The following is a 71,358-nucleotide window of genomic DNA, read 5'->3' as shown; positions in this document are numbered from 1 at the left end:
AGTTCCAAGTTTACCATCATTATTAACAGAGCCTGGAGAAATCACAAAAGACTTGTAGATATACTGGGTGAAAATGGAACTTCTGAAATCCTTTTGAAATGGCTGCTGCAGAGCATTGAGCGTTTTTTGCAATAAGCAGAGGTCAAGGGAGTACATTGGGGACTGAAATCCAGCCTTGTTGTGTTCACCCAACTGGATGCTCTGGTACAGGACTGTGTTTCCTAGAAGAAAGAGTGTTTTCTGTTAGTTTGTTTTTTAAGTAATTTGCACAGAAGGAACATTAGCCCTACAAGTTCCATGCCCTGAGTTGCATCAGCTCAAAGGAGGCACTATTTTCTAGCCCTTGCACACAGCAGTGCTATTTTCAACACACAATGGAAAATTTTTTTCTATTTTTTTCAACATAAACATAGACTAGCAGTGGCCCTGTGTTTATACATGCTGGTCTTTCCTCCTATTTCCTTCCTTCTAACACTAAGCAAATGAAACGAATTAAATATTCAATTCAGAAAATAATTTTTCAGAACCTAGTACGACTGAGGAAGATTCAGTACCCTCAGAGAGCTAGCAGTCTGTGGGAAGAGAGGAGTAGAAGAGTTGTGCAAATTCTTGTAATGCAAAGTTTAAGATATTAAGTATTTTATGAATGGTACAAAGTGCTAATAGCTCAGAGAAATGAGAAAAATATTTTAAAATCAGGAAAGCATTTATAGAGAATGAAACATTTAATATTAGACTCTGAGAAATTTTGAATGGCAGTGACAGAACCAAAGTGAGGTTGGGGTGAATGGGAGATAAAGGAAAACTGTCATAATTGAAAAACACAGAGAGAGAGATGAGATGCAAGATTGGAACATTTCATTATGTCATTACAAGCAACCACAATCTTGAGAAAATATCTCAGTGTGAATTATTAACTATGTATCCATTTGCACTGATACCCTAGAATCCCCAGGGTCTCCGGCATACTCATTTCAACAAACCTGGTAACCTTAATATCTTAATTAACCTTAATCCACTCTTCTGTTGTCTTTTTGTTTTTGTTTTTCTAATCTATGGCAGACTTGGTGTCTTGCCCTAGCCAGTCTGTTCCATTAGAAACTGTAAAGTCAGACAGTTGCTCTCTCAGGGGTGGCCTGCCTCACAGAGTGGCCACTCACCCCAGTTCTGGTCAATGAGATGCAAACTCTGTTTCAAAACTTGTGCTTGAGGAAACTTTTAATTAACGGATAAGAACAGATGGAGATGGGACCACCTCTTTTTCCTTTCTGCCTTTCTTCCCGCCTTCAATACGAATATGTTGCCTATAGCCTTGAGGGCTTTTTTACACCCACAAGACGAAATGTGCAGGGATGAGCCACTTATACCCGAAGGATACTAGAGTAGAAAGATGAAAAACCTGAGACCTTCATGCTATTGTCTGGCAACCTCTAGGCTTCTTAAAAAGAAATACCTATTTGTTTGCCCAGCTACTTGGGTTATCTGTCATTTTTTTTTTTTTTTTTCCTTGAGACAGAGTCTTGCTCTGTCGCCCAGGCTGGAGTGCTGTGGTGCGATCTCCGCTCACTGCAAGCTCCGCCTGCCGGGTTCACGCCATTCTCCTGCCTCAGCCTCCTGAGTAGCTGGGACTACAGGCGCCGCCACCACGCCCGGCTAAGTTTTGTTTTTTGTTTTTTGTTTTTTTTTTTTTTTAGTAGAGACGGGGTTTGACCATGTTAGCCAGGAGAGTCTCGATCTCCTGACCTCGTGATCCGCCCGCCTCGGCCTCCCAAAGTGCTGGGATTACAGGCGTGAGCCACCGCGCCTGGCCGGTTATCTGTCATTTTCGCTTGAACTCATTCCTAACTAATATGCCACATTTCTTCTAAATCCCTCCAGACAATATATTGCTTTTTAAAAAATATTGAAGATGCCTTATTTCTTGGAATGTAAATCCTCAACAAACCGTTGTTAAATGGTTGTTAAACACAGCCTGAGCTGCGTGCCAGAAAAATGACACAAAGATGGATAAAACATAGTCATTGTCCACGATCATATTTTCCACAGAAGAGTGCTACGTGCTGTGATAGAAACAGGCACAAACCACAGAAGTACCATAGAGGAGGGGAAGATGAAGTCGGCCAAAGAAACTAGGAGCCTATGCACAGAGGAAGTATCATTTAAGCTGATTCTAGATTGATGAGCAGAAGCTCACAAGGCTGATGAAAAGAAAGAGTAACTGTAGGCAGAGATAAATGAAGGAGTGGAGTCTACACTGTACAAATGCAGAGATAAATGAAGGAATGTGGTCTGGAGTTGGAACATTTTATGTTTACTTTATATTAGATATGGCTGTATTTAAAAATGAATTCAGATTTTACTCCATGCAGTTAATTTTATAATTAATAGAAAGTGGTCCATTTAAATTCCATCTAGTTTGAAGTTATAAAAATTATAACAAGTAGCAATCAAAAGTTTAGATTGTCAACTTACATATTGAGATATGTGTCTATGTGTGTTAATGTATGACTTTCAAAGCAAATTAAAATATTAAAATTATAAGGGGATTACTTAAAGTAAAAGAAGAAACTTTTAAGTGTTTTTGAAGCACTCTTCTATAAATACTTAAAGTTTTGAGTTACAAGTATTTTATCCAGTGATTAAAATATATCTTTAAAGAACATTGTCTCAAATCAAAGTGTACTTAAAAGTAGAAAACTAAATTTTTTAATTAGAAAATCCTTTAGAGATTTTGCTAATTCCTCCTTTGTTTTATTCACATTTATGGGAGTTTATATTCCTTGTAAATGTGTTATCCCTCTCCTTTTTCGCTATCAGTTAAAGCAGACACACAATTTTAGAAAGAAAAGTATGCTCAAATTTTAATCCCAAAACTTGCTTTGCCCAGAGAACCCCAAGATCTAACCTGGTAGTTAGATAAGTTCTTGCTAAAGTACTTTTCATATCAGGATCCCTAAACATAGCAGCTTTTTTTGTTTTTGTTTTTGGTCCAGTAATTTGTTAAGATAATTCAGTGAAGGAGAAAATTTAAGGGAAGAGGTAGCATAATTGGTGCCTGGCTTACTTGGAATGATTGACTGCATCAGTCAAACCAAATCAATATGTCGAAATAAAAATGGACTATTTTTAATTGCATGCAGATTTTTATCCTGAATTAATCAGAAATTATCATCACTGGTCAAATAAGAGATAATTCTCATATTTCTTAGCTTCTTGTTATATAGGTTATCTTTACTAAGTGCTGCCAGATAAAGAGATAAAAGAGTTGCAATGTAGAAATTAAATATTGTGTCCTAATGTTACAATAATGGACTATACCTGATTGCAACAGCAAGCAGCAATGAACAACAACAACAAATATAAAAGAATAGGATGGGCCCAGCACGGTGGCTCATGCCTGTAATCCCAGCACTTTGGGAGGCCGAGGTGGGTGGATCATGAAGTCAGGAGATCGAGACCATCCTGGCTAACACAGTGAAACCCTGGCTCTACTAAAAATACAAAAAATTAGCCAGGCATGGTGATGTGCACCTGTAGTCCCAGCTACTCAGGAGGCTGAGACAGGAGAATCTCTTGAACCCAGGAGGCAGAAGTTGCAGTAGGCCAAGATCGCACCACTGCACTCCAGACTAGCAACAAAGCCAGACTCAGTCTCAAAAAAAAAAAAGGGATAAAATGAGAAATATGACTTGAAATTCTAATGCATAATACACTCCTAACTATGCTTAACACCTCCTAATTTCTATTAACACCTTTTATTTGATAATAAATGGTTGCTATAAATCCAGGCTGTGCTGGATTGTGTCAACCTAAGATATGACAAGAAGGTCCCAGGCCAGTCACTATGGAAAGGTCTTATCAAGGGTGTTTAGGTAAAAAGGGCAGTGAGGCCCCATGATACCATGAGAAGACATAGGAAAACAGCATTATATGGGGACCTAAGAGAATGAGATGGAGGTCCAAATGGTAAGACAGGCTGTGAGGTCAGAAGGTATGGAAATCAAGAGAAGATGAGCAGAGGTTCATGATGGATCAGAAAGCTTAGTCTGCAATTAAGGGATATGTGTTCAGGCCTTACTTTTGCATGGTACCTGTTTACATGCTGTTTTGGAAGGCATGACCCTTTAAAGGGATTTGCAGAATAGACTGTGATATTTATTAATAGTTATATATAAACATTTTAAAAATAAAGTAGGGATACAATGAGATTAAATTGTTTTAGAAACACTGCCTTCCAGCCTCATAAAGATCTGCTCTAAGTGCTACATTTATCCTTCATATTTATTTTTTACTTCATTGGTTGGTAGATTTTGTTTTTCTGAGTTCAAGCTCTTTTTTTTTTTTTTTTTTTTTGAGATGGAGTCTCGCTCTGTCGCCCAGGCTGGAGTGCAGTGGCATGATCTTGGCTTACTGCAAGCTTTGCCTCCTGGGTTCACACCATTCTCCTGCCTTAGCCTCCCGAGTAGCTGGGACTACAGACGCCCGCCACCACGGCCGGCTAATTTTTTGTATTTCTTTAGTAGAGATGGGGTTTCACTGTGTTGGCCAGGATGGTCTCGATCTCCTGACCTTGTGATCCACCCACCTCGGCCTCCCAAAGTACTGGGATTACAGGCATGAGCCACCGCTCCTGGCCAAGTTCTAGCTCTTTTAGAGTAGAATATGAATTTACCTTTACAGTGTAGTCAGACTGAAGTAATTCTGTCAAGTAAGCTGATTTAACAGTGTGCAAAATTTGGATCCATTTTTATAGCTGTATTTGCCCAAGCTGCCATAACAAAATATCACAGCCTGAGAGGCTTAAACAACAAACATTTATTTCTCACTATTCTGGAGACTAGAAGTCCAACATTAAGGTGGTGGAAAGGTAAGCTTCATTTGAAGCCTCTTCTCTTGGCTTGTAGATGACTGCCATCTGGCTGTGTCTTCACATGACCCCTTCTTTGTACATGCACGCAGAGGAAGGGTGGGGTGGGTCTTGCTCCTGTTCTTCTAAGGACACTACCGTTATGGAATCAGGGCCCTACTCTTTATGACCTCATTTAACCTAATTACTTCCTTAAAGGCCACATCTACAAATGCAGCCATATAGCAGGGGTGAGAGCTTCACCACAAGAATTTTTAGAAGACACAAACATTCAGTTCATACCAATACCAAACTGTTAAGCAGGTGGTAATTAATAATTGAGAATGAGTGTACAATTTATTTACGTGTGAAAAAAAGGTCTGAATGCAACATTTTACACTCTGCTGAGAAGCTGCTCTTTTCTTCATTCAGCTTTATTGCAGAATGGCATAGTGGATGATCACTAAAGCAGAAGTTAGATTACTATCTTTTCCTCTAATTGACTCTAGGACAGAGCTCTGTAAACTTTTTTGGTGTCAGTATCCAACTTATAACATGAAACAATTAGAAGATTTCTAAGATCTCTTCACTCAAAAATTCTATGCATCTGAGAGTTCCACTTCCAGCAAGGCTAAGTAAGTTCCTGACAGACTAACCATCCTGCAGAAACCTATTGTAAACCCTGGACAAAATACAAAAACAAAACAAAACAAACAACAACAACAACAAAAACAACAACAAACTTAAGATTCTGGAAAGTGAACATGACCAGGCAAATTCTGGAGATCAGTCAAAACTTGGAAGAAGGACCCAATATAGGATAAGCTTCCTGTTTGTTATACTTTCAGATTTTTGGCAGGACCCAGGGCTGGGACTAGGGTAAGGCAACAAGGTACCCTGGGTGCACCTCCCTCTTAAGGAGGTTCAGTCTCAGGTACTGACCCTGCACTTGCATGAGCCTGAGAGAGGATGCCTCCTTAAATTTTGTATGTAGACACTGCTTGCCTCACTCTACTCCAAACCCTAGCAGGATGTTTAGAGTGGTAAAACTGACAACCTGCAGTCTTTCTGGCCTATAAAACTAGCATATGAAGTTTGGGACAACTGGAAAGGCAGAGGGGAAATCCCAGAAAGAAGAGTACTGGAGACAGAGACCCCCAAATTCTGCATATAAACTCTGCCCAAGCCTCCGGGTCTGACCCTAAACTACACAAGTATAGGGCACATTGCAAACAGCCCAGCAAAGGGGGATGGGGAGGGAAACTGAACTGAGGTTTAAGCTGCTGCCAAAGAAACAAAACTTATTGCTTGAGTCCAACCAACTAAATGTCCTGCTAAAACAAAAAGATTAACATTTTTCAGAGCAGTGTAACAGAATCCAGAGTTTTAACAGTATAATGTTTATAATTTCCAGAAAACAATCTCAAATTTCTCAGTGTGAAAACAGAAAACAGAAAAATGTAACTCATTCTCAAGAGAAAAGACAGTCAATGGATGCCAACCTCCAAAAGACCCAAATGTTGAAATAGGGACTTTAACGTGCTTGTTATACCTATGTCCAATGAGGTGAAGGAAAACATGTTCATAATGAATGGGAAGAGAAGATCCCTAGGGAGAGAAATAGAAATAATTTTGTAAAACTAAATGGAAATTCTAAAAGTATAATACCTTTTAAAAAATCAGAATAGTGGCTGCCTCTTGGGGCACAGAAGTAGAAATCAACAGGAACGGGATCTTTCTGGGATGGTGGTCATATTCTATACTATGATTGGGGTTTGGGTTACACAGGTGTAAGCATTTGTGAAAATTCAGTAAATATACACTTAAGATTTGTACATTTCATTGTAAGCAAATTTTACATCAAAAGCAAGAATTTCTGGAGAGATCTCCCAACTGAAGAAATCCTTAAATCAAAGACCTGCTGACAGCTGGACAAGGAGATTCTGGTGCGTGACGGCTGTCTTTGAAATCATTCCAAAGTGCTTATTGGGTTTCTATATTCAGCAGTGATGAGCACTGCAGGTAGAAGGAACAGTATCCGAAAAAGCATAGAGGAAAAGAAGTCTAGGCCAGGCGCGGTGGCTTAGGCCTGTAATCCCAGCACTTTCAGAGGCTGAGGTGGGCGGATCACAAGGTCAGGAGATCAACACCATCCTGGCTAACACGGTGAAATCCCATCTCTCCTAAAAATACAAAAAATTAGCCAGGCGTGGTGGCCGGCGCCTGTAGTTCCAGCTACTGGGGAGGCTGAGGCAAGAGAATGGTGTGAACCCGGGAAGCAAAGCATGCAGTGAGCCGAGATCGCACCACTGCACTCCAGCCTGGCTGACAGAGTGAGACACCATCTCCAAAAAAAAAAAAAAAATAGTCTATAGTATGCTCCAGGAAGTAGCTCAGTGGATGGATATAAGTGGGACTGACACAGTATAAAGATGAAAGGAAAACTGCAGCCATTTTGTAATGGGATTGCTTATACTGCAGCTTTTTAAATGTGATTGTTTTTAATGGGATCGCGCATGCCGCTGCTGATTTCCCCTGCTTTTCAAAATTGAGACGGAATTTACACACAATAAAATGTAAGTGCACAATTCAGTGAGTTTTGACAAATGTAGACAGCTGTGTTATACTACCACAATGATGCCCTAGAATATTTCCATCACCTCACAACCTTTCCATGTGCTCCTTTGTAATCCATCTTCTGGCTGGGCACAGTGGCTCACACCTGTAATCCCAGCACTTTGGGAGGCTGAGGCGGGTGGATCACGAGGTCAGGGGATCCAGACCATCCTGGCCAACATGGTGAAACCCCGTATCTACTAAAAATACAAAAAATTAGCTGGGCATGATGGCGGAAGCCTGTAACACCATTTGGCTGGGGAGGCTGAGTCAGGAGAATGGCGTGAACTCGGGAGGAGGAGGTTGCAGTGAGCCAAGATCCACCACTGTACTCCAGCCTGGGTGACAGAGCAAGACTCCGTCTCAAAAAAAAAAGGTAATCCATTCCCTGCCATCCCTTGTCCCTGGCAGCCTTTGATTTGCTTTCTACCACTATAGTTTTGCCTTTTCTAAAATGTGGAATACACAGATTATTAAGTTTCTAGCTTCTTCCACTTAGTATAGGGCTTTTGAGATTCATCCTTGGATGTGCAATGTTGAATGATATTCCATTGTATTGTTATGCCACAGTTTATCCAGTCACCAATTGATGGATCTTCTGATTGTTTTCAATTTGGAGCTAGTATGAATAAAACTGTTGTGAACTCTCAAGGATGTGACTTTCTGGGGATGTATATTTTCAATGGTCTTTTAAGATTATTGAAAACATGGATAGATTTAAATGATTAAATTTTTTGAGTGATAACAAATTATACAGTGAGAACCGATATTCTTTGCAGAAGAGAAAAAGCCAAATTTGGGTCATGTTATTTAAGTTTATAACTCTTTAATGTAATGACTATTGAGTTATCTGACTTCATGAGAGCTACTATTTGAAAAAACAACCCTCTATAAAGGTGTTTTTATTGTTTTTCTTTAAATCTTTTTAAAAACACCTTTAAAAATGTCAAACATCCTCCTAAAGGCAAATGGCTGCAGGGAGTTTGTTTTTATGATTTTTTTCCAAATTTTACCTGAAAGTAATGTGAGATTGTGAACAGATTTTCAGATAAATGTTTTTAAACTTAAAAGACAAAGATATTAACAGGAAATGTGACATGATTAGGGATCAGTGGTGTTTAGAGTTGCATTATGTACATTCATTTATATTCAAGGTGGGAAACATCAATGATCTTGACTTCATTTCATCTAATTTGTGACAGCATTTCTAAAATTGTGTCTATTGATTCTCCTTACCCTGTTGTCAAAATCCACAAATAATAGTTGTACAAATATTTGTAAGTTCCCATGGTGAGTACAAAGACCTCATAACAACAGTAAAATTTCAAATATGTATGAGAGTCACTAAATCCTCAGTCTTCACAGAAGGCAAATTTCTGCAGTCAGCCAACAGACAGTTCTTGAGTGCCCACTATCTGTGAGATACTGTTCTGAATCTGGGTACCATTCTACCAGGTCTCTAACAGCAGGCATTCAACAAATAAAAGTCAAAGAAGTGTTGAAGTTTCTGGCAGATCCAGAGTCTGGGCAGGTAAGGAGGGAGAGGCACTGCTGAGAGTGTTCAGGAAGTTACCACGCTGGGTGAATGTGAAGGAGATTTTAACCAGCTGTACCAGAGATAGCTTGGATGAGATTCCAAATCAGATTGAGAGGTGGGGTCTGGAGATTTGAGTCTACCACCCCCAAACCACTTTACCTGCTCATCTTCACTGTGTCTACTTTAGCCTCCTATAATCCCTTTTATGTATTCTCTCTCTTCCTTCTTTTTTAAATATAGTCTATAGTCTATAACTTGACGCAACTAGAAGATTTCATAGCTAATTTAGTTAAGAGCTGTAAGCATTTTTTTTTTTTTTTTTTTTTTTTTTTTTTTTTTGAGATGGAGTCTCAGTCAGTCACCCAGGCTGGAGTGCAATGGTGCAATCTTGGCTCACTGCAACCTCTGCCTCCTGGGGTCAAGCAATTCTCCTGCCTCAGCCTCCTAAGTAGCTGGGATTACAGGCACCCACCATCATGTCTGGCTACTTTTTGTGTTTTTGTAGAGACGGAGTTTCACCATATTGGCCAGGCTGATCTTGAACTCCTGACCTCAAGTGATCCGCCCACCTCGGCTTCCCAAAGTGCTGGGGTTACAGGTGTGAGCCACTCTGCTCAGCCTGTAAGCATTCTTTTTAAATCTCTGCTCTCTCTTCTTACCTCTGGCTTCTCATTCTCCTGCTTACTTTCTTTCCTTTTTCCCCCTTTTTCTTTTATCACTTTCTCTCCCTCATTAACTGACCAAAGGATGAAAAAGAAAACTATTTTTTTAATGTTCCAGGTTTATTGTGACAAAATATTTATAATCCCATCACAAAAAAAGAAAGAAAACTAAAATTAAGCTAGGTGCCATGGCACATGCCTGTGGTCCCAGCTATTCATGACGCTTGAGGCAGGAAGATCCCTTGAGCCCAGGAGTTTGAGTCCAGCCTGGGGAACACAGGGAGACCTTATTTATAAAAAAAAAAGAAAAGAAAACAAACCCTTAAAACTCATTATTAGGTTCTTTTTATTTGTATGTAACCCTTGAGACATTTTTCTTAGCTACATTTCCCTTCCTAGGAACAACAAAAAGTTTCTCATCTCTGATTCAGACATTGTATGAAATAAATAGGAGCATTGTGGTAGGCAGAATTCTCAGGTGTCCCCCATATTCCTGGTTCCTGGTGTACACACACCTTCTGTCAGTTAATTAACCAAATACGAATCTAGGTGCTGCTGTGAAGAGAGTTTGCATATGTAATTAGTTAACATTAAGACAAAGAGATTATCCCGGTGGGCCTGACCTACATGAGCCTTTAAATCTGAATCTTGAAATCACAGACAGAGAAGTCATATTAGAAATATGAAAAGGACTCTATGTGTCACTGCTAAAGATGGACTGAAAATGGAGGGATCACATGGCAAAGAATGCCAGCTACTTCTAGGAGCTGAGAGTGGCCCCCAGCTGATGGCCAGCAAGAAAACAGGGACCTCAGTTCTACAGCTGCAAACAGAATTCTGCCAACAACAAAAACAATTAATTTGAAAGTAAATTGTTCCCCAGAGACTCCAGATAAAAACTTACCCTAGCTGACACCTTGATTTCAGTTATCCCATGCCAGACTTTCAACCTATAGAACTTTTAAGAACTTGGATCTAATGCATGGGTGTTGTTTTAAGCTGCTAAATTTGTGATAATATGTTATGCAACAGTAGAAAACTATAAAAGCATACACAGTAAGTATGTTTTCTTGACAGCTTTTATCTTTTTTAATTGACAAATGATAATGGTATATATTTATGGAGTACAATGTGATGTTTCCGTATATGCATACATTGTGGAATGATCAAATCAGGCCAATTAACATTTCCATCACCTCACATACTTATCATTTCACTGTGGTAGAACATTTAAACTCTACACTTCCAGCAATCTGGAAATACACAACACATTCTCATTAATGACAGTCACCATGCTATGCAATAGATCACCAGAATTTATCCCTCCCGTGTAACTGAAACTGTATACCTTTAACCAACATTTCCCCTTTCGCTGTCCCTCCCCACCTGCCTCTGGTAATTACTATTCTACTCTTTATTTCTATGAGTTTGACTTTTTAGGTGTCACATATAAGTAGAGGTCATGTCATATATGTCTTTCTGTGGCTGGCTTATTCCACTTTGCATAATCTCCTCTAGATTCACCCATGTTGTCCCAAATGACAGAATCCTTCTCTAAGGCTGACAAGATTCCGTTGTTCCTAATATCACACCCATTCATCTGTTGATGGGTGATCTCTTGGTCATCTCATGATGTTTCCATATCTTGGCTATTACGAATAATGCTGTAATTAACATGGGCATTCAGACATCTCCTCAACATACAGATTTCAGTTTCTTTGGTATAGACCCAGAAGTGGGATTTCTGGATCACGTAGTAATTCTAATTTTAGTTTTTGAGGAAACTCCATACTATTTTCCAAAATGGTGTACTAATTTACATTCCCACCAACAGTGCACAAGGATCCCTTTTTCTCTGCATCCTCACCAATGCTTATCTGTCATCTTTTTGATAATAGCCATTCTAACAGGTGTGAAGTGATATCTCATTGTGGTTTTAATTTGTATTTCCCTGATGATTATTCATGGTGAATCACGTTTATACATCTATTGGCCATTTGTATGTCCTCTTTTTAGAATTCTAGTATGCTGGTATGGGATACTCTTAGAAACATGGTATGGTAGTATAAAGTGAATGACATCCCCTAGGGATATTTATGAAATCACCTTGAGACACACTAATTTCTCTTTCAGTTTTGAATCTAGCAATTTGACCTAATTAGCAAGCTGCCGTTCCTATTTTCTTAGATCAAGTGTGTCTACCTATTGCTGTCAGGCAACCTGTTACAAGGAAATGGTCGTGTCCACTTTGAACAATCAGACATGCTGCTATTACTCTTAACCAGTGGAAATCAAGCTTGCTGGATAGCAACTTTACCACCTCTAATCAGAAAATCAGTTTTCCTGAATAGAACAGAAAAGAGAAGGTGCAATTTTTTTTTCTTCCCATAGTTCCATTAATTCATGTTCAACAGCCACTGGCCCCTTAATATTTTTATTATTGTAATAACAGCAGTGCTTTTTTTTTTTTTACTTGAGATAGGGTCTGGCTCTGTCACCCATGCTGGAGTGCTGTGGCACCATCTAGGCTCACTACAACCTCTGCCTCCCAGGCTCTAGTGATCCTCCCACCTCAGCCACTGGAGTATCTGGGAATTTAGGTGCATGCCACTATGCCTGGCTAATTTTTTGCACTTTTTTCCTGGACTCAAGAGATCCACCTGTCTCAGCTTCCCAAAGTGCTGAGATTACAAACATGAGCCACTGTGCCTGGACAATAGCAGTTCTTTAAAACATCATGTTATTTTTGTGTACTGAAAGAAATTAGAGCCCCTCCCCTTTTCATCTCTGTAGCCCATATGGAAAAGAATATCAACTCTTGGGGAAAATAATTCCAATATTTCAGCATGTCCTTTTACAGCCTCACTTTCAATTATCTTATTATTATTATTATTAGAGACAGAGTCTCGCTCTGTCACCCAGGCCGGAGTGCAGTGGTGTGATCTTGGCTCACTGCAACCTCTGCCTCCAGGTTTCAAGCGATTCTCCTGCCTCAGCCTCCTGAGTAGCTGGGATTATAGGCATGCACCACCACACCCGGCTAATTTTTGTATTTCAGTAGAGATGGGGTTTCACCATGTTGGCCAGGCTGGTCTTGAACTCCTGACTTCCGCCTCGGCCTCCCACAGTGCTGGGATTACAGGCATGAGCCACTTCGCCCAGCCCAATTATCTTATTAAACACCCTTTCAACATCTTTTTCTAAAGAACTCTCCTCTCAAATTTTACATCTTATTAAATAGTGGGCATTTGTATAAACATAGATATTTGGTAAACATTGATTACTTAATTGAGCAACTAAGAACCTATTATGTGCCACAAGAATACTGGCAGTGAAGCAGTGAATGAATGGTACTTCCTCTCATGGAATTTGCATCCTAGTGAGGAAAGAGAGAGAAAAGAAACCAGGTTGAGGGGGATAATGAGTGTCAGAGGTTGGAGAGGAAGGGAGCTTGCTATTTTGTGAGTGACTGGGGAAGGGATCACTATCGATTGACATCTGAGCAGACCCTGGAAGGAAGTGACAGAGTGAGCCATGGATTCAAAGGGAACAGCTCTCTAAGCAGAAGGGCTAGCAAGTGCAAAGGCCCTGAAGCAGGAACACACTTGTTACATTCAAGAACGGTATGAGGCCAATGCAGCTGCAACACATTGAACATAAATAATTAAGAAATGAAGTCAGAAAAGTTGGAGATGGGGGAGGCAGGTCATATAGAAGGAACATAATCTGGCTTTTTGTTTTTTTAATGATGCTGCCTAGTAGTTTGAGAGTAGACTGTGGCAGGGATGCGAGTTAGAGTGCTATCAGAATAACCTAGTTAAGGGATGGACAAATTTTATAAAGCTAAAAGTCAAATTCTGTAACTGATTTGAAGACAAAGCCACCAAGATATGCTGGTTGATTACATATGGGATGTAAAAGAATGAAAATGGTCAAGAATGTATCCTAGGCCTAAGTAATTGGAAGGATAGAAATTGATGAGGAGAGCTGAGAGGCAAGGTTTGGGTGAAGAGTCAGGAGATCAGTAATGGGCACCTTCAGTTTAAAAGTGATACAATGACAGAGGAGGAGAGGGCATGCAGCTGAATTTGCCAGTTTGGAAATCAGAAGAGAGGTCCAGACTGGGGACAGAGAGTTCTGGGTCAAGTGTGAATAGTATGTAAATAGAAACTGGATGAGCTCACCTAACAAATGAGGGTAAGCAGGAAAACAACAGAAAGGAAGGACAGGGAGGAGTTGAAGAACCAAGCCTTGGAGCAGTCCAACTTTTAGAGATTGAGGAGATGAGAAGAAACTAGCAAATGAGCAGAGAAGAAACAGCCAGTGACAGAGGAGAACCTAGAGAAAGCTGTGTCTTTGCAGTCGAATAAACTGTTCCAAGGAAGTGGTGGTCAGCAGCATCACATACAGTCATAAGTGAAGGAAGATGAGGACTGAAAATTGACCTTTGGACATAAAGTGACAAGAGCTGTGTTAGTGGCCTGGGACAAATGGTAGCCTCACTAGAGTTGATTTAAAGCAATTTTTTTAAAAAGCCACAAAACTCCCTTTTTTTAAAGATGGGTTATTACTGACTGTCTTACTTTTGTTACTTAGAGGGACAGATTAAATTTCCCAAATCAAATATAACTATTGCATCTACTTTCAGTTAAGAAAATTAAGATATTTGTATTTTATTCTTTTTATTACCGCCAAACAAAACATTAGGAATACTCTTAAAAGAGTTGTAAATTTTATAGCAACACTAACAGAAGGATAAATATGGTAAAAGATCTTTACAATCAAAGTTAGTGATAGAAATAGTAACAGAAGTAGAAATAGATGCTAGTGCAATATCACTTAGGCATTTTTCAGAAATTAACTTATTAAATCTTAGAAGTATTTCTTGGCTTAGAAGTATTTATTTATTTATTTATTTTTATTATTTTGAGACAGGGTCTCACTCTGTTACCCAGGCAAGAGTGCAGTAGTACGATCTCAGCTCACTGCAGCCTCCACTTCCTGGGCTCAAACAATCCTTCCACCTCAGCCTCCCGAGTAGCTGGGACTACAAGCACATGCCACCACACTTGGTTAATTGTTTTAGGTTTTTTTTGTTTGTTTTTGTAGAGCTGAAGCCTCACTATATTGCCTTTTTTGAAATAATGGAATTAAGCTAGTTATATTTATCACCTTACATACCATTTTTTGTGAGAACATTTAAAATCTCTCTCTATTTTCAATTATACATTATTATTGACTATAGCCACCATGCTGGACAACAGAGCTCCAAAATTGCTTCCTGCTATCTAACTGAAACTTCGTAGTTTTTGACCAATACCTCCCTCTTCTCCCCACCTTCTTCAGTCCCGGGTATCCAGCATTGTACTCTCTGCTTCTATGGACCTTTCTAGGGTCTATGTAGAAGTGACAGCATGCGGCAATGTTCTTTCTGTGCCTGGCTTATCTCAGCATAACATCCTCCAGATTCCTCCATGTTGTCACAAATGACAGGATTTCCTTTTTTAAGGCTTAGTATTCTACTGTGTGTGTGTGCACGTACGTGTGTGTATCACCTTTTCTTTTCTTTTTTTTTTTGCAGGTCTTTTGACTTTTATTAAATCCTTACAAAACAGAATACAAAATTCTGGCACTGACAGTTGGTGTAAAGGAAAACTTTTGAGCTCTATCATTTCACCTGGTACAATGGGATTAAAGTGCTTGGATGTTTTTCCCCCACTTTAAAAAAACTTTGAGGGTTTTTTTTTTTTTTTTGTCTTTTAAAAACATCTTAACATTGACACATGGCAGTTCCCGTCCCCCAGCGCCGGGAGCTGGCCTGGGGCCCACCGTGCTCCAGGATCTTCACTCATTCACAGTAATGGTTCTGGCCAGTCTTCCAGGTCGCACATGGATACGACAGGGGTGGGGAGGGAGAAGGAAGTGACTGTCCCACCTTCAGGAAAAGAAATAAATAAAAATAAATAAATAAAGCTTCTAGCTGCTCAGCTTTCGAGACCCAATGGCTGTGGGCGCCTGCATCGGGCAGGAGTCTGTTCCCTTGTTCTTTTATACAAAAAGACAGAGAATCCCCCGTTGCAAAACGTGGAATCACTGACGGGTGAGACGTGATGGGGGAGCGGGGCGGGCGGCCTGCCTATCCTAGGGGTCTTTGGAAGGAGCAGTCCACAGATATGGGCAGTGGGGACCACGGAGGGCACAGCACCCCCGCGGCCACTGGACTGTGACCATCATATGAGATTTGGGAGGGGCAGCGGGGCTGAGCAGACCCCCCTATTCCTGGGTGCCCGAAGGGAGGCTGAGGCCGTGGCCGTTTTCCTAAAGGTGGCAGACCAAAAACGCTGCCCTGCAGGTGGGGATTCGGCCAGAACCCGGGGTCTGGGCCCAGCTCTAAGGACAAGGACGGAGCTGACGAGCTTCCATGCCAGGCCCAAGGGGCGGCACGAGGCAGGACGTGGCCACGGTCAGACTGAGCCCTGAGAAGGGGCACTTGGGGGCCCGGAGGAGGTGTCTTCCGGAACCCCACGTTGGCTGACAGTGCCTGTTCAGCCCCTCTGCCTGCTGCCATGGAAACGGCTTGGGCAGGGCGGGGCTCCTGCTGTCTCAGGCTCTGGTGCGGTATCATCTTTTCTTTATCCATTCATGCATTGATGGACACTTAGGTTGATTTTATGTCTTGGCTATTGTGAATGATGCTGCAATAAATATGGGAGTGCAGATATATCTTGAACATACTGATTTCATTTCCTTTGGATATACACCCAAGTGTACATACCCGAGTGGAATTGCTGGATCATATGTGCCATGATTTGGATATGGTTTGTCTGACCCTGCCAAGTTCCATGTGGAAATTTGATCCCGTGTTGGAGATGGGACCTGGTGCAGGTGTTTGGATCATTGGATCCCTAATGAATGGCTTGGTGCTCTCCTCAAGGTAATGAATGAGTTCTCACTCTCTTAGTTACCATGAGAACTGATTGTTAAAGAAAGCCTGGCACCTCCCTCCTCTCTCTCTCTCCCTCTCCTGAGCCCGTGTGATCTCTCCACATGCCTGCTCCCATTTGCATTCCACCATGAGTGGAAGCAGTTTGATGTGGATACCAGTACTATGTGTCTTGTACAGCCTACAGAACTCTGAGCCAAATAATTTTATTTATAAATCACCCCGCCTTGGCTGAGCAGTGGCTCACACCTGTAATCACGGTGCTTTGGGACACTGAGGCAGGAGGATTGCTTGAGCCCAGGAGTTCAAGACAAGCTTAGGCAACATAGCGAGACTCCTGTCTTTACAAAAAATAAAATAATAATTTACCTGGCCTCAAGTATTCCTTTGTGACAACACAAATGTACTAAGACAATACAGTAGTTCTATTTTTAATTTTTTGAGGAACCCCTATACTGTTTTCCATAATGACTGTACTAATTTACATTCACACTAAAAGTGTACAAGGGTTTTCTTTTCTCTGCATCACCAAATTATCTTTTGTCTTTTCAATAGGAGCCATTTTAATAGTTATGAGGTAATAGCTCCATGGTTTTGATTTGCATTTCCTGATTATTAGTGATGTTGGGCATTTTTTCATATACCATATACCAGTCAGCCAGTATGTCTTCTTTTGAGAAATTTCTATTTAGTTTTGGAAAACTTTTTTTTTTTTTGGCAGTCTCTGTCACCCAGCCTGGAGTGTAGTGGCATGATCTTGGCTCACTGTGACCTCTGCCTCCCAGGTTCAAGTGATTCTCATGCCTCAGCCTCCTGAGAAGCTGGGATTACAGTTGCCCACCACCACACTTGGCTGATTCTTATATTTTTTAGTAGAGATGGGGTTCCACCATGTTGGCCAGGCTGGTCTTGAACTCCTGACCTCATGTGACCCACCCAGCCTTGGCCTCCCAAAGTGCTGGGATTACAGGCATGAGCTACTGTGTCCGGCCTAGTTTTGGAAATTTCTATTGACATATGCTCAGGTTCAGAAATTCCTTCCTCAGCCATATCCAGTTTACCTTTGATGCAGGATTTTTCTCGGCCCCTTCACCAGACTCATGGAAGGGGTGCCTCATCTCCTCGCCCTACGATGGTCAACCTTTTGTGGCGGGGAGCATGCAAGCGAGTGAGGGTGGGATCTGGCTGCCTGCTCCAGGCACTGACACAGGAGCAAGCTACATGCAGGGCCCACAGCCAGACAAGCCATGTCACCTCAAGGGGAGCACAGTGGTGCCCAGTTGACAATGTTCACAACCCTGAAGCCCCAGAGGGAGTGTTACAGTGCTCCTTTTGTTCCACTGTCTGTGGACGGTGGTGTGTTAGCAGCTCAGTTGGCCCCTTGCCTCATCTCAAGGGCAGCTGCCTTCCACTGGCAAGGGCAAAGGGCTGGTGTGACAGCCTTTCTGGGGGTGTGTACTTGGTGGGTCCTGAGCATTTGTCCAGTAACCAAGAAAAATGAGCTCATGTGAATGACTGAAAGATAGTGAAGGTGAAGAATTTTATTAAGCAATGAAAACAGCTCTCAGTGGAGAGGGGAACTGGAGAGGGAATGGGAAGGACAGGTCGTCTTCTCCAAAGTCAGGTTGTCTCTTCCCTGAAGTCAGGCCATCTCCTCCTCTACTGAGTCTGGGGTCTTTATAGGCACAGGATGGGGAGTGCATGCAGATTGGTTTGATTGTATGCAAAAAAGGTTAAAGCAAAGACACCACTTAAAGGTGGGCATGACGGCGTAGAAAGGGTATGTATATGTAAAATAGGTGAAGGGTGGAGATCAACCAAAGGAAAGCATGCCAAACAGGAAGACAAATTCTCAGTCTGGTCCAAGGATTTAACTTGCAGCTTGGCTTTCAGCCTTTAAACTGTCTTTGATGGCTGGGTGCAGTGGCTCACGCTAGTAATCCCAGCACTTTGGGAGGCCAAGGCAGGTGGATCACTTGAGGCCAAGAGTTCAAGACCAGCCTGACCAATATGGTGAAACCATGTCTCTTTGTCTCTACTAAAAATACAAAAATTAGGTGGGCATGGTGGCGTGCACCTGTAATCCCAGCTACTTGGGAGGCTGAGGCAGGAGAATTGCTTGAACCTGGGAGACAGAGGTTGCAGCAAGCCAAGATCGCATCATTGCACTCCAGCCTGGGCAACAGAGTGAGACTCCATCTCGAAAATCAATAAAATCAATAAAATAAAATAAAAAATACTGTCTTTGGCTTGGAGGTGGGGTTTCACTGGGGACCTTCCCCTATCTGCCTAGGCATTTGGCTGCCTCCTGTCATTATCACCTTGAGCTCATGAAAGGCATTCTTCATTTCCATTAACAGTGGTTTTGATCTTGTGTTAGGCTGTTTTTGAATTACTATAAAGAGTACCCGAGGCTGAATAATTCATAAAGAAAAGAGATTTAATTGGCTCATGGTTCTGCAGCCTTTATAGGAAGTGTGATGCTGGCATTTGTTCAGCTTCTAGTGAGGGCCTCAGGACACTTTTACTCATGGGGGAGGATGAAGATGGAGCAGGAATGTCACACGGTGAGAGTGGGAGCAAGAGAGCAAGGAGGGAGGTGCCATGCACATTTAAACAATGAGATCTCTCACGAACTCACTCATCAGCTAAGCCATTCACGAGGGATCCACCCCCCTGATCCACACATCTCCCACAAGACCCCACCTCCAACAACTGGGATCGCATTTCAACATGAGATTGGGAGGGGACAAATAGCCAAACCATATCAGAGCTGCAGCATTCCTTTTTCACTGTTTCTGAGAATGCCTATCTCTCCACTTACATTACCTATCTGTTCTTGCAGGTTGCCTACCTTTTCCATTAGAGTTCTTAGCATATTAATCATAGTTGTTTTAAATTCCCAGTCTGATCATTCCAACATCCTTTGCATGTCTGAGTCTGGTTCCATGCTTGCTCTGTCCTTCAACTGTGTTTCTTGCCTTTTAGTGTGCATTGTCATCTTTTATTGAAAATTGGGCCAGGCGTGGTGGCTTACCCCTGTAATCCCAGTACTTTGGGAGGCCAAGGAGGGCAGATTGCTTGAGCTCAGGGGTTTGAGACCAGCCTGGGCAACATGGCAAACACTGTCTCTACAACAACAACAATAACATCAACAAATTAGCCAGGCGTGGTGGTGCATGCCTGTAGTCCCAGACACTTGAGAGGCTGAGGTGGGAGGATGGCTTGAGCCTGGAAGGTCGAGGCTGCAGTGAGCTGTGATTGCACCACTGCCCTCCAGCCTTGGAGACAAAGTGAGACCCTGCCTCAAAAAAGAAAAGAAAAGAAAAGAAACAGCTACCTGCCTCATTCAGTGAGTGTATTAGTTTTCTAGGGCTGCCTTAACAAGTACCACACTCTGGGTACTGGCTTAAACAAGAGATTCATTTTCTCACAGTTCTGGCAACTAGAAGTTCGAGATCAAGGTGCAGGCAGGGTTGGTTTCTTCTGAGGTCTGTCTCCTTGGCTTGCAGATAGCTGGCTGTCTTCTCCCTCTGACTGTGTGTGTCTGTGTGCTAATTTCCTCTTCTTATAAGGATACCAGTCAAATTAGAGTCCACCCTAATGACCTCATTAATTAATTTACAATTACCTCTTTAAAGACCTATCTTCAAATACAGTCACTTTCTGAAGTACCATGGGTTAGGACCCCAGCAGAGGAATTTTGAAGGGACACAATCATCCCATCACAGTCAATCATGAGAAAGATTTATACAACTCAAGATCAGTTTATACTAATAGCTAAGCGTTAGTAATAGCAAATGATACGGAAAAGAAGGGAGCTGGAAAAATATATACATCGGGCATGGTGGCTCATGCCTATAATCCCAGCACATTGGGAGGCCGAGGTGGGAGGATTGCTTGAGGCCAGGAGTTCAAGACCAGCCTGGCCAACAGAGTGAGACCCCAGTCTCTCTTTACCATACATACATATACATCAGAGGGGTCCAGAGAAGCCCAGCACAGGCTTCCAATGTTCTTCTTCATCTGAGAAGAAGCCACACAGGATGTGCTCTTTCCCGCTGGAGCAGCAAGCCACAGAGTGTGGACGGATGTCTCTGCCCAGGGAAGGCTGTTTGGAGTTTCATGGTCTGAGAGGCTCCGATAGGGGCTGGTCACACACATACGACCTGCTATGGCACCCGAAAATCAGGACCCCAAGCATGGATCCGGGTTCACATACCTCATCGATCTTTAGACAAGCTGTTATGGTATGTTCCATTGCTCCAGGTGTACATAACAAAATCACCAATCAGTAACAAAAAGAACACGCTGAGGGCCACGTTCCCGGGGGACAGCTAAAGGTGAGTCATGGTTCCCCTGGAGACGTGAAAGAAAGAAAATAACAGAGCTGCTTTGTTACCTCTTCACTCAGAACACCCAACCGGGAGATCTCCCTATTCCAGACTCCCATCACTTACAAACGGGAGTCAAGGTACAGGTTTTAGGGATAGGGAAGTGAGGGGGTGAGGGAGCTAGGGATTGGGCACCATTTGGCCTACAAATTACACATACACAGGAATCATGTTTTTATTGAAATGATCATTTTTACCATGAAAAAAGTATGAAAAACGGATACCTCTGGTTTTCTGGGCTTTTTTCCTAATTATGTCAACCTTCCCAGCTCTTGGAACAGAATGAAAAGTCCTTTACATGATACACAGAGCCCCATCTGATCTCCCCACTCCGGGACCTCCCTGCCCTCATCTTCCATGGTCCTCTTGCTTCATGTCACTGCTCCAGCCACGTGGCAACCCTGAGGTTTCTCACACGCACCAGGCCCCCGCCCGCTTCAGGGCCTTGGCTGTCGCTGTTCTGTCCGCCTGGAGCATTCTTAGAAGTTCTCTTCACTGTCCCCTCATCTCCTGCATGTTTCTCCTCAAAGGTCCCCTCATCGGAGGCCTCCTGGCCACTGTATCTAAAACAGCAGCCCCTGCCATTCTCCGCACCCTCTCCTCAATCCTCAAACCTGACAGTATATCGTTAACCTGAATATTTAATTATTTTTTACCTGTTCCTCCTCCAACTCCCAAGGAGAATGCCTACACCATGGGGGTAGGGACAGTTTCTGGTTCACAGCGAGGGCCGGAGGCCTAGCACCATGCCTGGCTGAGTGAGTGCCTACTGAATAAATGAATGAATTCGATCCAGATAGACACTAGGTGGAAGAAGGAAAAGATTTAGGACACAATAAGATTCCTTATTTTTAGCTCCAGACTACAGAGGAAATACTCAACTAAACTGTTAACTTTTCTCTTAGGCTTCACATATGCAAATATCATATTTAACGTAAAATTTCTTTTAGAGAGGTGGTTCTTGCTCCCCTTTAACGGGCTAACCCTATCCAACAGTTTCTTTTTTCTCATCACAAGTAACATATTTGTAAAAGAAAGTAAAACAATGCAGAAAGGAGTAAAGTAGAAAGTGCAGGTCCTTTGGACTGGAGGTTAGGGAGAGAGGAAGAGCTGGGGCTCAGACATTTTGAAGGGGACAGCTGTCACACTGGTGGCATCATGGCAGCTGTGTCCATAGGGCTCACCAAAATGTCCCCCTGGATAAAATAGCCACATCAAGCTGTCTTCTTGCTTTGCTGTTTATGTCCTTCGCCTGTTTTTCTACGAAAATGTCCTCGAATGTGTACTTTTTTATTTTAAAATTTTTGTTATATTATAAAAGTCTTTCATCTGTCCAAGTTACTAATTCTTTTCTCCAAATTATTGCTTGACTTCTAACTTTGTGGTGCTTTCCACCATTCAGAAATGATTTTTATTTTTATTTATGTATTTATTTAGTTGAGGTGGAGTTTGGCTCTTCCTGCCCAGGCTGGAGTGCAGTGGCGTGGTCTCGGCTCACTGCAACCTCCGCCTCCTGGGTTTGGGTGGTTCTCCTGCCTCAGCCTGCCAAGTTGCTGGGATTGCAGGCGTGAGCCACCCCGCCCAGAGCATTTTGTATTATTATTATTATTATTATTATTATTATTATTATTATTTGGTACAGACTGTGTTTCTCCATGTTGGTCAGGCTGGTCTCAAACTCCCAACCTCACGTGATCACCCTGAGGTGATCCCCCCGCCTCGGCCTCCCAAGATGCTAGGATTGCAGGCGTAAGGCAGCGCGCAAGGCCCAGTTTATTAATCAGAAAGGAATAGATCGGCCTGGCGTGGTGGCTCACGCTTGTGATCCCAGGACTTTGAAGGGCTGAGCGCGGGGAATCGCTTGAGCCTGGGAGTTCCAGACCGGCCTGGGCAACATGGTGAAACCCCAGTCTCTTTTTTTTTTTTTTTTTTTTTGAAGCGGAGTTTCGCTCTTGTTGCCCAGGCTGGAGTGCAGTGGCACGGTCTCGGCTCCCTGTGGCCTCCGCCTCCCGGGTGTGGGTGGTTCTCCTGCCTCAGCCTCCCTAGTAGCTGGGATTGCAGGCACGAGCCACCATGCCCGGCTAATTTTTTTGGGGGGGATAGAGATGGGGTTTCTTCATGTTGGTTGGGCTGGCCTGGAGCTCCCGACCTCGGGTGATCAGCCCGCCTCGGCCTCCCGGGGTGCTGGGATTGCAGGCGGGAGCCACCGCGCCCGGCCCAATTTATTAATCAGAAATGAATAAATCGGCCTGGCTTGGTGGCTCACGCTTGTGATCCCAGGACTTTGGACAGACGAGCACGGGGGATCGTTTGAACTCAACTAGAAGTTCCAGACCCGCCTGGACAACATGGTGAAACCCGGTCTCTCCGTTTTTTTTTTGTTTTTTTTTTTGAGACTGAGTTTCGCTCTTGTTGCCCCAGGCTGGAATGCAGTGGCGCGGTCTGGGCTCCCCGCGGCCTCCGCCTCCCGAGTTTGGGCGCTTCTCCTGCCTCAGCTTCCCAGGTGGCTGGGATTGCAGGCGGGAGCCACCATGCAGCGCTTATTTTGTATTTTATTTTATTTTATTACTATTTTGTTTTTGGTAGAGACGGGTTTCTCCATGTTGGTCGGGCTGGTCTCCAGCTGCCGACCTCGGGTGATCAGCCCGCCTTGGCCTCCCGGGGTGCTGGGATTGCAGGCGGGAGCCACCGCGCCCGGCCCAATTTATTAACCAAAGGAATGACTCGGCCTGGCGTGGTGGCTCACGCTTGTGATCTCAGGACTTTGGACGGCCAAGCGCGGCAGACAGCTTGAGCCTAGGAGTTCCAGACCGGCCTGGGCAGCATGATGAAGCCCGGTGTCTTTTGTTTATTGATTTTTTTGAGGCGTAGTTTGGCTCTTGTTGCCCGGGCTGGAGTGCAGTGGCGCGGTCTCGGCTCACCGCGGCCTCTGCCTCCTGGGTTTGGGTGTTTCTCCTGCCTCAGCCTCCCGAGTAGCTGGGATTACAGGCATGAGCCACCATGCCCGGCTAATTTTGTATTTTTAGTAGAGACAGGGTTTCTCCATGTTGGTCGGGCTGGTGTGGAGCTCCTGACCTGGAGTGATCGGTCCGCTCGGCCTCCCGGGGTGCTGGGATTGCAGGCCTGAGCCACCAGGCCGGGCCCAATTTATTAATCAGAAAGGAATAGTTCGGCCTGGCGGTGGCTCAGGCTCGTGATCCCAGGATCTTGGAGGGCCAAGCGCGGCAGATAGCTTGAGCCTAGGAGTTCCAGACCGGCCTGGGCAACATGGTGAAACCCGGTCCTTCTCTTTCTCTCTTTTTTTTTTTCTCTTTTGAGACTGAGTTTCACTCTTACTGCCCCAGGCTGGAGTGCAGTGATGCCATCTGGGCTTGCCGCGGCCTCCACCTCCCGGGTTTCGGTGTTTCTCCTGCCATAGCCTCCAGAGTAGTTGGGATTACAGGCATGAGCCACCATGCCCGGCTAATTTTGGATTTTTTTTAGTAGAGAGGGGGTTTCTCCATGCTGATCGGGCTGGTCTGGAGCTCCCAACCTCGGGTGATCCGCCCGCCTCAGCCTCCCAAAGTGCTGGGATTGCAGGCTGAGCCACCGCGCCCGCCTGAAACCTGGTCTCTTTACGGAAAATCAAAACAAACACCATAAAGATTAGCTGGGCATGGTAGGCCACGCGGGTAGTCTCAGTTACTCTGACAGCTGGTGTAGGAGGATTGCTTGAGCCCGGGGTGGAGATGGCAGTGAGGTATGATGGCGCTGCTGCACTCCAGACTGGGCGACAGTGCGGGACTCTGTCTCAGGGAAAGGGAAAAAAAGAAAAAGAAACTAAATAAAATTACTAAATCAAGGAACAGCTTGACAGTATATTATTGAGAGAAATAGAGGCAAAGGATAGCAGACACCAGTGTTCACTTAGTGGGAACTGCAGGTGTTCCCTGGACAGCAGGCTGCTACTTTTCCAAAGGAAATGTATTATTGACTACCGACTAAAAAAAACTGTAGGTTTCTTATAATATACAAAGAGCTAAACTTTATACAGCCAGGACCATATTCTAGCACTGCTCTAAACCTTTTCCTGCTCTGAAATAGCTACTATTCTTACAGCCATTGTCCAGAAAACAGATGCCAAAGCTTGTTGTGGAAGGACCAGGAAACTGTGAAATTGACTTGTTGTAAGTTTCGGACTTAAAGGTTCTTCCTGCTCTGCTCCTTACATTGCTACATTTTCGTTAACATACCTCTTAAAATACTAGTGCTTTCTATATTTGGAGGGACTCCTCTTGCAATTTGAAGCTTTTTCTTGCACTAAGCATTTGGTCATAAGATCCTCCGCATTTTATGTCAGTTTAAGTACCTCTTTAGATATTGTTCAGTTAGGAATGTAAATAGGAGCTAACGTTGTGTGTAACAGCTGCTTACAACCATTTTTATTTCATAATACAAATATAAATGAATATGTTATTGCAAATGCAGTCCGGGAGGGGAGGGAAAATATGCAGAGAGAAAAGCCCTATCTCTGCTTGGAGTTCAGCACTGGGTCTCTTTTCCCTTCCACCTTCCTTGTCAAGGATGCCACAGTGACAGAAGCGCAGAGGGCTGCCTTTTAGTGACACCTGCTGGGACAGACCTGGCAGAAGGGATTGCAGATTTGCATGTTTCCTGGCTGTCTCTGCTAGCCTGAGTCAGCAGCCCACTCCAATTCATGCTGAGCTTGGACAGCTCATGTTTGAAAAATTCCCCCTTCTTTGGAGCAACCACAGCGTTTTGCCATGTGGCCCAGGCTGGTCTTAAACTCCTGAGCTCAAGTGATCCCCCACCCTGGCCTCCCAAAAGTGCTGGGACTACAGGTATGAGCCATTGTGCCTGGCCTACAGCAAACTTTTTAAGGAATGTGTGCAAGCTAGATGGCTCACAGGGTTGCTAGTTCATGCCTCACATGGAGCAGATAAGCAATTAAGAGTTTTGGCTTAAAACTTTTCTCCTGCTCCCGGAAAACAAAAGGTGTTGTTGTCATTGTTCTTGGTCAATAAAGCACCTATTACACAAAGAAGGTAGTAGGACATATCTGAGAACAATCTGTTGAGATGTAGCTGAGATTACAATCTGAAAACTCAACAGAATTCCAAAAGAAAGCCGTATTATTATAGCATAGTACAATGTAATATAAAGTGTACCATGTGTCTGAAATTTAATGTCTCTGAAGTAGATAGGAATTTTTTTAGTTCCAACGACCCATTCTACCGCATAATCATTAAGATTACAATTAAACTAGTTACTAAAACTTAACGAACAAGGAAAATGGAACCAACAGAAAACTATGCTAGGTTAATTTGTAGAGAAATGATAACTGCATAGTTTCTTTTAAAGAGACAGACCTTATTTTAAAGATTTTTGCACTGAAGAATTCAAAAAGCAGAAAATTTTGGGGAACTTATTGATTTGCATTTAAAAGGAACTGCTGACAAAGATTGACCGGTACTAATCTGAACAAGTTGGAAAATACAGTCAACACTGCTGAAACACTACTAAAATAATTCCAGGACATAGGTTTCTTCAGCAGAACAAAACTTCTCAGATGCTGTCTTTGATGTGAAAATTGACTGCTTCTTACTTTTCTAAACACACGGTGGTAAAATTAACGATATTCAATCACCTCTGTTCTTTCCTGTATATATAAAAATTAAAATACCAATTAAAAAACTAATATATCTTCTCCTTCTTATGGATACGATTTCAATGTTTCACTCAATAGTGGTGTGGTTTAAGAGATTTTTTTCATTTAGAAGTTAAACAACAATCCACCCAAAGGGAACTGATAGTCTACAGGCTCATAGTGCAAATAAACACTTCAGGAATGCAGCAACTGACATTTCTAAAGTACAAAACAGATAAAATTCTTAGAAGATACATGCAAAAAGCTCTACTAAGCAGATGGCCACAGAACTAGAACATTGATAATTTTACTGACGATGTCAATAGGACTACAGATGTTTCCAAATTCAACTTGAACTCTGATCTTGGGCTTTGTATTTTGCTTTCCCAGTTTCACTAATGACACAAACATGCTATAAAATAAAAATCCAGAAATTCACATTAAAGAAGTATATTCTGAAGTGAAAGGCAAGAACAGCATTTTACATATAAGAACACCGTTATGTTGCCAGGGTTCTTACTAAACAAACAGAGATAGTACTACTGTATTTTAGACCAGTAAATTTTGGGGAATGTATCTTTTTTTTTCATTGCAACTATCGTCTATTAAAAAATATATGTCTCCTTGGAAGGAACACTGGTAAACCAACTAGTGTCATGCTTACTTTGAATCTTTGTTTCTCTTCCCTGGGAGGGGGAGGGCTGAGCATGGTTGAGACTTCGCCACTTAGTTAACATCAGAGAATCAACCTCCCTGCTCACCCCTCCTCATCAGAGTCACAGTCGGGTGTCACTTTATCCCTCTTTGCCTTCAAGCCAGCATACTGTCCAGGGAAAGCCACTGCCCTTTTCTTATCCTCATCCTGGGTCCCGTGCTTTATACAGTTAGCCTCATTCTGCTGGTTGGACAACTGTTAACAGAGTTCCCGGATTCGGCTGGTAGTGCTTAAAGCATCCTCAACATTGCCTCACTGGCACCAGCCCTAACCCAGCGGGCTAGGAAACAAGTGCCTCAACCCTAGGGCCAAGCACTTCTCTGTTCTCCCTTGCGTCATCCCTCCAGTATGGAGGCGAGGAAGGCATGTTGGCTTCAAAGGAGCACAGTGGGGTGGGGGAGGACCTGAACCACACCTACTGCCTGCACTTGTGGCAGTGAAGATTCCCTTGACCACAGTCACTGCCATCAGACTCTGGGAAAAAGCAACAAGGTTTCACAGCTCACCAGTAAGCGAATCTTAGCTCTGCAGCTCAAATGTACAGCATAAAATCTACTTTCCTCTTGAAGAAACCATAAGCTACCAGCTGTTGGGGAGGGGCTGGAGCAGAGCATATGAAGCAGCTGCAAAAAAAACAAAAAAACAAAAAAACAAATCAAACTCATGACATGGCTGGCCAAGCAAGCCAAGTGCTGTCCCACCATCCCAGCACAGAACTGGAAGGCAAGTGACTCCCTGTCCCTGTTGGTGGAACCCAGGAAGGAACCTCAGCAGAACCCTGCATGTCCTCCTGTCAGCCCAGCCCCTGCTCTTCCTTCTGCTGACAGGACAACCAGGCCTGTGTCACCTACTCCATCACAAGGCCTGGCTCCTTCAGGACCTCATAAGCCTTTAGAACCTTGGCAAATTGGATTCTATGCATTCATTTAAATAGTAAAAGTAAAATTTGCAATAATGAAAAGGCTGACATAGTAGTACAACATGGTTTTGGTTTAACAGCAGCTTAAAAAGGAACAAAAAGGAAACCTCTCATGCAGACACATCAGATGGCATAAAACAATAGGCAATTCCACGTGGAGCATCATTAGCCATTCTCTGTCCGCACACAGGACTCTGGCTACACCTCAGGGGCAGCAGCTGCTTTCAGGTCAAGTCTCTAACCCTCTCACCCCAGGCAAAAGCCCTTTCTGTTAAGCCTCAGGCTGACCCCTCCTAGCTCTCAAGAGAATGATCAAATGTGAGTGCCCTTAGTGCAGCACTTGCTACCATCTTCAATCCCTTCCCAACCAGCTGGGATAGAAGATGCCATCTGATTGGAATACGAAAATTAAAGCATTTCTCCAATAACATAGTACCATTGATGAAGTCTCCATAGATTTTCTAACCCAAATGTGTGTGGATATATATATATATTATATGAGTGTATTATATATATATAATAATTTCTATATATTTTATGTAAATTACATATATATATCTATACATAAGATACTTTCTGTCGCCATTACGTTGCACTGTTCAGAGCTGCAAGACAGCAGTACAGATAGGGAGAAATGCCCAGGAGCATCTCATCATGTGGTGCATTTAGCTCACTTCACAAGCTGTGCGTCTGTCCAGAGTCTATCTTTCCATCAGTCCTCCTCTTTTCTCCTCACTTCTGCTCGGTTTTTATGAAAACAATGGCTCTGATGGATTTTGCACCTGTGCTAGTGCTTGGGAAAGGTCCATGCAGGAATGGGCACAGTCGCATGATGAATGAGATGGCATCATCCCAAAAAATAAACTGAAACAAACAAAAAATTTAAAAAAAGAACAGGACTAGAAAACTCAATTTTTTTGACATATCTAAAAAAGGGGACAAGAACAGTAGCATTTGTTCTCCCCATGGGGACAGGAATGAAGAGGGGGGAGGGAAGAGGGACTTGATTTCTTCTGTTCACAAGAGAATGGTTGAAGGGGATTCTTCAGAGTTTTTCAGGGGATGGGACCCAAATGTAGTGCCCAGACTGGTCCTCAGTGATTTGTTTGATTTTGTTATAAATCTCTTCCAGTGAGTCACCCTGTACAGTGGCCATAAAGTACTCTCCACATTCTTGCTCCAGTTTCACGGCTTTGTCATAGATCTTATTTGCTTGTTCATATGTCTGCCTTTGGTTCATTTCCATAAGGGCTTCAATGGACTTTGGCTTGATGAAAATGGCAATGGGGTAAAGTTGTGCTTGCTGCAGTCTCTTGATAGCATTGCCGGAAACATCTAAGATGCAGTGCTTGCCCCTCTCTGCAACTGCCCGCACTGACTGGATGCTGATCCCATAGAGGTTATCATTAAATTGGCCCACCTCAATGAACTTGTTGTCCCGAATATCTTTCTCCATTTGTTCTCGGGACACCACAAAGTGGTAGTCTTGTCCATCCACCTCATTATCACGTCGAGGCCGGGTAGTATGTGGCACACAGGATCTAAATTTATGTGGAAATTGGGAGATCAGGTCATCATTGACTCGGTCCTTCATTGGGCCCAGGATGATCACAGGCCTTGCATAGTGAATTTCTTGCCGTGTCACAGGCTCATTCAACAAAATAGCATGCTCTTGTCCTTTGGAACTGCTTTCGCTGTCACTGGTGTTGGATTTCACTTCCTGTTACTGTATGCTGCTCTCCTGGGCCATGTTTTCTTTGCTCTTGTGAAGTGGAAACTTTCCAGAGAGGCGGAAACTCTTTTTACGTTTCGTTTTGATCGACCTGTTAGACTCAATCATCCCCGTCCTGGCATGGAACTTCAGAGTTTTCAATCGAGCTCTTTCTTTCTTTTCCACCCTCTTCTTACTGGGGATCACACCAATCTGCTCACTTTCTCCGTGTGGGGTCACCAGGCTTGCCTGCCACCACTCATCATCAGAGGCATTAATGACATGCAGAATGTCACCATAAGAGAAGCTGAGCCCCTGGCTTGGCAGGCAGCTGTCCTGAGTCCGATCATAATCAAACAGGGCCCTGACATACAAGGACCTCTTCTGGCTTGTTCAGAGGGACCCAGACCCAGAGCTCATGCTGCTGTTCATCATTTGTTCTCGCAAGTCATGTATCTTCGTTTCAAAGCGACTGTATTCTGGTGCTGGGTCGGAGTCCAGATCTAGTGCTGAGAAAGCACCAGCTCAGGCCAGTCCCTCCATCCGGCACAGGAGACCACGGACACCGGGGAATGTATCTTTTGAAAACAAAGCAGTAGTCTATCCCATTTGTTTAATTTGTTTCTTGTCTTAATATGTAGTTTTTTGGGTTTTGTTTTGTTTTGTGTTTTTGAGACAGAGTCTTGCGCTGTCACCCGGGCTGGAGTGCAGTGGCATGATCTTGGCTCACTGCAGCCTCTGCCTCCTGGGTTCCAGTGATTCTCCTGCCTCAGCCTCCCAGGTAGCTGGAATTACAGGTATGTGCCACTACACCCGGGTAATTTTTGTATTTTTAGTAGAGACGGGATTTCACCATGTTGGCCAGGCTGGTCTCGAGCTCCTGACCTCAGTTGATCCACCTGCCTCCCCCTCCCAATGTGCTAGGATTACAGGTGTGAGCCACCACAACCGGCCTTAAAATGTAGTTTTGAAAGACAAATAAAGTAAGGAATTTTAAGCATATCAAAATGGGAGGCCAGGGTAAGTGATGAAAAAAGATGGAGTAGAAACCCTGCTTTAGGTAGTGTGCTGTTGCGGTCTTCCTAAATCTTCCTCAACCATGCTCATAAACACATCCATGGGACTCCTGCCTTCAGTGTAAGAGGCAGGTATTCAAAGGACAGTGAATTAAAAGACTAAACTCAATCACTTATTTCTTACTTATGACCAGATTTATCATCTGAAATAATAATGCAACAGTTATTGTATACTAAAGCTGTTCAACTATTTCAGCCAACAAGAAGTGTCACCCTAGCCTGGCCAGGTTCCAGTTCTAAGGACGTCTGTACTAGACTACAGCATTATGTGGCTAATGGGAACCATCAGTCTGTTCAAATTATGAGGTGCCAGAAAGAGAAAGCAATTCTCTTTCCTAAATTTTTATGTGGGTTTTTAAAAATGAGTGAGAAAAAGAAGCAATTACTTACATTCAAATTCCTGAAGTCTTCATTATAGCCAAGGGCATATCCTATAACAAACTTGTCTGGAATTTCAAATCCAACAACTGAAAAGAATCATAAGTCATCATTTAGATACAGAAAACATCACTTTTAAATTGAATACTGGCAAATGTGCCTCTCTACAAATATTCTCTCAACAATTATAAGCCATTTCACATAAAACTCTTTTAGCTTAAAGATGGTTAAATGATTGACAAAAAAAAGTAATTCACTTACAGTCTGGCCTATATACAACATTTCGTGGGGTCCTTTTCACCAGAAAGCTATTAGTTACAAAATGTGACATATACAGAGAGATTACAGGGCATTACAAAAGAGAAGATTAATGTTTCTAAACACTGTTTCATTTCATCTGTGCTGAGTGTACTATGGTCGCTGTTAACACATCCAAGGAAAGACTATGAGATGGAGAGTAAATTATGGGGATTACCAGGAAGGGGCAGCAATGAGTTGACACTACAGACAAGGGCCTTGGTTGATCACCTGGAACCTGAAGGACACTTCTAAGACCTGTACCCTGACTACCCATGTGTCCATTGAAGGGGAGCTAATCAGGAGGATGAATGGGTATAGAGTGTCAATGAGCAAAGATGAAAAGATAAGGGTTCTCAGTCCAGAAACCTTGGAAATACAATCCCTAAACTGTAAAAGGGTGTGGGAGAGGTGAGCATCACCTTTCATCACAACATTCTCTGTTTTTAAAGAGATGAGTCTTGCTCTGTGGCCCAGGCTGCAGTGCAGTGGTGTAATCACAGTTCACTGCAGCCTTGACTTCTTGGGCTCTAGCGATCCTCCCACCTCAGCCTTCCGAGTAGCTGGGAAAACAGGTGTGTACCACTTCACCCTGGCTGCGTCACTACTTTTTATAACTGGCTTACAAAGAGGAACTTTAGGCTAAAACAACTAGCATGCCAAAAGAACCAGTATTTATTTTTGAGAGCAAAAGCTGCAGGTGGTATAAGTCAACTCTACCAAAAGCTAATTTTATAACCCAAATGCTGCCTGTTGAAAAATATTCAGCCATTAAGAAAAGCTATAGAAGCTGCTTTGAAAGCCTTTATAGATGTTAAAGGCAGTCTCAAGAAAACTTATGCCTTCATACCTTCCTAGATAAATACATATGTTTAAGGAGCTGGAAAAGGCCTAAAGTGATTCTCAACCTGGACTGCCATCAGAATCACCTGGGACCTTTAAAAAAACAAAACTCAGGTTACCCAGGCCACAGACCTGACCAATTACATCAGAATTGCTGGAGATGAGACAAAGACATAGGTTGTCCTGGTTTTTGTTTTTAACTCTCAGGTGACTCCAATGTGCAGTCTAAGTAGAGAACCACTGACCTCAGCCGTAGGCTCAAGGGATCATCGAATCATGTCCCTCATGATTCTTCCAGTAAATGGATAGAGGTGACACTTCAATCTCATTTCCATTTAGAAAGAACATAATAAGCCAATCACAGCAAAAACCCTTCCCTCTACCTAAACTCAGAAATGCTCCAGAAAATGTATCAATAAACTCAGTGCAATCTGTATTAGGAGTTCAGAACTCTGCAACCCCTATGCCTACAGATCTGAATGTTTAATAAAGCTCCATCTCTAAGGCATGACTAGAGTTGCATCTGAAGCATTTTGCTACTGTAAATGGGGAACCACTCCTAAGAAGATAGATGCAAATGGCCAATAAGCAGATGAAAACATGTTCAACATCATTAGTCATCAGAGAAACACAAACCAAAACCACAGTGAGATACCACATCACAGCCACCAGGATGGATATAATAAAAAAGACAGCAACAAGTGTTATCAAGGATGTGGAGATATTGGAACCCTCATATATTACTGGTGTAAAATAGTACATATACCTTGTTAAACAGTCTGGCAATTCCTCAAAATGTTAAACATAGAGTTACTGTATGACCTAGCAATTATATACTCAAGATACCTGAAAACAGGTATTCAAACTTGTACACAAACATTGAAATCAACATTATTTATAGGAGTCCAAAGGTAGAAACCCAAATGTTCACCAACAGATGGATAAACAAAATAGAATATAGTCATACAATGTAATATTATTCAGTCAAAACAAGGAAGTACTGATACACACTCCAACCTGGATGAATCTTGAAAACACTATGCTAAGTGAAAGAAGACAGGATATTGCATGAGTCCATTTATACGGAATGCCCACAATACACAAATCTGTATGGACTTTCTGTAGAAAGTAGATTAGTAGTTTCCAGGGGCTGGGAGAAGGGAGAATGACTGCTAATGGGTACAGGGTTTCTTTGGGGGGGTGATGAAAAGGTTCTAAGATGAAATAGTGGCAGTAGATGCACAACTCTGAATATACCAAAAACCACTGGATTGAACAACTTTAAAAGAGTGAATTTTATGGTATGTGACTCATAGTTCCATAAAAAAAAGAGTCTGTTTACAGTTCCAGAACCAAATACATATATAGTATGCTAAAAATCTTACTATCTTCCCTACATTCTAAAAGGCACAATTAAGCAGCTAGCTAGCCGCTCACTACAACGAGATCAATCACATTATAACATCGGTGAAATAGTGTTTACAGTTAAAAATATTTTTAAATATATTATCTGCTTGACTCACATAGTTTCCCTGAGAAAAAGATGTTAACAATCATTCTGCTTTAAAGATTCAGAGAAATTAAATATGGAAGGGTTTCTCGGTTAAGTGGCAGTGAAATGCCGGACTAAACTCCCACGTCCATGTCTTTCTCACTTTACTGCTCTGCCCATGACAGGAAAACAGGAACTGGGTGGGAAGAACTTTAGGAGTCATCTAGGCCATGCATTCTGTCTCTCTTTTTTTTTTTTTTTTTTTTTGGAGGCAGGGTCTTGCTCTGTCACTCAGGCTGGAGTGCAGTGGTATGATCACAGTTAGACCACTTATTCTCAACAGAGGCAGTATCACCTCCAAGGAAGCCAAAACTAATTCTGAGCAGGGAGGGTGGAAATCTTAGACATTACAAGATTTGTGACCCTCCAAAACTCAACCCTACCCAACAATCTTATTCCTTAGTGTTGAATTTCTCTCTGAGTATCCTACAAGCAGCACTGATGTGGAGTTCATGCAAGATACATGAAATCTATGCAAGATCAGTGCTACAAAACTATGGCGAATAGATGACTTGTGTCAAGAAATGACCCAAGCATTTTTTTAACATGTCCTACCTGTGGCAACATAAAATCTCTCTCTCATGAACCAGTCTATCTCAATTCCACAGCATATACCAAGAAAGAACAACAAAGGAGTACCCAGAGGATTAAAGTCTATGCCATGGTAGGTTGACATTTAAAACCCTAATGAGCAGGTAGAAAAATAAGCAAGTGCACTGATAAGTTTCTATTAGGTTGGTGCAAAAGTGATTGCGGTTTTTGCCATTTCATAGGATACTACTTAGTGTCCTATAACACATGACTTATATACTTTCATAATGCCTGTCCCAAAACTATTTAAAAGAAAAACTGGCCAGGTGTGGTGGCTCATGCCTGTAATCCCAGCACTTTGGGAGGTTGAGGTGGGTGGATCATGAGGTCAGGAGATCAAGACCATCCTGGCTAACAAGGTGAAACTCCGTCTCTACTAAAAATACAAAAAATTAGCCAGGCGTGGTGGCAAGTACCTGTAGTCCCAGCTACTCAGGAGGCTGAGGTGAGAATGACGTGACCCTGGGAGGCGGAGCTTGCAGTGAGCCGAGATCGTGCCACTGCACTCCAGCCTGTGCGACAAAGCAAGACGACTCCGTCTCAAAGAAAAAAAACCCTCAAAGGATCACTAGTGGTCAGCAACTACATGCAAAGAAATAGGAAGACCTACTAAAAATGTATAAATTTCCAGACACATCTAGCCTACCAAGATTGAAGCATGATGAAATCCAAAACCTGAACAGACCAGTAACAAATAATGGGATCGAAGCGGTAATAAAAAGTCTCCCAGCAAAGAAAAGCCTGGGACATGATGATTCACTGCTGAATCCTAGCAAACATTTAAACAAGAACTAATACCAACCTTACCCAAATGATTCCAAAAACAAAGGAGGGAATACTTGCAAACTCATTCTACAAGGCTAGCATTACCCCTGATACCAAAGCCAAAGATACAAACCGAAAAAGAAAACTACAGGCCAATATCACTGATGAATATTGATGCAAAAATTCTCAACAAAATATTAGCTAATTGAATTCAACAACACATTAAAGTTGGGGTGCAGTGTCCCAGGTTTAGTCAACCCTTCCCATTTTCCTCTCTGTGTGTGTCTACTTTGCTGTGTTCTCTGATGGCAGTGGCGGCGGCGGCAGTGTTGGTGTGTGGGCCTCCCAGGACAAGGGGAAAGTGAGTGTGCCCTTTTCTTGCCTCCTGCCAGGTGTCTACAGCCTGGCACAAGCCCTGGCCAGGTCTTCAAGCCGGGGACCTGGAGATGTTCTTTTCCAATTTCTGGATTGGTAACTTGAGACAAATTCTGGGCACTAGAGGCAGAACTAAGAGGAAACTGCATCAGGGGAGTCTGGGGTCCTGAGAGGCAGAGACTTGAAACCGTCTAGAATGTGTGGGGAGCTGGGTATGTGTTCAGGCCAGTTGCTTCTCTCTGTGCCTCAATGTTCCAGGTACCCTTGGAGGGGCTGAGATCCTAGGGATTCCTGGAGCCTGGCTGCATGGCCTGGCCACACTGATGCCCTTGTGTTCTCCACGACAGGACAGCAAGGCTGAGGAGAATGGCTCTGACACCTTCATGCACTCCATGGACCCACAGCTGGAGTGGCAAATGGAAACCACCCAGAACCTGGTGGACTCCTACATGGCCATTGTCAACAAGACCGTGTGGGACCTCATGGTTGGTGTCACGCCCAAGACCATAATCCACATCATGATCAACAACGTGCATGCACCGCCTCATAGGGGCAGGCGGCTCCTGAGGCACTGGGGATGCAGGTGGCCATGTTGGCCTGGGGGAGATGCTGACCAGCCCTATGGGACCAGGTCCAGGGAGGGAGGCACAGTCCAGACCAGAGCTGTCTCATAGAATTATAACATGGGACTGGGCACAGTGGCCCATGCCTGTAATCCCAGCACTTTGGGAGGCCAAGGCAGGAGGATAGCTTGAGCCCAGGAGTTCGAGACCAGCTTGGGCAACATAGTGAGACCAGTTCTCTACACAAAAATTTTAAAAATAGCTGGGCTTGGTGGTGGCACCTGCCTACAGTCCTAGCTACTCGACAGGCTGACACTGGAGGATCACTTTGAGCCCAAGAGGTTGAGGCTGCAGTGAGCGGTGATCTTGCCCACTGTACTCCAGCCTAGTGACAGAGCAAGATCCTATCTCCAAAAAAACTTTTTTAAACTGAGTACACAGATGTCCTGGTGGCATGATAGGTCCTAGGTCCCCTCCCAGATCTGTGACCTTGGACAGGTGACTTTTCCTCTGGACCTCAGTGTCCCTATGTGAGTGAGAAAAGGGCAGTGGGGAGGCAGATCTTTGAGTCTAAGCAGTGTAGAAGCCGCGTCTGAAAAGCCATACTCAGGGCTCCAAGTCCAGCAAACAGTCCCAGCAGAGCCCAGCAGGAAGCCAGGGCAGCACAGGCATCAGGTCCCAAGCTCCTTCCCTCTTCACCCACTCTCATACCAAGGAGTTCATCTTCTCAGAGCTGCTGTCCAACCTGTACTCATGTGGGGACCAGAACACACTGATGGAGGAGTTGGCAGAGCAGGCACAGCCGCGTGATGAGATGCTGCGCATGTACCATGTGCTGAAGGAGGCGCTCAGCATCATCGGTGACATCAACACGACCACCATCAGCACTCACTCGGGGGCCCGTGGACAACTCTTGGCTGCAGGTGCAGAGCATCCTTGCTGGATGAAGGAACATGGGCTGGCCCCCACTCCCCATGGCTGAGCCTGGGGGCTCTTGGAACAGGTTCCATGCCCAAGCTGGCAGACCTGGGTGCTCTCTGGAGCTGTCAGGGAGCTCGTGGTTTATGGTGTAAGGGCTGAGAGCTTGGAGGGGGCTGTGTGTGGGGCTGTACTCTGAGGCGGCCAGAGTCCTAGGATAGTCATCCTGGGCACACCGCACCTGTTGGGCAGACTGAGTCATGCTGCCAGGGCAGGGCATCCAGCTCCCAGCCTGGGAGTGCTGAGAGCAAAATCCACTGCAGAGCAGGGGTGATAGTCAGGGTCCCACCTCCTCTATCTGTCGGCAATCCAGTGGTGATCCAGGATAAAACCTTGAGAGTCCCATACACACGGTCAACCCACAACACACCTCACAGGCCAGGCAGGAAACACAGGCCCCTTCCCTCCCTCCCAGGTATCATCATAGCTGCTAGTGTGTAACTGAAGGCAGGGTCCCTGGCCCCTGCTGAAGCACTATTGCCAGCCAGCAGGTTCACTCACCTTGGCGTGTTGCTCCTAGAGGTCGCCTCTGCTATTCAGCCAAGGGGACCACAGTACCTGATGGCCTGGCTGAGCTCCACCCAGCAAGCCCACCCACCTCCCCCGCCATGGACTCTCCCTCTTCTGCTTTTCCCAGCAGGAAGGGCCCAGCCTCACCTATGCGACCTGCAACCCCCAACAAGCTGAGGCTCCTCTCTTAGACTTGTAAGTCTGTAGCCAGTGGCACCCGGCTGCCTGCCTCCCTGCCTCCCCCAGGGTCCCTTCAGAGGGTCCTGGGCTTTCTGACTTCCCAGAGGGGGCTCCAGCAATCACTCCAGTCATCCATCCCTTTTAGCTTCATCATCCTGGTTCAAGCAGTTTTCTTTCTCTATCAGGCCTGGTGGCTGTTGCTTTGGGCTCCCCAAGGCGAGAGGTGGCCCCGGGCCAGAGGGTTGGAAGACAGGGTGACCAGAGAAGAGGGAAGCCCGAGGGGGCCAAGCATTGGTCTTAACAGTGGGTGCACGGCCTGCGTGTCGTGGAAGAGACCAGCATGTGTGGGGTGGGGAGGGCCGCCACAGTCCCCAGGCACTACCTGTGAAGCTCCGGCTCCTCCCTCCATCTTCCTCCCCTTTCCCTTCCAGCCCCTCTTTTCCAGGAATCTTGCCACACCCGCACCTGCTCCCTCCCCTCCCTGGCCCTCCCACAGCTGCTGTGGCACACCTGTGCTCTGCACTTGCCTCACCAGCTCTCTGCTCGCTTTTCTCTCTCCTGTTTTCTCTCTGCTTTCTCTCCAACTGCCAACCGATCAGGTCAGGCAAGTCCATCCTGTCCTGAGGGCCCCAGGCCCCCCTCTGACCTCTAAACAGATCCCTCCTCTTCTCAGAGACCTCCCTTTCCAAACTTGCGTAGGCGGCTGTTCTGTGAATTGACAGTGGCTCCCCCAGCCCCAAAACCAGCCCCCTTCATCTGTGACTTAGTCTGTTGTAGTGGTGAGCTGACACATCCAGGTGTGACCGTTGTGAAAACTTGTGCCCCCCTCTGTGGTATGCCCCTGCCCTGTTCTAGAAATATCTATAAATACCCATACACACACACACACACACACACACACACACACACCCCTACACGTGGCCGACCACCTCGCCTCTAGCCCTGGGAATCAGTCACCGTGCTGTCCTTTTGGAGTCTTGTGGCCAAACAAGAGAAAGCTATCCCCTGACATTGCCCCTCCAAAGTGCGCCACCTCCAGTGAGCTTCCCTGTCATGCCCGGCCTATGGAGAGCCAGCCCCCTGCCATCCCTCCCACCCCCCCACCAAACATGGGAGTGCTGTGCAGGCAGCTGTGTGTCCTGACAGTCTCTACCAGTCCTACTGTCCCTTGGCTGAGAATCAAACCCATTTCTGGATGGCAGGGAAGTGTGGACTCTGCTGGCTGTGTTCTCTGTGGAGCTCACGGGAGGGGAAAGGCCAAGCCATTTCTAGGGTGCTGTTGGGAGTGGTGAAAAGGTGCTGTTGGGAGTGGTGCTAGGGTGCTGTTGGGAGGGTGCTGTTGGGAGTGGTGAAGAGGCCATACCCTTTCCAAGGGACACTTTTCCTGGAAAGCCCCTGGAGCTTAGCAGGCTCTTATCCTGTGAAGCCGGCTCTGGCCACCAGGGGGCAGGGCCATGAACTCAGCCTGGAGGGAGCCTGCAGGGCAGCTGGCACTCTGGAGGGACAGACAGAACAGGCCACCAGATGCAGACTGGAGAGGGAGGCAAGGGGACAGAACGGGAGATGCCTGGGGTGGGTGGAAGTCAGTGCCCTTAGGTGCTGGTACCTGTCTTCACGGCCACCGCTGCATCAGGCTTCTAGGCCTTTGGCTGTCAGTGCTGGACTGCGCCCCATAGGCGCCATGGCAGTCCCCGTGGAATCCTCCAGGCGCCACCAGGCAGCATACAGGTAACATGCCTGGAAGGTCCCTAACAGCCTAGCTGGACATGCTCAAGACACTCTGGGACTCCTTGTTTGATGCCACAAACTCCAGGACCCAGTGAGGGAAATGGAAACACACCAGGCCGAGCAGTATGGCTAAACCCGTTTATTCCAAAATAAAAAGCAAAATAAACAGGAGTCGCATCACCAGGGAGCCACAACCCCATCCCCTCCTCCTTCCTCTGTCCTATGCTAGCAATAAATAAGTTTCCCAGCCACAAATAATTATTAGAACCTCCTCCCCATGTGCCAGCTCCAACCTCAGCTAGATATGATACAGGGGCGGCCCTACCCTCTGGAATATAGGAAACCTTACACAGACACAATATGTACACTGGGGAAGGGGGGCCACCCCAGCAGCCCGTGCCCTCGCCTGGTCCACAGTTAGCCCCACTGTCCTGCCTCTCTGAATAAGAAGGGAGCCCCCCCGAGGGAAAAGTTGCTATGGTGAGAGTAAGGGGGCCATCAGGCCTCCTCCAAACAAACCAACTCCACCAGCCTCTGGCTCTTAAATAACAAACATCATCATCCAGAAATTTAGGGACTCAGCCCTGGTCAAGGTGGCAAAGGGTCTGTTTGTCTTTCCCCATTAGACAGAGGTCTTGTCCTGCTACCCTAATTGTAAAGGGGTGCCTGGGAAGGGGTGGTAGGGACTTGGTGGTGGTGGAGACTCCAGCCCCACTTCTCCAGGCTTTGCTGACAGGGTCCTGCTTTTAATTTTTATTTTTATTCCATGACTTTTTAAAAAAAATCCCATAACTTCTTTTTCATAACTTTTTTTGTAACTTTTCATAAAACTTTTTTCTACTTTTTTCCCACTTTTTTTGCCACAACTTTTTTACATTTTTATCCCATAAATTTTTCACCCCATTACTTTTTTTAATCCCATAACTTTTTTATTTTGTGTTCAATAAACACTTGCACAGTTATATTACAATTTTGTAAAAATGAAACAGATTATCTCACGCCAAGCATGCCCAGCATTTGCACAGTATCAATACCTTCAATACTATAGTTTTCAAGAAAAGCAAAATAAAATTTTAAGGCAAAAACAACACTTTGAAACAATTTAATAATTTATTACATTACAGTAGCATCACACCAGCAGTCAATAATGCCACTCTAGGGAAAAATCTTTCAGTATTTCCATTACACATTCTGTTTACAAGAATTCACACATTAGTAAAATTCATTCTAAGAAAACTTGGCAAATAAAGCTTTGGGCTGGTATTGGCATTTCTTTCTCTGCTTTTCCTTCCCACTGTTTCTTTCTTTTATACTACAGTATTCATATTTTAAAATGTTTTAATTTTTTCAGAATATTAAGATAGCAGTTACATTTTTTAATAGTTATATTATTTTAAAATGACTCTAAGAACGTTTTAGAGAAACTATATTATGGATAGGGCTGATTGACATTTTCAAATTTTCTAAAAATCAGCTTTGGTTTTTGAGCTGATTTTTTTTCATTTCTGGAAAATCTATCAGGTTTAATCAAATACTTTTAAAATGATTATTATATATTGCAATCTTTAAATAGGTGTTTTGATTTTTCCTACAGAAATTCAAATGTATTCAGTGGAACTCACATTTTAAAATTCTATGTTTCTGATGAACTCTAACCTTCCAATGTTGCCTTCTAAGCAAACTGAAAGCTGCCTTATACTGAATGAGGAAGAGCACAAATACTCGGCTGAATGAGGTATCGCAAAAAACTGCATGCACTTTGAAGAAAGACTTAAGTTATTGTCATACAATTTCCATTCTTTTTAGCTTTTTCTTAAATATAAGACAAATACCTATACAAAGAGTGGTATTTCTGTCAATATAGTAAATTTATTTTCCAGACAGACCTTCAGCTTAAATATGCCAGTGTGGGATTTAATCCATAGGCACCTGATGAACATATTACTGTCAGATTGGTTACAGATGCTAAACACTATCTGAAGGTCATTCCTAATCACTGATATTTATCAGGGTAAAAGTGAAGTGATTTCAACAATGAAAGTACCTTTGAAATAATTTATCATTGTATTAGATAAACCCAGTTTCAGAATGATAAAAGAAAAAATGTTAGATGAAATAATGTGGCTAATTAACAGTGGTCCAATTTCTAGCCTGAGGGTTTAAAATGCTCTTAAAGTAACTGTCTTTAAACTGAACTCAAAGAATGCAAAAGCAGCAAGTTTAGAAAATAAAAGGCAAGAACAGGACTTTAAGTGCATTTTAAACCCACGGGCTAATTACCACTGTTAATTAGCCGCATTATTTGGTCTAACATTTTTTCTTTATCATTCTGAAACTGGATTTATCTAATACATTGATACATTCATAAAATTTGGAAGAGTCAGTTGAAGTCACAAGGACCTAATATTTGAACTCTTTCAGTGAATGCCGGCAAATCTGTTATTCCATCGGTAAAATCATATTGTTGTTCTTCTGTTAATGTCATAGAAGTATCATGAGGATTCCAAATGCTAAATATGGAGATGGTCTAGTAACTAGAAATCCCCACCCCAGGGAGCACACACACATGTATCCCTACATCCTAATAATGTGATGTGTTTTGGAATACAGACATTAGAATTTCATGAAGTTTGAACTGTTGAGTCTTTCCCAAGCATCATCAAGTTATGATTTAGGTAATATATGACTGAAATGCATTCATTCATCACACATAGGCACAATCACATAAATATTGCACCAAATATGTCCCTAACTGAAACTGAGCGGTACAAAAACATATTTCACTCTTTGTAAAGAAGGCTGTGAGAAAATATAACTGTGTGATTGTATAGACACGTTTCCTGATCATACATTGACATTCACAAACAGTAGATTGCACTGCAGTTTGGAAACATTTTAAGTTGCATAAACTTCTCCTTGATTTTCAAATCTAGTATAATACTGTCTACTAAAACTCCTTTTTGTTTCACCTAAGTACTCTCACATATATTAGTTTATAATAATGTTTCTATTATTTTTTAAAGTGTTTTCCACTCAAGGAAAAGAAGTAAATTCCTATGTCAGAGTAACCAAGGTGGTTGAAGAATAGGTATTAGCCAGAGACGTCTAGATGGTAAAATCAATCTTCAAGCCTCAAAGAAGCTCCATGAACAGAGAGGAATGCCAGGTGTCACACAGCTTTCCTTCACTCTAATTCATTCTTGACTAGAGCCTGTATGCCTGTTCCAGGGACATTTAAACTCTTAAAGGATTTCTTATGATCTTTACTAAATACATTAAGAAGAATGCCAACCAGCGCCCTTTTGTGAACTGAGGCATGTAGTCCTGTGATTAAAACAGGTAACATGAACTCTGACTTTAAAATGTATTGTAGATACAAATGCTCTAAGCCAGGAAAGGTTTTCCACATCCACAGTCAATGATGGGAACCTTTCATTCCTCAGAAATAATCCCTTTTAAGGTCATTGAAAAAGAGTACAACTGCGGCAGCTCATGATGCAATATCTTCATGAGCCCAGAGCACATACAAATCCTAAGGGAACCACCATAATACAGCACTAATTCTTGGCACCAGAACAAATGAAACACACTCTATCCTGCACATACCGGCCAGAGGAGGCCACTTTCCTCTTCTGTGAGATTTAAAAAGCTCCCCCAAAATGTTATTACTCCCATCACCAATACACAGAAAATGGAGGAAAGGCTGTTTCCAGTTCTCGGCCTTTAAACAACCCTAAATGTCAGTACTCATAGTGGCATATTACAAAGTAATAAACAGTGCACACTTGGGGGCAAGCCACATATTGAGCTAATGAAGAGCTCACTGTGATTAAGATTAGATCAAACAACAGCAGAACGCAGGCAAATTTTGTCTGAATTCTGTAGTGAATATACATGCTACAATAACGTTAAAAAAGCATGGCAGCCTATTCCAAACCAATGAGAACAGTTTTGTGCAAAGAGTGGGTCTTTATGTGTTTGAACTCCCACCACATAAGGGCAAACTTGATATGCATGCTAATGCCCTACAATTATGAAATTAAAAAAGAAAAATGCTAAAGGATGCCAGAGTGAACTTCAGTGAGAGCCACAGAGACCCACTCTTTTTAACTTTTTACAAATAAACTTAAACTATAAATTAGAAACACAAATAATCATGAGTGACTCTAACATTCAAATGAAGTAAATGAATTGTGTAGGAGATTAACCCCGTAACTTGGTTTCTTATTTAAAAATTTCTTGAGCAGCTCTTTGATGATGGTGATGTTTATCTCCTTCTTCTCGGCAGCCAAGCCCAGCAAAAGAATGGCACACAGCAGTTGCTGCCCAAGCCTGGGTGCTCCTGGTGGTCCTGCACGATCGGCTGTGCGGTAGGGTTGTCATGGGGAGGACCCTCCCTGGCCTCTCCTTGCGCAGAGGAGGTGAGGCTTACCTCACAAAGATCTTTGGAGAGAGGGAGGCGGGGATCTGAGCACAGTGGGAGCCCCCCTCTTCCTGCCTGCCCACCCCGCCTGAGGGCTCTACTCACCTCCATGCTTTTCTGCAGCCCCAAGCTCCTGGGGGGCTGGGGCTTCTGGACCGGGCTCATCAGCAGGGTTCTGGGCAGCAGCCAGGAATTTTCTGTGCCCATTGTTGTAGTTGTTATAAGCCACAATACCATCTGCGGCAGCTCCAGCAGCTTCACCTGGAGGGAGGGGTGCTCAGCTGTCATGCCGCTGCCTGCACCCACCCTCACACCCACCCCCACCCCCACCCCCACCCCCACAGCGATGTTGCACACCCTACCTTCATCTCCTCCCTGTCCTGGGCCAGTCTGATGATGTCCTCCTCCCAGTGCCGCATCTTTGGCACTGCCCCCTGGCTCTGTTAAAACGTGATGGATTTTCCTGCAAGAAGACAGGGCTCAGATGCTGGGGTCCCTCTGACGGCCCTGCAGCTCCCCCTGCGGTGCCCTGGCCTCCCACTCACTGATGGCATCTCTCTCCCCAGTAGTGGATGAAGCGAAGTTCTTGTTTCTTCACCAGCTCACTCAGGTCTGCCTTCTCCTCCAGGTGGTCCATAAAGCCGCTCTGGAGCCAAAATATTGTGGTCACATCTCGGCAGCGACCTGCCCTCAGGTGGCATTTTCAAGTCATGGAGAAGGCGGAGGTGAGTCCTGGCATGGGCCAGCTTCTCCATGACTTCCTGCAGGGCCCAGTGGGTCTCCCCACTCACAGACTCGTCCCCAGGCCCTGGGGCTGGGACCACTGCCTCTGGCTCCTTCAGGGCCGGGGCCACCAGGTGAGCCAGGCACTGGCAGCACACCCTCTGCTCTTTCACCTGCTCTCGTAACTGTGCCTGCCTCTCCTGGGCACTGGCTCCAGTGGACTTGAAAAATGTCACCTGAGGGCAAGACATGAGCATCCTTGCAGGGGCATACACAGAAGAAATGGGGCAGAGAGGTGGAGTGCAGCCCTTTCCTTTGGGGCCTCAGAGAGTGCATCTGTTGGTCACAGGTGAAATGGTGTCTGACCACTGGCTCCCGGAAGGGGTGAGGGTCCAGAGAAATCAGAAGGCAGGGAAATGAAGAGCATAAAGGGGTCTTGGAGGGACCACAGAGGAAGGTGGCAAAATGGGTGCAGGGGGAGTCAGGCTCACCATGGCATCCCTGCTCTCCAGGTCCTCTGGGACACTTGGCATGGGCCGAGGTGCCTCCTCCTCCTCACTGTCCAGATGTCCTCCTCCATCTCCTGTGGGTGGTGGCCAGAGGGGTCCTCAGACAACCCAACAAGGGAGGTACTGTGGACCCACCTCTACCTCCACCCTCACTGTGTAACCCTGAGCCAGCCCCTCCCCAGAGAGGAATGAGCTGCTGTTCCTTATTTTTACTTTTAAGAATCAAGATCTTGCTATTCCACCCAGGCACACTCCCACTACTGGTCGATGTGGAAGTTCTGACCTGCTCCCTTTCTGACCTGGGCCAGTTCAGCCGTCCTTAGGCAACTTGGTGGCCCCCCGCTCACAGGAGGTCACCACACTGATGCCGAACTTAGTGCAGGCACCCGGTCGGCATTATGACCAGCTGTTCTAAAGGTCTCTTCCAACTCCTCAATCCTATGCTGCTAACAGTCCCCCCTTCCTCCTGGGGCTCTCTCCTCTTCCTCTGAGCGGTCTCCCGTACCTTCCCCAGAGAGAGCCATGAGGCTCAGCTGGGCTGTTAGCTGCTGGTTCTGCTGGCTGGCAGCTTCCAGGCGCTCCTAAGGGGCCAGGAAAGAGTGAGAAGGGATGGAGTTTGCCAGGTCGTCCCCCTCACGTCCCCATCCTCCACAGCTCCCTCCCCTGGGTCTCCTGCAACTTTCAGCAGGCCATCTCGGCCACTGCTTTGCCCCAAGCTTCCTGCTGCTGCAGCTGGTTCATGAGCTGGGTCTGCTGCAGTCACTGCCTGTGCAGCGCCTCCTTCTCAGAGGTCAGCTGCTGATAGGCGGCCACCTGCTGCTGATAGGTGGCCATGTACTGCTGCAGGTGACCCAGGTAATGGTCTGGCTGCTGCTGCAGACTCTGAGCCTCTTGGCTCTTCAGCTCCACCTGCAGGAAGACCCTGGGCATGAGGGCACGTGGTGGCTGGTTTCCAGATTCTGGGCCCATTAATAGGGTAGCGAGGGCACTGTGGGGCTCTGTCAGCTGCCCAGGCCCCTGTCCCCTTACTCCAGGCCTAAGTGACTGCCTCTCTTTCCTAGAACCCCATGCCTCCTTCCCCAGCATCAAATCTCATACCCTCTTCTCATTTAATCCTCAGCACCTCTGTAAGGAAAATGCTAAATTCCCTTTGAAGTTAAAGAAACAGAGACTTAGGGATGCAAAGTACTTGAATGGTGACCAGTGGAACCGAGGCTGGAATCCAGTTTTAATCTAAGGTGTCTTTTTGTTTTGTTTTGAGACAAGAGTGTCACTCTGTGGCCCAGGTTGGAGTGCAGTGGGGCAATCTCAGCTCACTGCAACCTCCACCTCCTGGGTTGAAGCAATTTTTGTGCCTCAGCCTCCTGAGTAGGTGGAATTACAGGCATGTGCCACCATGCCCTGATAATTTTTTTTTTTTTTGTAATTTTAGTAGAGATGAGGTTTTACCACGTTGGCCAGGCTGATCTCAAACTCCTGACCTCAAGTGACTCTCCTGCCTCAGCCTCCCAAAGTGCTGGGATTATAGGCATGAGCCACTGCACATGGCATAAGGAGCCTGTTATACCACTGTCTCTTCCCCTGTGATTGGAGGCTCCATGCCTCTAGCTGAGATGATGATGTCCAGACCTGAGAGGAGCCCAGGGCTACCCACCTCTAAAAGTCAGAGGCAGGAAGCAAGAAACAGTCACAGGACCACCCTGGGGGGTGCTGTGGTCACCAGCCCCCAGGCTGGAGCTGCCTCTGACCTGGCACCTCCCTTCCCCAGAGGCTAGTGCCCACCTCCCAGCCCTTCTTGGATGGGGTGGAGGTTTCCATCTCCTTCACCTCACCAAGCTTCTCCTGTAGCTCCTTTACTTGCTGCTCCAACTGCAGTGCACTCTTGTTCTCATTGTTCTGGACAGAGAGAAGCAATCAGCAGCCACCCACTGCAGCTGGAGACCCCAGAACTTGGTGTCTGCCTCCCATGGCACCAGGAAGGCTGGAGGCAGGTTAGAAAAATCATCCCCTCTCTCCCACAGCCACCTGGCTCACAGGTGCCCTTAGAAGTAACATTTCACGTGAGGGCTACACTGCCCCATTTTAGGGGGGGGAAACAAAGGCCCAGAGGGCTAGAGAGGAGGGCAGGCTCCACAGATGGGGCAAAGCACCAGCTCCTCGAAGATGCTCTGTGGCTTGGCCAGCTGCTGAAGCCTCTCATGCTGCTCCTGAAGCCTCTCCTCCTGCTCCCGAAGCCTCTGTTCTTGTCCCCGGTTCAGGAGACTTATGCGCTGATTGTTTTCAACCTGGGCCTGGAGCTCTCCTGCCACTCTCTCTAATTCCTTCCTCAGGTGCTGCAGCTCCACCTCAGAAGGCACTGCTGGGGGCTCCAGGGGCAAAGGTTCAGCTGAGAAAGGAAGCAGATAATAAGGGCCTCTGGATTCTCAAAACAAAAAAACCAACCAACAAACAAAAACCCTCCTCTTGGTGCACAGCTCCTCTCAGGCTCCCCAAACTTGGCCTCGCTGCTAATGATTCCTTGTACCCAGATGGTAGCCAATCTTCCAAACCACTTTCAGAAAGAGAGCTCTGCAGGTGGCTGACAATGGGCCCTCTTTGTTGATGGGGACACTGGGGCTAATGGAGATGACAAGACTTGCCGTCTCCTGGCACAGACCTCTTTCCCTCTGCCTCAAAGCCCTTCCATCCACCCACCTCCCTGAGGCATTCTAAGCCACCCTCACAGCCCTCTGATGCCAGTCCTGCTCCCAGGTCCCACCAGCCCCATCGTACCCATCTGGTTTTTGAGCTTGGACAAGCTCCTCTCCAGCTTCTCTACCCAGCATGTATCATGCTTCTTCTCCTTCTTTAATGTGCAAACCTGCCCAAAACACAGGGGGAAAGGGCCCTGGAGAGAGGGGCTGGTGGCTGGACAGGCTCCCATCTCCCTCTCTGACCCCACCTCCACAAAGCCCAGACCCATGACGACCTCTGGCTGTACTATTCCCATTTTACAGATGCCCAGAAAGATCCAGTGACCTATCTAAGGTGCGGGGTTGGGGGGGGGCTGAAAGGTCAGATCTCACCTCCTGCGACATTTTTCTCATCCTCTGCTGCCACCAGGCCCTCTCTCCTTTTATATGTTGAGCATACTCATCTCTCTCTAGGTGGACTTGTTTAAGGGACTCCTTCAACTGCAAGAATGGACACAGAAGTTAGGAAGGGCTGTCACTGGTCCTCACCTGCTCCTGACCACCTGGGGTCATCTTCCTTCCACATCCCTCCCTCTGAAAACCTCACCTGTGTCAGCTGCACTTTCATCAGTGTCTGCTCCTGTATGGACTGCTCTAACTTCCACTCCATACATGCTTTACTGCTGCTGGAGAACTGGATGGTGAGGAGTGAGAAGTTTCAATCTGGGGAGCCCAGGGCATTCCACACAGTGCCCCTGAAATGGGCTAGGGCTAGGCCCAATATACAATTCGGCCAGTAAAGATCAAGGCATTTCCAAGCCTGTGGTTTGGTTTTTAAAGAGCTCAGTAAAGTTGGAAGGGACAGGGAATGAGATGGAATTTATAGCTGGCTAACAGAGGCCCAGAGAGATCAGATAATATTGCTATTGTTATTACTGTTATTATTACCACTGTTTGAACCTTTATGGAATGCTTCACCAGGTACCATGCTAGCAATCCCATTTAATCCTCGCAACCACCATAGGAGACAGTTACTATGATTACCTCTGTTTAGGTGAAAAAACATGGAGTATTTGAGGTTAAGTGCTTGCCTAAGATCACTTAGGCAGAGCTGGGATTTGAACACCCAAGTCTATCTGATTCTCTAAGCCCATTTTTCTTGCTGGGGGTGGGGGCCCTGATAGGAAGTGGAAAATTAATCTTTTGTTCACTTTTTGAAAGGATGATACATTCTCATAGTCCAAAACTCAGAAGGTACAGAAGGAAAGTATCTCCCAGCCACCTTGTTGCTCTCTCCTGAATTTTTTATGAACCCTTTCAGACATGTTTTATGTATATAATCATAGTATGTACACACACACACACACACACACACACACACACACGTTTCCTCTTTCTACAGAAATGGTAACATAATAATGGTACTCTTCTGTACCTTCACAGTACAAGTACCCAATACCCCACCTAGGACTTGGCCAAGACCACAGCCAGGTAAGGGCAGGGCAAGCACTTGGCCTCCAAGCTCTGCATCCAGTGCTCACTTCCCAGAGTGCCCCCCAACTCAACCACAGCAGCTGACTCAGCCCCAGGCTGCCATACACAAAAGCAGCAAGAAATGGCCAGGCTGCCTTCTGGGCAGGACACTCCATCCTGCAGAAGGGACTTTTAGGCTCACTCCTCCATCTGCAAAGCCAGGCTCCCAGGGGACGGGGCAGGTGGTTGGACTCACCTGGTTTGCCTTCTTCTTCTGTGTGGCAGTGACAGCAGAGAGAGCCCGCTCTAACTCTCCTTTACACTGCAATGAGTGTTGCAGGTGGACAGCCAGATCCTTGGACTCTTCTGTAATGAGAGAGTTGAGATGGGGCCCAAAGGACTCCCCCTGAAGACCTGTCAAAGTGCCAGGTTGAAGGACGACAGGGTGCCCAGATTCCCACCTTCAAAGTATCTGAGAGAACGTTTCATGTGGTACAGGTCCGTATTTAGTTTCCCTTTCTGTGTGTTCAATCTCTGGATTTGAACTTTTGGGAGAAAAGCCAAGCAAGTGCTGAAGAGAAGGAAAGAAACATTCTCCAGAGGACAGGAGGAAACTTCACACCCTCCACTCACCTCTAGCTCCCTTTCAGGTTTCTGTTTCTTGTTGTTTGCTTTCTTTTCCTATAGGAAGAGGAAGACAGAGCTCTTACAGGGGGAGGCAGAGATGGCACAGCAAGAGACATGCCCCCAGAATTCCACCAATGCCCCAGGACAGGCCCACCCATGGGACCAGGTTATCAGAAGTCCTGTGGGGATGGGGTGGAATCTGGGAGGTGATGAGACTTCTTCCCCAGGCTGGGAGTGGGTGAGATGAGACTGGGGCCTCTATGTCTGAGTGCCCCCCAAACCCAGCTGTCATGTCACGAGCAAACAAATAAATCACATTACTTCTTCTAGCTGATGTTCCACTTGTTTCTTCTGTTGTTTCTGTGGGGAAAGTCACATTAAGGTGATGGAGGGTGGCCCCCTCAACTCTATTCCCCAGACCAGGAAGTGGTAGGCAGGGGCCAGGAATGGATTTTAAAGGCAAAGTTCTCAGACATAATGGGAACACGAACTGGTAAACTCTCCTCAAGCTCCCAAGGACGGAGGATTTGGGTCTTTGTTGGCTTTTGCCCACAGCCACAGAACTCAAAGTCTGAATCTGGAATCTCTTGAGAGGACAGGAACGTAAACCTCTAGAGATGGAGTTTAAGAAAGTCCCCCCCTTCTACCAGTTTGTGATTTAGAAAAGCGCATTCATTTAATAAACGTTTACTGAGTACGTACAGGCCAGGTATGGTTCTTCACAGCAGATATAGGATGGAAAAGGACAGACAGGAGCCCTTGGCCCTGAGGTTTCCATTCTAGGAGGCCTTTAAATCTCAGACTCTGAAAACTAACAGAGACCTTTGATACTGACTACCTCCTCTGGAAACACGAGCCCAAAAAGGAGAGGCGGCTTGTCCAGAATAGAAGAGCAAATTAGGGACTGAGTCATGGCAGAAATACAGGGCCCCTGACAACCAGTCAGGCTAGCACTTCCCCAAGAGGCAACAACCCCAGGGCGTGTGTAGCAAGGACTCTAGCAGGCGTGTCTGGAGAGGAGAGAGTTGGCAAAGAGGGCAGCAAAAGAAGAGCCACACTGCATACTCTGGGGTCCCTTCAGGTGAGGCCTGGGTGCCCCAGCTCCCTATTTTTCCTGGGCACCAGGGGCCCCCAGCCCCTTTCTTCAGGGCCCCAAGGGGAAACTGGAGCCCAGGATTGGCAGCGTGGAATCAGCGGACCCCACTGGACTCTTACCAAAGATTTGATGGTATTCTTCAGTTGACTGATTTTTACAGACCTTGAATCCATGACTACTTCTAGTTCTTGGCAAGGGCTCTGAGGCACATGCAGAGAGAAGGAGGTGGAGCAGGAGTGGGAGGAGAGGTAGAGAGAACAATCATTAGGGCTGGGGTGTGTGTGGGTTGTCTCAACTGTCAGAGGGGCACCCAGTCCCACCTGGAGGAGGAGGTTGTAGGGTTGACCTGAAGGGTCACTGCACCTCTGCCCAGAGCCTCTTACCTCCAGATCCTTCAGGGTAGCAGATGATGTAGGGCCTTCCCTGTGGAAACCTGTTGCTGACTACAAGAGATGAGAGTGCACGTGGAGATGTTCTATCCCCCTCAATGTCTGAGCCCTCTGACTTCCTTTCTTCCCCATAACTGGCAACATTTTCTTTTCTGCCTATCTTGGACCCTTTGTCCCATAACTCCTTTGTGCCAACTTCTCTCATGGTTCTTATCCCCCCACCATCCCACCCTCGGGCCCTTTCAGTGACTTCTGATGGCAAGTGACTGTTCTCATTGTCCTGGCTTCCACTTGAGACTGGGGATGAGGAAAATCAAACAGCAATGACCATATCCTGGGTGTCCTGAGTGTTGACAGCAGGCCATGTACTAGGGATTAACATAAAAAGAACAATAACAAATATCACTTAAACTTCACAAATGGAAGTCAAACAATACCACCTCTATTATACAGATGTGAAAAGAGAGGCCCAATGAGGTCAAGCAACTTGCCCTCAATCATATCCCTAGCAGACAAAGAGGCAGGATTCAAACCCAGAATACTTCACTGGTACCCAACAGTCCATCCACAATCTTAACAATTACCCTCTACTGCCCCTTGGGTCCCCTGTCTCTAGGAGCCTGGTCAGCCAAGACTCACATCTCCAGGTGAGTGGCAACCACCAGAAGTGGCTGTCTCAGGGATGCTGCCATTTGTTTTCCTGTTCCTCTTGGCTCCTGCTGGAACACCAGGGCTGTTTCTCTGCCAATATCCTTTTAACTGTTGGAAACAAGAGTAGTAATGCTCATGAGAGCTATCAGCCCCTACAGCCACATCCTCCTTTACAGTTTTTATAAAATACTCTTATACACCATCTGATTTAATGACGCCAACAACTGTACAAGGTGTTGTCACAATCATTTAGTGACTGAGAAGGATTGATATCATGGCTAGAAAAAAAAGAAGAAAAGAAAAAGGTGACACAGGAACTTTGAAACTCAGTCTTCTGACTCCAAACTCTGGGGTTTTGCCAAGAATCAGCAGCTGCCAGGGACCAAAACTGGAGGCAGAGGCAGAAAAGTAATCATTAAGTAGGCAGGAACTGTATGCCATGTTGTTTAGAGTCATACATCCTCACATGTCTGTTAGTGTGAAGAACTGCACCAGTACCTCTCAAACTTTTGTATCAATGTGTCCTCATGGCAGAAGGCAGCCTTTTTGTTAAATCTGGGAATTTATCAGAAAGAGGGCAACCCAAGCCTCATTTCAGAGAGAAGGCTGGTGTACTCTTAGAAACCTATGTGACTGTCATCCCTAAGTACATTAATGTTTTTTCTCTTGATCTCAAGAGAATCAAGGGAAACTGATGCTTCAGAAAGATGTTCCATATTTATCCTGTGGCACTCAAAGTACCACAGGTTTACATAATATGAGGAAGATTCAAGCTGTCAAGTTCGGTTTCCCAAGATCTATTCCACATAAGATGAGCAAATCTCACTTCACAGACCACTGACTGAAAGGGGCAGTCTGGTTCCAGAACCATGGAGATTTAGAATATGAGGTGGAGAACTCAGAAAAAAATGTTAAAATCTCTCTGGAAAGTAGAAGCCTGGGAGAAAACCAAACCAAACCAAAACCATTCTCCAATTGCCATCCAGAGATACTGTCAATGTTTTGAGCTCCCAGGGGAAGTGTAGGCTTTTCCCACTGTCAGTGTCTATGTTAAGGGAGTGAGGCAGCCAGAAACCTCTTGCTCCTTGGTCCCAGTCTCTGTTCCCCTTCCATCTGGAAATTTGTGCTGTGACCAGAGGAACCAGAAATGGGGTGACAACGCTTAGGGGACTGGGTCATAAGACCAAAGGCCAGTCTTGCAGTAATGACAGTTACTAGGCAGACTGTGACATCACTACATTCTACTCCTCCTGGTGAGGGGGGGGTGGACCACATCAGCGTGATGTCCGAGTCACCGCTCCATGATAGTGGAGGGAAAAACAGAGTTGGGACCCAGGTCCTGGGAGATGCCAGTGCACACAGCCCAGGGAGGTCCACCTTGAGGCAGCAGGAAGGGAGGGCAGAGTCTGCAGCAGGGAGCCCCAGGAGTCACCAGCCCAAAGTCACCCAGGGATGACTGGCGAGGGTGGGGCCTGGGGTTGTGGGACCCAGGTCCTTGCAGATGTGAGCCCAAAGAGCCCAAGGAGGTCAAGCTTGGGGTGGCAAGAGATGAGGGCCCTGTAAAGGAGTGGGGAACCCCATGATTCACCTGCCCAAAGTCACCCTGGGGTGATTGGTGAGGGCAGAGACTGGGCTGCTTGCTGAAGGGGTGGGGCTGACTGATAAAACTTTGGTGGGGGTAGCCCAGAGGCACCGGTGTGGGGGTCCCAGCCCGGTGCACCTCAGGAGTGGTATGGACTCTGGCAGCAGTCTTGTCATTGGAGGGGATCTGTGGCTGGGTTGGGGGGCCGTGACCTGGTGGGATTTTACCTTTCTCTTGGCTGCCACCAATTTGCTCTGTCGAGTTTCTCCTGCCATTGCAGAGTGGGGAGGGAGGCAGGGTTGGGGCCACATCAGCAAAATGCCAGCGAGCACTGATCAACACCTCCAGTCACCTACCAGGCAGCTGTGCGACTGAGCCAGAGGAGGTGTAACCAGGGCTCCAGTAGAATTCGGAATAGGGGCATGGCCTTAATGCTTCAAGCCCATTGGTCAATGAGAAAGATGAAAGGGAAAGGGGGCGTGGCCAGGCATCAAGTGTCCAGAGGGACCTGTGGCTCACAAGGAAAGCTGCCCATGCAACCGCTGTCCCCACCCACTCTAAGAGAGGGGAGAAGCCGCCCACTCTGGGAGAGGGGCGGGGCCTATTTTTGCTTTAAAAGCTTTTAAAAAATATATGTGTGTATACTTTTTATATATGTGTGTCTGTGTGTGTGTACCTATGTGTTCCTCCAGAGCTGTCTTCATGATCCAGCTTCTATTCAAGGTCTAGGATTTTGGCCTATATTTTTCACATAGTACAAAAATTACCAGTATTACCTTAACTGAGATACAGATCCTATAGAAATGGAAAATCCACAGCATGCTTGATGATTACTGAAGCAGACTATATTATCCAACATTACAATAAGATAAAATAATCACAATGACTTCTCTTTTTTGGAAAAATGTTTCTCTTATTCTCCTACGTTATTGTGAAGACTTTTTTTCTTAAACAAGAAACATGTCTAATATCTGTAAAAACACAAAGCTTTTGGGCCGGGTATGGTGGCTTATGCCTGTAATTCCAGCACTTTAGGAGCCTGAGGCTAGTGGATCATGAGGTCAGGAGATTGAGACCATCCTTAATAATAAGGTGAAAACACGTCTGTACTAAAAATACAAAAAATTAGCCAGGCGTGGTGGTGGGTGCCTGTAGTCCCAGCTACTTGGGAAGCTGAAGCAGGAGAATGGCATGAACCCAGGAGGTGGAGCTTGCAGTGAGCCCAGATCGTGCCACTGCACTCCAGCCTGGGCTACAGAGCAAGACTCCTTCTCAAAAAATAAATAAATAAATAAATAAAACTTCTATTTCTTTCACTTTCTAATATAATTTTAATATCTCCTCCTGGGATTTCATTAAGACACATTTTGGACCTCATTCTGATCTTCCTCTCCCCTCCAAGCCCACCAACTTCTGCCCTATCATCTATCCTCATGTCTCTCTGTGTGACATACTGACTTACTGTTTGGAGAGAATCGTCTAAACAGTTAATTCTTTCTTCTCATGTCTAATCCATCCACTAGTTTCTTATTTCAACAATCACATTTTTTATTTCCTTGTTTCATTTTATTCTGAAACTGAGTCTCATTCTGTCACAGAGGCTGGATTGCAGTGGCTCGAACCTGCAGATTTGGCCTCCTGGGCTCTAGTGATCCTTCCACCTCAGCCCCTTAAGTAGCTAGGACTATAGGCAGGTGCCCCATACCCAGCTAATACCATACCCACACAGCAGAGACATAAAAGATTTCCGTCCTCAAAGAAGTTTCCATTGAACAGCACTGCTCTAATTCAATAAAAAATACCACTGAGCACAACATAGTAATAGAAAAGATTGAAGAGGCAGTGCTGATACTTAACCTGGTATTTTCAGCCAGGCATGGTGGCTTATGCCTGTAATCCTAGCACTTTGGGAGGCTGAGGTGGGAGGACCGCTTAAGACCAGGAGTTCTAGACCGGCTTGGGCAACATGGTGAAACCCTGTCTCTACAAAAAATACAAAAAGTTAGCTGGGCATGGTGGCATGTGCCCATAGTCCCAGCTACTTGGGAGGCTATGGTGGGAGATCACCTGAGCCTGGGAGGTCAAGGCTGCAATGAGGTGAGATGGCACCACCACACTCCAGCCTGGGTGACAGAGTGAGACCCTGTCTCAAAAAAAAAAAAAAAACAAAACAAAAAACAAATCAAAAACACCTGATATTTATTTTTAAGCACACTATTTTCAAACATTCAGAAGTTATTTCATCCTATCTTTGTGGTTTCCATTCTATGCCTGGCTTAGAATTAGGATCTGATAAAATAAACGTGTTCAACAGAACCACTTCTCATGGCTGTATAACAGATGATCACTATGTATTTGCTGAGGAAATTATTCAATTTTCTTAATTTTTTTAAAACAAAATTTGTGGTTTCAAGGGACCAAACTTGAATACTACACCTTCATGTTCTAAGAATCAGGGAACTTACATAAAACCTCAGTTGCCTGATAAGGACTACATCAAAGTGAAAAGCCATGGGAAAGAACTAGAAAGTATACTTTTGACCCTAGTTCTGTAAAGTTTCATTATGCCACAGATAATACACATCGCAATTCCTGCCAAATTCTTTCCCTCACCTCTGTTTATGGTCTCGATTCCATAAATAGGAGAAGGGCATGAATTTGCTTTAGTTAGATAGACAGATAGATGGATAGATAGATGGATGGATGGATGGATGGATGGATGAATGGATGGATAGATAGATGATAGATACATAGATAGATAGATAGACAGACATAAAGATAGAGACAAAGATGGAGACAGAGATGGACATAGAGACAGATTTGCAGAAGATAAGTTCTAGGTAAACTAGTGTCAACATTAAGGTGGTATGCCTACATCTAACTATTCTGGAGAGAAAAGCATGCCTCAAAGAAATTGACTTAAATATATACAGAGAAAAAGTTTAAGCTGAAAGCTACTGCCCTTCTATATGAGACACTTTAAGAAATTACTTGGGGGGCAAGAGAGAAAATGGGTAGACATAGCTCAGATGATACAAAGTAGCAGATATGTAGGATGAACAAGTCTAGAAATATAATGTACAACATGAGAAATATAGGTAATAAAATTGTGCTGTATTTTGGATTCACACTAAATGAGATTTTAAGCTCCTCTTGCCACCAAACAAAAAGAAAATGGGTAACTATGTGAGTTGAAGGATACGTTAATTTGCTTCACTATAGTAATCTTTTAACCATCTATATGTATCCGATAAAATCATGTTGTATACCTTAAATACATAGAATACAATTTATTTAACATAAAAAACTACTCCAATATTTTCTGCATTTTTAATATGCTCACCCAAAGAAAGCATTAATTTGCGTCTTTGATGTTAAACAGATAGCCTAATCAAGTCACTATCAAGATCAAGACTGAAAGTTACAGCTTTTTTCTTTAGATGCCTTTCAGATATATCTATCTATTTATATATATAAAATATATATATATATACACACATACACACATACACACACACATATATATTTATGTAGTGTGTGTGTATATATAGTTACAGTTTTGGCCAGGTGCAATGGCTGACACCTGTAATCTCAGCACTTTGGGAGACCAAGGCAGAAGTCTTGCTTGAGGCCAGGAGTTTGAGATCAGCCTGGGCAACAATGCAAGACCCTATCTCTACAATTTTTTTTTTAACAAAATTAGCCAGGGATGATGGCATGCACTTGTAGTCCCAGATACTTGAGAGTGTGAGGCAGAGAATTCCTTGAGCCCAGGAGTTCAAAGCTGCAATGGGCTCTTACTGTGCCACTGGATCCCAGTCTGAGCAACAGAGCAAGACCTTGTCTCAAAAACAAAATTTATAATTAAAGATAAATAGTTATAGTTTTATGAACCTTGACTGCAACTGAGGGAAAATCCTGTAATTGGCAAAATGATTTCTGTCTGCTTGCAAAACTTCTGACTAATAGAGAATGATTAATAGGAAGCCCTATTAGAGGATCCACATCAGTTAAAAAGTTTTTCCAAATAAGAGTGACTCTGAGTTCTGCAGAGTTAAAAGATTGGGTTCAAATCAAACACTTGTAAGATCTTGAGTAAGATACTTAATCCCTCTGTGACTCACTGTTCTCAAATGTAAATGAAGATAATTTGTAACTCAAAAAAAAAATGAAAATTTTTCTCTAAGATTGCAAATCCTAAGGATAATTTCATTTTAATATCAGTTATTTAGTCTGGATACACCATAATGCAGACTAATTTTCCCTCTGCTTAAGGACCACACAAAAACATTACCAATAAAATTTACTTGTGTATCAACTTTTGTTCCTGAGGCTTCATCTTTTTTTGGTTAAAAAAAAAAAAAGCGCTAGACCAGGCATGGTGGCCCATGCCTGTGATCTAACTTAGGGAGGCCAAGGCAGGTGGATGAGTTTGAGAAAAACCTGGGCAACATGGAAAAACCCCGTCTCTACAAAAAAAATATAAAAATTAGTCAGGTGTGGTGGCACATACCTGTGGTCCCAGCTACTCCAGAGAGTGAGGTGGGAGGATTGCTTGAGCCCACACAGAGGTTGCAGTGAACCAAGATGGCACCACTGCACTCCAGCCTGTGTGACAGAGCAAGACCCTGTCTCAAAAAAAAAAAAAAAAATCACTATATAATTGAAATTCACAACAAAATGTGCATGCTTAACCTTCTTTTTATTTATTTATTTACTTATTTTTAATATTTTAAGACAACATCTTGCTATGTTGCCTAGGCTGGTCTTGAACTCCTGGGTTCAAGCCATCCTCCAGTCTTGACTTCCCAAAGTACTGGGATTATGGGTGTGAGTCACCATGCCCGCCAGCCCTGCTACATTATTCTTGGCCCCTCAAATGACTACATGAATTTTAGGATCAGCCTCTCGAGTTCCACAAAAAAATTCTATTGGGATTTGTGTAGGAATTTCTTGAATTTATAGATTAATTCATTGAGAAGTAGTATGTTTATAGCATTGAGTCCTACGATTCATAATATATATGGCATATATTTCAGTTTAGTCAGTTCTTCCTTTAAATCCCTGGGTAATTTTTATATTTGTCTTAGTCCCTTCATAGTGCTATAACAAAACACCTGAGACTGGGTAATTTAGACAGAGTAGAAGTTTATTTTCTCAGTTCTGGAGGTTGAGAAGAACAAGATCAAGACTCCAGGAGATACAGTGTCTATTGAGGGCCTGGTCTCTGCTTCCAAGATGGTACCTTGAATGCCGCTTCCTGTGGAGCAGACAAATGCTATGTTCTCACAAGGCAGAAGGGACAGATTTACCACCACCCCCAAGCCCTTTTATAAGGCACTAATCTCATGCATGAGGGCTCGCCCTTATGTCTTAATCACTTTTTTTTTTTTTGAGATGGAGTCTCGCTCTGTCACCCTGGCTGGAGTGCAGTGGTGTGATCTCAGCTCAGTGAAGGCTCCGCCCCCTGGGGTTCATGCCTTTCTCCAGCCTCAGCCTCCCAAGTAGCTGGGACCACAGGTGCCTGCCACCACACCTGGCTAATTTTTTGTATTTTTAGTAGAGATGGGGTTTCACCGTGTTAGCCAGGATGGTCTCGATCTTCTGACCTCGTGATCTGCCCACCTCGGCCTCCCAAAGTACTGGGATTACAGGCGTGAGCCACTGCACCTGGCCTTAATCACTTCTTAAAGGCCTCACTTCTTAGTACTAACATCTTGGGAATTAAGTTTTAATACATGAGTTTTGGGAGACACATTGAGGCTATGGCAATACTCTTCATGAAAGGACTTGTGTATATTTTGCTAGATATATTCTGAGGGTTTTGTTGCAATTGTGAATAGAATCTCTTTTTTTTTTGGGATGCAGCCTCACTCCTTTGCCCAGGCTGGAGTGCAGTGGTGTGATCTCGGCTCACTGCAAGCTCTGCCCCTCCAGGTTTAAGCAATTCTCTGTCTCAGCCTCCAGAGTAGCTGGGATTACAGGCGCATGCCACCACACCGGGCTAATTTTTTGTATTTTTATTATAGACAAGGTTTCATCATCTTGGCCAGGCTGGTCTTGAAGTTCTGACCTCTTGATCCACCTGCCTCAGCCCAGTGCTGGGATAAACATCAGCCACTGCACCCGGCCTAGAATCTCTTTTTCTATTACATTTTCTAATTTGTTATTACTGATGTATAGGAAGGCTAATAGTTGTTTTAAGTTGATCTTGAATTCAACAACCTTGCAACTTCTCTTACTAGTCTTAATAATTTCTCTGTATATTCTTCTGGATTATCTGCATAGACAATCATATAGTCTGAAAATACAGGTGGTTTTTTTCTTTCCAATTTAAACATTTTATTTCCTTCATTTCTTTCTTTATTTCTTTTCTTTTTTTCTTCTTTTTTCCTTTTTTGAGACAGAGATTTGCTCTGCTGCCCAGGCTGGAGTGCAGTGGAACGATCTTGGGTCACTGCAACCTCCACTTCCCGAGTTCAAGAGATTCTCCTGCCTCAGCCTTCTGAGTAGCTGGGATTACAGGCACCCGCCACCACACCTGGCTAATTTTTGTATTTTTTTTTAGTAGAGAAGGGGTTTCATCATTTCGGCCAGACTGGTCTCCAGCTCCTGACTTCAGGTGATCTGTCTGCCTCGGCCTCCCAAAGTGCTGGGATTACAGGCATAAGCCATCTCGCCTGGCCGATTTATTTCTGTTATAGGTTGAATTACATACTTTTCTGATGTTGTGCCACTGCACTCCACTGCACTCCATTACCTAAAAAAAAATGGCAGTTTCATATGTATTAGCCTCACACATTACCTAGGGCCTCCAGTGCCATGTTCAATAGAGACAGTGACAGAAGGTACCTTTGTCTACATCCTAACTTTGATGAAAAGCACTTCTAAAATTTTACTATTAAGTATGATCATTGCTTTACATTAAGGAAGATAGGGCCGGGTGTGGAGGCGCACACCTGTAACCTCAGCATTTTGGAAGGCTGTGGGGAGGATTGCTTGAGCTGGGGAGGTGGAGGTTGCAGTGAGCCAAGATGTTGACACCACACTCCAGCCTGGGTGAGAGTGAGAACCTGTCTTAAAATAAAAAGGAAGCTAGCTTGCTAATAGTGCATTATCTGATGTTGACTCTGCCCTTGCATTATTGTAATAAAACCTAATTCACCATGATGCATTGTGTGTGTGTGTACATTGCTGTATCCAACTTCGTATTATGTTATTTAAAATTTTGGAATCCATGTTCATAAAAGTTAATAATAGCTAACATCTATTTGGTTTTCTATGTTCTGGGTATTGTTAAGTGACTTTCCTTGAATTATTTCATTTCATCCTAGAAGGCTTATTGTAAAGGTTATTTCCCCCTTTATCGATGAGGAAGTGAAGGCCCAGTGAAGGTGAGTCATTTTCCCGAAGGTCACAGGGAAGATAAGTAGTGGCAGCAGGAATACAAATCCGGATTGCCTGGCTCCAGAGGCCAAGCACTAAGCACTGCCTTGTGCCCTCTCCCTGTGACAAAGACTTGCCATTCAGACTGTTCTATCGTGAACTTTCCTTGGACATCCTTGTTCCAGTTTTGTATGAAGATTATATTATTCTCAGTAGATAATTAGATAGCTCTTCTTTTTCTTTTATTAAAAAAAATTGTCAAATTTTTATAAAAACCTATTTAATCCTATCACCTTTGCTAGCCTGACATTGACAGTTTTGCAGTGGCCTCCAGATTTTATGGCATTTGCAAGCTCCTGTCCTGGGGGTATTAGGGAGGTATACATCCCAGAAAGCCAGGGATACAGACCACAGATGAGCAGCAGACTCCCCCACCCTCCAGCATCCTCTTTTTTTTTTTGAGACGGAGTCTTGTCACCCAGGCTGGAGTGTAGTGATGTGATCTCAGCCCACTGCAACCTCCACCTCCCGGGTTCAAGGGATTCTCTTGCCTCAGCCTCCCAAATAGCTGGGATTACAGGTGCCCACCACCATACCTGGCTAACTTTTTTGTATTTTTAGCAGAGATGGGATTTCAATAGGCTGGCCAGGCTGGTCTCCAACTCTTGAGCTCAGGTGATTGGCCCACCTCAGCCTCCCAAAGTGCTGGGATTAAAGGCATGAGCCACCACACTTGGGCAGCATCCTTTCAAGTACTGGGGTACACCCAAGCTCCCAGCTTCTAGCTAGGAGTCATTTGGTCCCCCTTTATCCCAAAGACCTGCCACTGTCTTTGGTTTCCAAAGCCCAGCAGAGTCCAGGCTCTTCAGCCTCCAACCACTTTGCATTTCTTTTCTGCTTTTCATTCATGGAGATAAAGATTAACTTATTTTTCAGCTTGGGTACGTCTTTTTTATTTACTTAATTTTTTATTTTTATTTTTTGAGATGGAGTCTCACTCTGTCACCCAGGCTGGAATGCAGTGGTGAGATCTCCATTCACTGCAACCTCCGCCTCCTGGGTTCAAGTGATTCCCCTGCCTCAGCCTCCTGAGTAGCTGGGACTACAGGCAAGCACCATTATGCCTGGCTAACTTTTATATTTTTAGTAAAGACGGGTTTTTGCCATGTTGGCCAGGCTGGTCTCAAATTCCTGACCTCAGGGGATCTGCCTACCTCAGCCTCCCAAAATGCTGGGATTACAGGCATGAGCCACCACAACTGGCCTTTATTTACTTTATATATCTCATCTATTACTGCCGCAGTTTGCAGAAGAGAGGATGCCCTTCAACCCTAACTTCTCCTCTAAACCATCCTAAATGGGAAGTCTGCTCCATGTCATCAGTGTTGTTGTTTTTAAAGACCATATGTCAACATGCCAGATTATGACAAAAGGATGTCGAGGGAGCAACAGGAAAGCAAGCCTGAGAGTCCTAGAGAGGTGGCAGACCTGCCTTTTGAAGGTGGTCACTCCCTCAGACTCTGCCCTTCCTGCCTTTTTCCTCCAGTTGTCATATTTGCTGTTGGGGCCCTCACGGGGGAGGAGGGGGACTGGCCTGAGAGGGAGATGGAGAAGATGCCAGGGGCCTTTTTGGATCCAAAATTGAGGCAGCGGTTCCAGCCAGGTCCGGAGGTGTGGGCTGCCCCCCAGCCCCCAAGGGAATGGTACTGATCCCAAAACATGGTGAGAACTACCTGGCTGGGAGAGGGAGGTGCTTGCTCCCTTGAATCACCTGAGCCCAGGCTGGAAGGCCCAAGGGGGAGGACAAGGCCAGCTCACTCCAGCTCCATCCCCTCCCTTTTACCCTGAGCTAGTCACCCTCCCAGACTCCAGTCCCTTTTCCTAAGTGCCCTTCCTGCAACGTGTGCAGAGAGCAGCACTCCCTTGTGCCAGCTCACCCCACACTGTCCTTTCTTTCAGCAACCCCATGGGTATGAACTTGAGTTGGTTCATTTTCCTAAAAGCCTCGTTGAGCTGAGGGAAGATGTGGGTGGCTCAGCCAGGTTTGAAGTGGGGGCTGCCTCTTCTCAGAGCTGCTGTGAGGGCCAGGGCCACCCTCCCTGGTGGGTGTCTGTGGCCTGGGCAGCGGCGCTGCATGGCACCGGCTTTGCAGGCCGCCCAGGTCATCCCTAGTGGTCTGGGAGGCTGGGGGTGTACTGGCCCCCACTCCCAATAGGGCTGAGGCTCCTTCCTCACCTAAGAGGTAACTGTCCTGAAGAGTGGGCAAAGAGGAGCCAGCAACCTGGGTGGTGTAGGCACCCAGGAGAAAACTGTGGCTCAGTCTGAGAGAGAAGTCTCCACCAGCACAGCTGTTGTAGAGATGGGGAAACTGGGCTGAGAGGGAAGGGGGCTTGCCCAAATCACCAGCCCTGGAATCTTTTGAGCTTTGGGGGTGGATCTCCCAGGAAACGTGTTTTATGGCACCACCGCCTCTGGTCACCCACCCCGAGGTGTAGTGGGCCTGGACAGCCAGCTTGACTGAGGGCCAGGCTTGTGAAGTCAAACCTACCACTCAGGAAGGAGACCCAGCCCTTCTCCAGACAGAGTTCAAATGTGAGGACTGCCTTCTTTGGGCCTCAATTTCCCCACCTGAATTCCAAGGACCCTTCTAGCTCCTACACTCTGGGCAAAGCTTTTCCTCTGAGCCCCAGTCAGCCTGGAGGACTGAGAATACATCTTCCTTGGACAGAGACCCACCATAGGGGCAGCAGGAGGTAGGGGTGGGGGTACACAAGGTTCCTATAGGGAGGTGGAGCTGTCATCAGAGATGGTGTCTGCAGGCAGTGGGTGTATCATGGCTCTGCTACTACTTGCTGGGTGACCCCATGACGTTTCTTTCCCCACTCTGGATCTCAGTTTCCCTATCTGTTCTATGCAGATAAGATGCCTGCCTACATATTTGGGGACTGGGATGTGTGTGGGCCAGTTGCAGTGTTTCTTGGTGTGGTCCTGGGGCAGCCTGCACCACCCCATAGAGATTTCTGGGCCCCACCCTAGGATCACAGGACCAGAATCTCTGGGAATGAAACCTGGGAATTTGCATTTCCACAGGCATCTGGCTGATACTGACAAGATTGAAAAGCACTAATAGTATACAGCAAGCTCTTTATAAAAGGTAAATTCACAGCTGCCTTTTAGTAAACATAAATCTCATCTTCCCTTCCTCAGTTAAGGACACACACCCTAGTTGAAAATCCCTGTGCTTTTCCAGATGCAGAATCTGACCTTTCCAATAAGATTCTGTTAACTGTTGCTTTCTGTAGTTTGTATTCCAAAACAAGGGGAATATCTTTCCATTTTTTCAATATAAATGTTTAAGTCGGATATACTTTTTCAAACTGGACACACACTCACACAGTTTAGAATTTCAGCTATGGCTTCCTCTCAAATTATTTGCCCATTTCTGCCAGGGAGAAGTTTTTCCCAGACAAGACCCTGGACAGAGGCTGGTGGGGCCCCCTCCTCATCAGAATCACTAGACCATGACTGACCCCCAGAGGTGGCTTCTCTGCTTAACTGTCAGCCCATGGGCTGGGATGTGACCCCCAAAGCTGTGGCAGAAGCTTCCACTCATCCTGGGACCCGCTGCCATCTGGGGGAAAAGACCTGTCCCCTGTCTTCTGGGCCCAGCTGGCCTCACAGTCATTCAGCAGATTGGAAAGTCAAAGCATGTGCTGTGCTTGGCTGGGCTCTCCTGCACCTCTTTTTGGGGTGAGGTGGAGTGCATCCAGCCCCCAGCATCCCTGCCATTTATTCCCACCCCTCATCCCCACCCCTATACACACTCACAAGTACAAAGACAGGCGCAGTCACTGACACACACCACTCTGGACAGCACCATTTCCAGCCTCAGTGGGGCAGTCTCCTTACGGGGAAGTTAATGTGGCACTAAAGAAGGCTCAGGGGACAGGGAGAACCTCTGTCAAGAAGAGGCTCCTAGACCCACTTCTGCCTCTGAATTGCTGTGGGCCCTTGAGGAAGTTGCTTCCCCTCTTTGGTCTCAGTTTCCTCAGCTGAGAAGTGGGGGTGTCAGGCCAAATGATCTAAGGTTCTGGGAACCTCTAAGCCAGAGCCCATAACTGGTGGTCAAGATGAAGGAGAGGCCCTCAGGGTCAGCCAAATGCCTGAGAGTCAGGACAGGAACAAAGGTGAGCAAATTGAGCACATCAGGTGGGTTCAAAGCTGAAGCATGAGCCCCACAGCCTGCAGAGCAGCCCTGGACTCAGGAGCCTGCTCGCACCAGCCCAGTGGGACTTCAGAGATGTGGGGTCCAGCCTCTCCTACTAGTGCCAGGCTGGGGCCTGGGAGCTACAGATTCTGACCCCACAGCTGCCTTAGACATGCCAGATGGGCTGGGGCAAGACACACCCCTCTCTATGAAATGAGCACTCTGTCCAAATAGAGCAGAATCTGATGGACTAACTTCTGAACAAAACCCATTATGACAACCTGATCCGCCCAGTCACCAGCTCCTCGAGCTCATCTCCATCGAGATGGAGCTCTCCCTGGCTCAGCACATCAGCATGGTAGGTGCAGAGGGTACCTGTGGCTCAGGCTCAGGCGAAGAGGCAGCTCATGCCCAAGCCCAAAGCAATCAATGTTCAGAGAAATGAAATGACTAGAGTTGACTTAGACTCACCAATACATGGCAGGGAGGCTGGAGGAGGGTCCATGAGGTTTATAGGTGTCCAATATTTAATGAGGTCATGGTTTTCTTAACAAAGAAGAAATGAGGGTTGGGGCGGGATCACCACTGGCTAGGCAGCCAATGGGCCTGCATAAACTCTGCTCAGCTGAGTCTCCAGCATGACCATGAGCTTCTCCTCCTCATCCTCCCAGCCCCATTCTACTCTCTCCCCCAGCTTGCTCAACAGGTGACCTTACAGGCTCCCTACTTGTTAGGGGAAATAAGAACCAGACTGGGGGAACTGATGGGTACAGAGGCCCAGGTGTAAGGGCAGAACCACAGGCAGTGCTGCATCTACTGAGCCAGGCGGGTGAGGGTCTGGAGAGTGGGCATGGCTGCTGCAGGCATGGAAAGGAGGTGCAGATGGCGGCACTCCCAGGGCCCATTGTCTGGGTCTCCACATGTGGATGTGTGCAGAGGTGGGGGTGCTGAGGGAGGAGGTCCATGGAATTTCTCATCTTCTCTCTACTGCCTCTGAGTTGGAGATGTCAGAGGGAGCCATGGCCCACTGTAAACTAACACAATGTCCCCACCCACAGGGTTAGAACCCATCCCCTGGAAGCAGCTCTGAGGGGAACAGTCATATGTAGAGAGTGCAGGACGCTGTGTCCAGCCGGGGGAAGGGGGTCACCAAGGGGTTGACCCTTGTCTGGCCAGGTGGCTGCATTCTGACACACCATCCTCTCTCTCTAGCATGGTGGGCCCCACAAACCCAGCCTGTGAAACCTACAGCCCTCAAGAAGGCTTTGGCCAAATTAATGAGCAGCTCCCTCTCCCAGGAGGAAGCACAGCTGAAGGATGTGGAGGGCAGTAGAGTTGTGTATGCTCCGCCCCCTCTCTCCACAGTGGGATGGAAAGAAGGGGGCTTTCAGCCAGGCTGGCCCAGGCTGGGGTCTGAGTGTCACTGTCCAGCTATTGGCTTCTGGCTTAATGGGTGAGCCCAGCTGCTCCTGTGCAGCTGCCGCCCTAGTGAGGTTGAACCAGCAGGTGAGTTCCATTTCTGAAAGCCTGGGAATACAGTCAATATTAGGCTGTGGGCTGCTGGGCCAGGAAGGGGTGTTTATTTTTCAGGGTTTGTTTATCTATTGAGTTGATGAGGGAGGGTTATAGGTACAACCAGTTTAAAGGTGGAAATTTTGAGAGAGCAGGCAGAGATTTAGTGCTGGGTAAGCCTTGTCAAAGCGGCTCTTTTGGGGCAGCCAGAATCCTGTACCAATGTCCTCAGCATGTTCATCAGCTGCTGGGGGAGTGCCAGACAGAATTAAACACAGGAAAACTTTCTGGATGATAGAAATATTCTATATCTTCAAAGGAGGTAGGTTCCATGGGTAATGCATTTGTTACAACTGATCAAAATGTAAACCAGATCTGTGCATTTCACTGAATATAAATTATGCCTCAAATTAAAAACATTTTTTAAAAGACAGATGGGCCAGACGCGGTGGCTTATGCTTGTAATCCCAGCACTTTGGGAGGCTGAGGCGGGTAGATCGCCTGAGTCAGGAGCTCGAGACCAGCCTGGAAAACATGGTGAAATCCTGTCTCTATTAAAGGTATAAAAAAAATTAGCCAGGCATGGTGGCACACACCTGTAATCTCAGCTACTTGGGAGGCTGAGGCAGGAGAATTGCTTGAACCCAGGAGGCAGACGTTACAGTGAGCAAAGATCATGCCACTGCACTAGAGCCTGGGCAACAGAGCAAGACTGCATCTCAAAAACAACAAAAAAAGGACAGATGAAGGTTTTCAACTTTCACTAAAGGCAGAGTTGCTTGTTACAGATTTGCCTCCCCACAAAAGCAGTTAGAAAAACTGGACAAAAATGTGCCCCCCACCACCATCAAAAACAATTGTTTGAAGGTAATTGGAGACCTCAGCCAGGACTTGAGTGACCAGGCCTGGGAAGTGACCCTGACAGTCTGTAGTGCTTTTCCCACATTTGGTGATAGGTAAACAGTAGAGGGCTAAGAGGCTAAGAAACTGAGTATGAAGTAGTAGTTAACAGGCTGGAGACCCTAGCTGAATGTTTGGCACTCTCACAGGGCTGAAATGACCTAATGAGAATTTGGGTCCCAGTAAGGAGATGGGACCTTGGTGGGGACCCTGGAAGGGCCATCCCTAGGAGTCCAAATGAATAAAACATAGACCAGCCATCACAAAAACTAAAACCTGCTTTGAACCAGCTTAGTCCCAAACTAGATGAAGGTGATCTGCCCTTACTCCAATTGTGTGCCATAAAGTCAAAGTCAATACTCTCTGGAGGCAGAACAGAGTTTACTGGGAATGCCGTAAGACAAGACAAGACAAGACTAAATGAGAAAGACCAAGAAAAAAAACAATAGAAACATACATGTAAGGAAGAATTTTTTTTTTTTTTTTTTTGAGACAGAGTCTCACTCTGTCACCCAGGCTTGAGTGCAGTGGCATGATCTCAGCTCACTGCAACCTCTGCCTCCCAGGTTCAAGTGATTCTCCTGCCTCAGCCTCCCAAGTAGCTGGGATTACAGGCATGTGCCACCATGGCCAGCTAATTTTTGTGTTGGCCAGGCTGGTCTTGAACTCCTGACCTCAGGTCATCCATTCACCTCGGCCTCCCAAATTGCTGGGATTAAAGGCGTGAGCCACCACACCTGGCCAGTGTTTTGCCACAATTTAAAATAAATAAATTTTCTTTTACTTTTTCAGGGTTGTGCTCAGACTCTATTCTAAACAGTCACGTGGCGGCTTACTCTTCTCCAGGCCTTGCTGCTGGCTTTTAGATGTTTATTATTTTTGCCTTCTTGTCATGCGCTTGGTAGAAGAATGGCATGCAGGGGTTGCTGTAAAGATCTTTGGAGGGAGAAAAGCAGGGCACTGAGCACCGTGTGAGCCCTCCCCTGCTCCTGCCTGCCCACCTCACCCAAGGGCTCTACTCACCACCCTGCTTGTCGGCAGTGCTAAGCTCCTGAGGGACTGGGGTCCCTGGTGTGGACTCATCAGCAGGGTTCTGGGCAGCTGCTCTCAATCCACCATGCCCCTGGTTATGGTCACCCACAAGCTGAAACACCAGCTCCACCTGGAGGAAAAGGTGCTCAGTTGCCACGCCCATGTCCACACCCACCTCCACACCCACCCCCACAGAGACCTTGCCCATCTTAGGGGGTCCAGAGAAATCAGAAGGCTGGAAACCAAGAGCATAAGGGGGTCTGGGAGGGACCACCAAGAGAGGCAGCAAAGGTGGGGCAGGAAGAGTCAGGCTCACCATGGCCTCCCGGCTCTCCAGTTCCTCAGGGATGGTTGATATGGGCCGAGGTGCCTCCTCCTCCTCCACCCTGTCCAGTCCATCCCCTGTCGGGGGTGGCCAGAGGGGTCCTTAGACAACCCAACAAGGGAGGTAACAGTGGGCCCACCTCTGCCCCCACCCTCACTGTGTAACCCTGGGCCAGCCCCTCCCAAGAGGGAAATGAGCAGCTCTTCTTTATTTTTATTTTACTTTTTTGAAAATCCAACGTCTCCCTATGTTGCTCAGGTGCAGTCCCACTACCAATCAACATGGGAGTTCTGACATGCTCCATTTCTGACCTGGGCCAGTTCACCCATTCATAGGCAACCCTGGTGGTCCCTCACTCCCAGGAGGTCACCGTATCTATGCCGAACTTAGTGCGGATACCCGGTCAGCATAATGAACTGCTGTTCTAAAATTATCTTCCAAATCCTCACTCCTATGCTGCTAACAGTCCCCCCTTTTTCCTGAGGCTCTCTCCTCTTCCTCTGAGCAGTCTCCCATACTTTTCCCAGGGAGAGCCATGAGGCTTAGCTGGGCATATAGCTGCTCGTTCTGCTGGATGGCAGCTTCCAGGTGCTCCTAAGGGGCCAGGAAAGAGAGTGAGAAGGCACGGAGGTTGCCAGATCATCTCACTTGGGGCCCCGCCCTCATCAACTCCCTCAACCGGGTCTCCTGCAACTATTGAAGGGCCATCTCGGCCACCACTTTGCCCTGAGCTTCCTGCTGCTGCAGCTGGGCAGTGCCTCCTTCTCAGAGGCCAGCTGCTGATAGGTGGCCACGTACAGCTGCAGGTGACCCAGGTAATGGTCTCACTGCTGCTGCAGACTCTGAGCCTCTTGGCTCTTCAGCTCCACCTGCAGGATAGGCATCAGGGTAGGTAGTGGCTGGCTTCCAGATTCTGGGCCCATAAACAGGGTAGCGATGGCACTGCAGGGATCTGTCGCCTGCCCAGACCCCTGGCCCCTGGCCCCTTCCTCCAGGCCTAAATGAATGCCTCTCTTGCCTAGAAGCCCATGCCTCCCTCTGCAGCCTCAACTCTCACACCCTTCTTCCCACCATTTAAACTGTAGGCCACAGACTGGTGGAAAAGCAAAGGGAGCCAACCACCATCTGCTAAATTATGGTGAGGTCGTTCTGTATGATCTCCAGGGTTTCCACACACCTCTGCCTGCTCCCCCAGAGCTCAGCCATCCGCCCCAGCTCCTCCAGCCTCTCCTCCAGCTCCTACAGCCTCACTTCCTGCCCCTGCATCTTCTCCTCCTGCTGCCGCAGCCTCACTTCCTGCTCCCATATCTTCTCCTCCTGCCTCCGCATCTTCTCCTGCCTCTGCATCTTCTCCTCCTGCTTCTGCATCTTCTCCTCCTGCTCCCGCATCTTCTCCTCCTGCTCCCGCATCTTCTCCTCCTGTTCCCGTGTCTTCCCCTCCTTCTCTCGCATCATGTCCTCCTGCCTCCGCATCATGTCCTCCTGCCTCCGCATCATGTCCTCCTGCTCCCGCATCGTCTCCTCCTTCTCTCATATCTTTTTCTCCTTCTCCCGCATCTTCTCCTCCTGCTCCCACATCTTCTCCTCCCACTCGCACATCTTCTCCTCCTGCCTCCACATCTTCTCCTCCTGTTGCTGGTTCAGACGGTTCCACAACTCATTCTCTTTCACCTGGGTTTGGAGCTTTGCTGACACACTCTGCAGCTCCTTACCCGGGTGGTCAGCCTCCGCCTGCAGCTGCTGCTGGAATAGTGAAAGTGTTGGTTTGAACCTCAGAAGGAAACAGACTCATGAGCTAGCCATATAAATGTAATCTATAAAATAATGGTTTTCTTCTATGATCCTTTAAAAAATAGTTTTTAAGCCCTAACTCTGAGATTCTGATTCCCCAGGCAGGGCCCCAATTTGCAGATTTTTAGCACACTCTATAGGATCCTATGGCAGGACCAGAAAAAGGACCCAAATTTTCCAGCTCTTGGCTGGAGCCTCCCCATACCCTGCATGATCCCTAGACCAAGGCCCCAG

The 71,358-nt window shown here is 45.6% G+C and overlaps 2 protein-coding genes and 2 pseudogenes across 2 annotated transcripts; all 4 read right to left on the bottom strand.

Moving 5' to 3' along the window:
- Nucleotides 1-29,179: 29,179 nt before the first annotated feature.
- On the bottom strand, nucleotides 29,180-30,399 carry LOC100938573 (disks large homolog 3-like). Its single transcript, XM_054532450.2, has one exon. The coding sequence runs from the start codon at nucleotides 29,871-29,873 to the stop codon at nucleotides 29,325-29,327; it is 549 nt and encodes a 182-aa protein (XP_054388425.1). The 5' UTR covers nucleotides 29,874-30,399; the 3' UTR covers nucleotides 29,180-29,324.
- LOC129050431 (disks large homolog 3-like) lies at nucleotides 30,003-30,485 on the bottom strand (annotated as a pseudogene).
- A 12,024-nt stretch (nucleotides 30,486-42,509) lies between these two features.
- On the bottom strand, nucleotides 42,510-54,358 carry GOLGA8S (golgin A8 family member S). Its single transcript, XM_054532449.1, has 19 exons — nucleotides 54,199-54,358; nucleotides 52,378-52,497; nucleotides 51,733-51,792; nucleotides 51,469-51,549; nucleotides 50,575-50,613; nucleotides 50,256-50,307; nucleotides 50,088-50,171; nucleotides 49,883-49,992; nucleotides 48,761-48,847; nucleotides 48,547-48,654; nucleotides 48,254-48,341; nucleotides 47,632-47,867; nucleotides 47,309-47,377; nucleotides 45,987-46,062; nucleotides 45,464-45,555; nucleotides 44,795-44,895; nucleotides 44,612-44,712; nucleotides 44,355-44,510; nucleotides 42,510-44,269 (listed from the first exon to the last, which is right to left on the bottom strand). Exons 1-19 carry the CDS (start codon nucleotides 54,280-54,282, stop codon nucleotides 44,094-44,096), a joined length of 1,920 nt encoding a protein of 639 aa, XP_054388424.1. The 5' UTR covers nucleotides 54,283-54,358; the 3' UTR covers nucleotides 42,510-44,093.
- A 14,183-nt stretch (nucleotides 54,359-68,541) lies between these two features.
- LOC112128524 (golgin subfamily A member 6-like protein 26) overlaps nucleotides 68,542-71,358 on the bottom strand; it is an 8,263-nt pseudogene continuing 5,446 nt past the window's right edge.

The sequence above is a fragment of the Pongo abelii genome, chromosome 16 (assembly GCF_028885655.2).
Source record: "Pongo abelii isolate AG06213 chromosome 16, NHGRI_mPonAbe1-v2.0_pri, whole genome shotgun sequence".
Lineage (NCBI taxonomy): Eukaryota > Metazoa > Chordata > Mammalia > Primates > Hominidae > Pongo > Pongo abelii.
The sequence above is the reverse complement of the archived record's forward strand: the minus strand, read 5'-3'. Positions and strand labels throughout refer to the sequence as shown.

What these genes read in the sequence shown, in the direction of transcription:
- GOLGA8S (XM_054532449.1), bottom strand. Translation starts at nt 54,282, where the DNA reads ATGTGGCCCCAACCCTGCCTCCCTCCCCACTCTGCAATGGCAGGAGAA. An exon ending in TGGTGGCAGCCAAGAGAAAG is followed by an intron (nt 52,498 to 54,198) that starts GTAAAATCCCAC and finishes TGTTTCCAACAG; the next exon opens with TTAAAAGGATATTGGCAGAG. An exon ending in TGGAGAGCAGGGATGCCATG is followed by an intron (nt 44,896 to 45,463) that starts GTGAGCCTGACT and finishes TTTTGGCTCCAG; the next exon opens with AGCGGCTTTATGGACCACCT.
- LOC100938573 (XM_054532450.2), bottom strand. Translation starts at nt 29,873, where the DNA reads ATGAAGGACCGAGTCAATGATGACCTGATCTCCCAATTTCCACATAAA.